General features: G+C 42.7%; 1 protein-coding gene across 1 annotated transcript; it reads left to right on the top strand.

The window, feature by feature from the left end:
• The first annotated feature begins 20,284 nt into the window (after nucleotides 1–20,284).
• Nucleotides 20,285–54,662, top strand: LOC144679809 (uncharacterized). The gene is made up of 10 exons (XM_078540618.1): nucleotides 20,285–20,502; nucleotides 24,551–27,137; nucleotides 33,118–33,226; nucleotides 34,016–34,085; nucleotides 36,126–36,249; nucleotides 37,127–37,258; nucleotides 43,445–43,534; nucleotides 44,456–44,599; nucleotides 44,910–45,094; nucleotides 53,539–54,662. The coding sequence occupies exons 1-10, from the start codon at nucleotides 20,390–20,392 to the stop codon at nucleotides 53,669–53,671; spliced, it is 3,687 nt and encodes a 1,228-aa protein (XP_078396744.1). The 5' UTR covers nucleotides 20,285–20,389; the 3' UTR covers nucleotides 53,672–54,662.
• The last annotated feature ends 17,427 nt before the right edge of the window (nucleotides 54,663–72,089 follow it).

The raw sequence follows: 72,089 nt of genomic DNA, 5'->3' as shown, positions 1-72,089 counted from the left end.
CCACCTCTGCACCCAGCAGCCTCCATACTCATTCCAGGGTCACCCCCTCCCCCTTCCCCAGCACCTCTGACTCCTATTTCAGTGAAATTCTTGATTATGCACAGTTCTTATTGCCAAGTTTCAAGTAACACTAATTGACACTGGTCAGTGAGATAATTCTGCAGTATGAAATGCTGCAAATGTCACAGAATCTGTCATGAGGCTGTGTCCCTTTATTTTTGAAAATATAATCTTTTCAACTTTCAACTGACTGGAAATTTTGCAACTTGAACTGAGGCAGAGCAAACTGCTTAAAAACTCAAGGCCACATTCCAAAGTGAAGGTGAGAAACAAACACATCACCCGCAGGGGAGTGTGAAGAGAGAGACATTTCCTATAATCCAGACACCCATCAAAACTCATAACTGCCTAAGGAAGAGGCATGAAAAATGCAAAGTACTGGAAATTGAAAAAATGGCTGCCACAGACACACACACCCAAAACCACTTGGAAATACACAATGCATGAAGTATTTCAAGGCAAGGCTGTCCATCCACTTGAGAGGGATTGCAAGTGACACAGGCAGTGTCATATCAATGGTTTGAATGTGGGGGCCAAATGTAATATTTCCAAGTTTGCAGATGACACAAAGCTAGGTGGGAATGTGTGCTGTGAGGAAGATGCAAAGCGGCTTCAAAGGGAATTGGACAGACTTAGTGAGTGGGCAAGAAAATGGCAGATGGAATTTAATGTGGAAAAATGTGAGGTTATCCACTTCGGAAGGAGGAATGGATATGCTGAGTATTTCTTAAATGGTAAGAGATTAGAATGTGTAGATGTACAAAGGGACCTAGGTGTCCTCATCACTAAGTTACTGATAGCTAACGTGCAGGTGCAGCAAGCAATTAGGAAGGCTAATAGTATGTTAGTCTTTATCGCAAAAGGATTTGAGTACAGGAGTAGCAAAGTCTTGCCTCAATTGTATAGAACCTTGGTTAGACTGCACCTGGAGTTTTGGTCCCCTTAGGAAGGATATTATTGCCATAGAAGGAGGGTAACGAAGGTTCACCAAACTTGTTCCCAGGATGGGACCTACCTATGAAGATATTGGGGAAACTAGGTCGGTATTCTCTAGAGTTTTGAAGAATGAGAGGTGATCTCATTGAAACCTACAAAATTCTTAAATGGATAGACAGTGTAGATACAGGTAGGATGCTTCCTCTGGCTTGGGAGTCTAGAACCAGAAATCACAATTTCAAGATAAGGGAGAAGCCTCTTAGGACTGAGATGAGGAGAATTTCTTTACTCAGAGGGTTGTGAATCTTTGGAATTCTCTACCCCAGAGGGCTGTGGAAGCTCAGTCATTGAGTATGTTTAAAACAGAGATTGACAGATTTCCAAATACAAATGACATAAAGGGATATGGGGATAGTGTGGGAAAGAGGTATTGAAGTGGATGATCAGCCATGGTCGTATTGAATGGTGAAGCAGGGACAATGGGCTGAATGGCCTACTCCTGCTCCTGTGTTCCTATGGTCCTAAAGTCTTCAGCAGAGGAAACAGGCTGAAAGCTGCTCTCGCCCCCTCTCTCTCTTTTGGAATAAGCATGTCGCTCAGTTTGAGAAGCCAACTCTAACAGAAATGTACCAGCGAACTGAGATCTCATAATAATTGCAACACTTGTACATCTGACCGCATTCAAGAAACCAGATAACCCAAATTGGCCACAGTGTTTAAAATCTACACTGCAAGGACAATCAAAGGACACTTAACCATATTTTATTTTATCTTTTTTTTATTGGACTCTAGCTCCCCTTATTTCTGATACCTGATTGCTTTTTCTGTGACTCAAGAAAACCTTAGTTACACGTAGTTGTTTAGTTGTACAGAACTTGAGAGCACTGCTGAGAAAAGGCGTTTTGTTGAAGCTTTTCGTCCTGCACTCATCAGGACAATCACAAGAATACCAATATCAGGGGAAGCAACAACTTTATACTGTACGGGAAGAGAGTATTTATTGGTTGGCAAGTGGACTCTGATTGGTAGAGGCGTTGCCATGGAGAATGCACCATTTAATGACGACTGACAGTTAACTGCCATCACTTTCAGCCCAGAAAAGTGCCCAGTCTACCTTAGGTTATCCTGGAAGGGCAAAGTATCTCAAAAATTTGAGCAACAGATGAAGCTAGCTGTTTCACACTGCTACTATGCAGTAGCAACACAAGTCGTATTCTCCAATAACAGGATGCTACTGTCAAGCCAAATAGACGCCCTGCCTATCACACAAAAGAGTAATGTGGTATAAGAATTTCAGTGCTGGTGTGATGCTAGGTATGTAGGCCGTACGTCCCAAAGACTGGCGGATCGTATCAAACAGCATGTCCCTTCCGCTGTTCATAATGGGCAAGGTACGGATCGTACTCAACCAGCCCGTGCTTGTAAAACTGAAAACAAGGTGTTCAACATTACATATGATTCCGTGATTGGACAGCAATTGCTAAATAATCCTCAGTGTGCTAAAAATTACGCTGACAACCAATTTAAGATTCTCAGTCAGGCTCACAGTGTGGTGCATTTGCATGTACTGGAAGCTACACATTCTAAAACACAGTGCCCTGGTCTTTGCAGACAGAAAGAACATGTACACACATTGCATTTGTTTCAGCTAAACAAAATAAGTGATATCCATTCACTGGTCATTCCTCAGGGCAATGCCTTGACCAATCAGAATCAAGCTGCCTAGTTTAAATTTCAAACAATTCTTGGCAATTAACTGTCAGTCACCATTAACTGGTGCATTCTCCATGGCCATGCCTCTACCAATCAGAGCCCACTTGCCTACCAATCAGCACTCTCTTCCCATACAGTATAAAGTTGTTGCTTCCCCTGACATTGGTATTCTTGTGATTCTCCTGATGAGTGCAAGATGAAAAGCTTTGACAAAATGTCTTTTTTCAGCAATATTCGAAACCTTGTTTGATTAGCTCCTTACTGTTCACAGCTTAAATAGTTAAATATATTATGATTTGGAAAAGGCAAATCTTTGTGAAAAAGAAACTTAAACCTTTGTGTGACCAACCGCGGAGGTTGAATAGAGGGTGTCCAGTTCCACTCTGCAGCAAATCATAGGATGGTTTCAGCACAAGAGGCCAGCTGGCCTGTCATATCCGTGCAGGGTCCCTGCTAGAGCAGCTCAGCTAGTCCCATTCACCCATCTTTTTCCTCCAGCCCTGCAAACCTTTTTCTTTTCATGTCCTCATTCAATTCCTTTTTGAAAGCCACGATTGAATCTGGCTCCATTCACTGCCAGGCAGTGCCTTCCAGATCCTAGCCATTCATATTGATAAAGAAGGTTCTCCTGAACTCACTTCAGAAAGTCGTCTCCCTCTCTGCTCTACATACATTTATTACTCCAGTCTATATTAAGATAGTTAAACACCATCTCGGCCTCCTCCGGAGGTCCCCAGCATCACAAATGCTAGTCTTCAGCCAATACGATTCACTCTATGTGATATCAAGAAATGACTGAAGGCACTGGAAAGCGCAAAGGCTATGGGCCCTGACAATATTCCGGCAATAGTAATGAAGGCTTATGCTCCAGAACTTGCTGTGCCTCTAACCAAGCTGTTCCAGTACAGCTACAACAGTGGCATCTACCCGGCTATGTGGAATGTTGCCCTGGTATGTCCTGTACACAAAAAGGAGGACTAATCCAACCTGGCCAATTACCGCCCCATCAGTCTACTCTTGCTCATCAGTAACGTAATGGAAGGATTCATCAACAGTGCTATCGAGCGACACTTGCTTAACAATAACCTGCTCACTGATGCCGAGTTTGGGTTCCATCAGGGCCACTCAGCTCATGACCTCATTACAGCCTTGGTTCAAACATGGACAAAAGAGCTGAACTCCCAAGGTGAGGTGAGAGTGACTGCCCTTGACATCAAGGCTGCAATTGACCAAATGTGCCATCAAGGAGCCCTAGCAAAACTGAAGTCAAAGTGAATCAGGGGGAAAATTCTCCACTGGTTGGAGTCATACCTAGCTGTGGTTGTTGGAGGTCAGTCATCTCAGCTCCAGGTAATCACTGCAGGAGTTCCTCAGGATAGTGTCCTTGGCCCAAGCATCTTCAGCCGATGATCTTCCTTTCAACTTAAGGTCAGAAGTGGGAATGTTCGCTGATGATTGCAGAATGTTCAGCATCATTCGCGGCTGTTCAGATACTGAAGCATTCCATGTCCAAATGCAGCAAGACCTGGACAATATCCAGGCTTGGGCTGACATGTGGCAAGTAACATTTGTACCACACAATTGTCAGACAATGACCATCCCCGACAAGAGAGAATCCAACCATCGCACCTTGATGTTCAATGGCATTGCCATCACTGAATCCCCCACTATCAACATCCTGGGGGTTACCATTAACCAGGATCTGCACTGGACTAGCCATATAAATACTGTGGCTTCAAGAGCAGGTCAGAGGCAAGGAATCGTGCGACAAGTAACTCATCTCCTGACTCCACAAAGCCTTCCAACCATCTACAAGGCACAGGTCAGGAGTGTGATGGAATACTCCCCACTTGTCTGAATGAGTGCAGCTCCAACACTCTAGAAGCTGGACACCATCCAGGACAAAGCAGCCCACTTGATTGGCACCACATCCACAAACATTCACTCCCTCCACCACCGATGCACAGTAGTAGCAGTGCGTACTATCTACAAGATGCACTGAAGGAATTCAGCAAGGCTCCTCAGGCAGCACCTTCCAAACCCATAGCCACTACCATCTAGAAGAACAAGGGCAGCAGACAGATGGGAACACCACCACCTGAAAGTTCCGCTCCAAGTCACTCACCATCCTGACTTGGAAATATATCACCGTTCCTTCACTGTCGCTGGGTCAAAATCCAGCAACTCCCTTCCTAACAGCACTGTGAGTGTACCTACACCACGGACTGCAGCGGTTCAAGAAGGCAGCTCACCACCACCTTCTCAAGGGCAACTAGGGATGGGCAATAAATGCTGGCCCAGCCAGCGAAGCCACATCCCGTGAATGAATTTTTTAAAAACCCCATCATCACCACTTTATATTTTTGCACTTGTCTGGAAATTCCCTGCAAATTTGCTACTCTATATTTTTCCCACTTGTTGATGGCCTACATTAGCTGAAATTTTCTCTTTATTCATTCATTTGTTTTGTTGCCCTTCCCAAAATGAGCTGTCTTCTTGAATAACTGAGTGACTTGCTGGGCCATTTCAGAAGGCAGTTATGAGTTAGCTACATTAACATGAGTCTGCAGTAGCATATAGGCCAGACCAAGTAAGGGCAGCAGATTTCCTTCCCTAAAATTCATTAGTGAACCAGATGGGTTTTTATGACAATCCAATAGATTTATAGGGCTGAATTATTTGGTCATACCAACCAACTTTAAAAACAGCCACACTGCAATGATAATACACTGGGGACAGCCTTAACAAGCTGAAGGTCGGGCTTCTGCCCCTCAGTGGAAAGAAGTTCCACCTTCGAGAGCTGCCAGCCAATCTGACCATCAGCTCTTGCAGTCCCAGCACTGCCAGAAGAGAGCAGTGGGCGCTGCTGGGACTGCAAAGAGGCCCGCGAAGAATTTTCATGGATACCGGACAAGGTGAACCCAGGGTTTCTCCGGCAGGGAGGGATTGGGCACCCTAGAGAGGGAGTGAGAGGCTGGGGTGGGTCTTGGAGGCCAGACAAGGAGGCACAAAGTGGGGGGGGTTGATCTTAGGGGAGGTGTCACCATTACATACAGGACATCCCTGAACGAGGTAACCCCGCCCCTTATTTCCTGGTGAAAAATGGCTTTCCAACTGTCACCTGCCTTCTACTGCCCAGCAGTGGTGGCAGATTGAAGCCCTTAATTGCCACTTAAATGGGCAGATAAGGGCGTCTCTAGGCTAAGGGCGGGCGGCCTAGTGGATGCCTTACCCATCCACCATGGTACAGGCAACAGGTCGAGTGGGCAGGAAGGCAGTGGGCTAGCCAGTTGTCATATTTTACATGCCCTCCCCCGCCTCACTGAAAACACGGCAAGTGGGGGGACGTAAAATCCAGCTCACTGTCACCATTACTGGCAGTAGATTTTTTTTCCAGATTTCATTTAATTAATTGGATTTAAATTCCCTAGCTGATGTAGTGAACTTTGAACTAATGTGACCAAATCATTATTCCAGGTCTCTGGGTTACTATTCCAGAAACATAGCTAATTTGCTACAGTTTTTTATTACATAAGATTAATCCCTCATGCTGAACTTGCTGCGTGGCTGGTGCAGAGAAAAGGGATGCAGGACAGTGACCTAGCAAGCACAATTTTAATATTTGGAGAGGGAAGGAAATTGGTAGGAAGCAGCATAAAGTCAGGAAGCCACAGGCTGCCTGATGGACCTATGGTAAGTATGGGGATTGGAGTTCCAGGGAAGTCAGAAGTTTGCAATTGGAGTTTCCAAAGCTGAGAAAGCTTACACTTTGCTATATTCCTGCTCCTCCTAAAAAGTTTGAAAGTTATCTAGAAAGTTCTCTTCAGTCATCAGCTGTCAGTGGCAGCACTGAGGGAATCCCCGCTTTCTCCTGGTTTAAGATTACATTGGTTTCTGTTGCCATGATAGGACCATGAATTTACATAAATGTAAGGATATTCCACTTAACTCCAGTGGATGCCACATACACCCGAAAAATCAGGTATTTTAAAATTGGAACAAAGCAGGAAGGGAGTGGATGAAAAATCTAATCCATTTTAGTTGCCTTTTGCCTGGTTTCTGCCAGGAAAGGGAATTTAAATACCCATCTAAGAGTGCAAGAAAATATAAAAGTAATTAAAACTTCAGAAGCTATTCTTAAAAATAGAATTAAAGACCAGAATCAGTTTTTACCAATTTGGTATTTATGCTCTGAAGATATGATGAAAACTATCTGATTTGCTTTTTGACGAAACAGAATGCTCTGCTGTCACTATATATTCCTAGCTCACTGTGGTCCCCTGCTGACAGAAACCAGGAAATGTAACTTATCCCAACTTTTAAACATGAAATTGAAAAGCCTGCATTGATACAGAACAGCAAAGAAACATCTACCAGCAGCATAACTGATCTCTAACCTTACTGTATCTGTTGTAACTTTGCTACAATGAATAGGGAATAAAATTGTTTATATTAGCAGTTGGATTATGCTTCCAATGTCTGCTTTATCAAGGCGAGTCACTGCCTCTCATGAGACAATGGGTCATTATCTCCTCCACTTGGATCATCTGCATTTGGATCATTTACTGTGGCATTTTTGTGAAGATGTAAATTTCTATCAAAATGTATCACTTCACACTCCTTTGCATTAATTTTCATCTGCCATACTGGATTTTCAGGAGCACCTTAAAAGAGGAGAGAGAGGTAGAGAGGCAGAGAGCTTTAGGGAAGGAATTTCAGAGTTTAAAGCCAAGGTATCTGAAGGCACAGCCAACAATGACGGACCGTTTAAAATCGAGGATGTTCAAGAGGCCAGAATTGGAGGAGCATTGAGATTTCAGAGGGTTAAAGGACTAGAAGAGATTATAGAGATAGGGAGGGGTGTGACATAGAGAGATTTGAAAACAAGGATGAGAATTTTGCCTAAATTAGTAAGATGTATTCCCATTCAGTCGTGTTTAGTATGTAGGTCAGCCAGCACAGGGTTGATGAGAGAGCAGGGCTTGGTGCAGGTTGGGGTATGGGCAGTAAAGCTTTGGATGAGCTCAAGTTATGTAGATTGAAAGATAGAAGTTGATTAGGAGAGCATTGGAATACTCGATTCAGAAGCAGATGAACTGTGGCAGGGCTGCAGTCGGGCAACGTTACAGAGGTGGAAATAGGTAGTGTTCATGATGAAAAACACCATTCACCACCACTCTCTTCTTTCTGTTCGTCAGACCAACAACAATAACTACTTATATTTGTATAACACCTGTTATATTATTCGCAAAGAAAAAATTGTAATGAGAATGTACTTCCAGGGTGCCACGTTTACTGCTGGACTGCAGTCAGGTGCTGAGCAAAAATGTATCAGTCCACCAGCCACATGAGAACTAAGAAATGTACTCAATGAAGCTCCAGCATTTTGAGTCTGAAGTGTGATTATTTCAAACTTTTGAGAACTAGAAGGCATAATATGGTGACAGTAGGTGTCTGTGAGTAAGACTAAAAGATTGTAAATGGGTTTGCTGTTGAATTAGAACAAGAAAAATCAACCCAAATTAGTGCCAGAAAGAGAGAGAAAAACAGAGTGAATCGTGCAAAAATGAAATCGCCACTGCGCAATGAATGCACAGCTACAGGCCATGTGAATTGGGAAGCTGATGATGTCATAGGGGGTTTTGAGAAGGATTCAGCAATGATTATTATGTGTGAAAAACAGGGTGTTAACAGATTCTGGAGAGAGTCATTGGGTCAGGTATTAACTTGGTCTGTGGTATATTGTTATATTATTCATAAAGACCTAGAAGGTTCTGAGAATGTACATCCAGGCTGTACCACATTTACTTCTGCACTGCAGTCCGATGCTGACCAACAATGTATGAATTCACCAGCCACATGGAAAACTGCACTATAAGAAATACACTCGATGAAGCTCCAGCATTTTGAATCTAAAAGTGTGTTTATCTCAAACTTCTGAGAACTAGAAGACATAACAATGCCTTTGCCATAATAAAAATTCCTAAGGCGCTATACCACATACATTATAAAATAAAATATAACATTGAACCATATAAGATGATGTTCAGTCAGATGATGCAAAAACTTGGTCAAAGATGTAGATTTAAGGACTGTCTTAGAGGAGGAAAGCAAAGTAGTGGGGCACAGAGGTATAGAGAAGGAATTCCAGAGCTTAGGCCCTAGGCAATGGTTGAACAATTAAAATTGGGGATGCTCAAAAAGCCAGAAGTAGGCGAGTGCTGGTATCGTGGAGGAATGAGGTCATGAAAACAAGGACGAATGAGAATTTTAAATTCCAGACATTGCTTGACCGAGAGCCAATGTAGGTCAGTGAGCACTTGGATGATAGGTGAACAGGACTTGGTATGAGTTAAGACATGGGCTGGGTTTTGGATGGCCTCAAGTTTACAGAAGGTAGAATGTGGGAGACCAACCAGGAGTGTGTTGGAAAAGTCAAGTCTAGAGGTATGTTATGACCGCAGCCAGTGTTAGTTGCTGCACAAAACAAATCCCAGAGGGAAACTTGGCTTACCCTTTTTTTGTATTCTGAAAACGAGAAGAAGTCATACCTATCACAGCAACAAGAGGTCCAGGAGCACATTTCATATTTTAAAAATTAAAATAAAAGTTTTATTAACAAGAATAAAAGAAAACATAAGCACACAAGGTTACAGTTACACAGTTAAACTTAGTCTTACAACACATTCCACCAAAAAGACTCTCTACTTGGTCAGATCCACAAGTAAACACCTTCTAGGCAACACTCTCTTATAGATGTTTAACTATAAAAAAATCCAAAAAATGTTAATAATATTACCCAAGGCAAACTGCTGTAGCTTCAATAAAGGCATACCATATGACCTGTAATTCTCTTCCACTCTGATGTGAAAATCCACACTTCAGAATAAAACTGCTGTTTGTAGCCCAAGGCTTTTCTGGCTTGACTGGATGGTTGATTTGAAACACATCCTCTCTCAGCCCCAGCTCCAGCTATAGTTTCAGCTGCTACATCTCACAGCTCCAGCTCAATAGCTACAGCTCTAAACAGTAACTCTAAAATACCTTGTTTCCCTTTCATCTCAGGTTCCATTGTTTTCACACCTCTTTGAAACTCAAACGCTTCTAAATGTAAGATCTTTAATGTTTCCATATTGTCTTTGCTTTTGGGTCAATAACATATACTACCCCCCTTCAATTTACCTATGGAACTCCTGCAAGATGCAAATATGTTTCTTGTCGCCTCTGACTCTCCTTTGATATTCAAACTCTCCACTTATCTAAAAATGCAAATGTTAGGTCTAACCTTTTCACTTGTACCTCAAACCTAACACCTCTATCCTTTTCATGTTTTAAACCCCCCAAACAACCTGTTTCCTATTAATCTCTGCCCAGTTGAATTAAATCACACACACACACACACACACACACACAGCCTTTTCCACAGAATAACACAATATTCCCCAAAGATATGTTTTTAAAAATCCATTTCTCACAGATAAGAAAGGTATGAATGAAGTTTTCAGAAGCAGTTGAGCTGAGACAGGAGCAAAGTTGAGCAATGTCATGGAGGTGGAAACAGGTGGGCTTAGTGATGCCGCAAATATTTGGTCAGAAGCACATCTCGAGGTCAAAAATGACACCCAGATTGCAAACAGATTGGCTTAGTCTTACACTGTTGCCAGGGAGAGGGATGGACTCAATAGTTAAGTAATGGAGTTTGGACTGAAAACAATGCCCTCAGTGGTTCCAATGTTTAATTGGAGGAAATTTATGCTCATCCAGTTCTGGTTGTCAGATAAGGAATCTGATAATTAGCAACAGTGGAGGAGTTGAGAGAGGTGGTGATGAGGTAAGTCTTGGTGTCGTAGTTGTACATGTGGAAATTGACACTGTGCTTTCAGATGATGTCGCCAAGGGGCAGCAAGTAGATGCGAAATAGGAGTGAGCCAAGGATAGATCCTTGGAGGACACCAGAGGAACAGTTTGGGAGTGGGAAAATAAACCATTGGAAGTGATTCTCTGGCTACAATTAGATAAATAAGAATGGAACCACGTGAGAGCAGTTCCACCCAGCTGGACGACAGTGGAGAGGCATTGGAGGAGGGTGGTGTGATCAGCCATGTTGAAGGCTGCAGACAGGTCAAGAAGAATGAGGAAGGATAATTTGCCTTTGTCACAATCACATAGGGGTCTGTTCTGACTTTGATAAGAACTGTTTTGGTTCTGTGGCGGGGAGGAAACCTGACTGGAGGGGTCAAACACGATGGGCATGTATTTGGGAGAGAACATGTTCAAGAACTTGGGAGAGGAAAGGGAGGATGGAGGCGGGTGGTAGTTTGCAAGAGCACTGGGGCCAAGGGTTGTTTTTGAGGAGAGGTGTGGTGACAGTAGATATAAAAGAAAGGGACAATGCCTGAAGGGAGAGAATCATCAACAATATCAGCTAGCATGGGGCCCAGGAGGAGAAGTTGGGTTGGAATTGGGTTGTGGGAGGATAAGGTGGACAAGATGAGGTTGGAGAGGGCATGAGGGGAGCCAAGAGAGAACTTTGACATTCAATGGCATTACCATCACTGAATCCCCCACTATTAACATCCTGGGGGTTACCATTGACCAGAAACTGAACTGGACTAGCCATATAAATACTGTGGCTACAAGAGCAGATCAGAGGCTAGGAATCCTAAGGGGAGTAACTCACCTTATGGCTCCCCAAAGCCTGCCCACCATCAACAAGGCTTAAGTCAGGAGTGTGATGGAATACTCTCCAGTTGCCTGGACGAGTGCATCTCCAACAATACTCAAGAAGTTTGATACCATCCAGGACAAAGCAGCCCGCTTGATTAGCACCATATCCACAAACATTTATTCCCTCCTCCACCGATGAACAGTGGCAGAAGTATGTACTATCTACAAGATGCATTGCAGAAACTCACCAAGGCTCCTTAGACAGCACCTTCCAAACCCATGCCTGCTACCATCTAGAAGAAGGGCAGCAGGCACATGGGAATACCACCATCCTGACTTGGAAATATATCGCCGTTCCTTCACTGTCAGTGGGTCAAAAACCTGGAACCCCGCCCCTAACAGCACTGTGGATGTACCTACACTGCATGGACTGCAGCGGTTCAAGGAGGCAGCACACTACCACCTTCTCAAGTGCGAGGCCACACCAGAAGCAACTGATTGGATAATCTCAATCTCATAGACAAAGATGTCTATGAGCTCCTTGCATTTATTGTGGAGACAGGGAGAAAAGTTTAAGAAGACAGTTTGCAGTAGAGGAAAGAAGTTGGGGGTTATCTTTGTATTCCAGCATGATCCTGGGATAGTGAGCAGTTTTAGCAGACAAAAGATGAATTTGATGGTGTGTCAGATAGTCCAGCCAGATCTGGCAGTAGATGTCTAACCCAGCAGTCTACCATATCCTTTCAAGTCTGTGTCCCTTGGACTTAAGGAGTGGAGATGAAGGCTGTACCAGGGAGAACGGCCAGGGTGAGAGAGAGTAATGTTTTACTGGTGACTATGGCATCAAAGGTGGAGGCGAATGTGTGACTGAGTAAATCAGTAGCTGCAGAAATATTGAGGCAAACAGAGAGCCAAAGGCTAGAGAACTGAGATTTTGAAAGTGCAGTTGTAAGTGAATTGGGGATAGTTTTTTCCAGGAACGGATATGGAAGAAAGTAGGGTTAAGCTATGGAAGGGGGAATGTGGGTGGAGAGTGATACAAGGATGTGATCAGAGATGGCCTTATCTCGTATTGATTCAATGCATTTAGCAAGACCATGTGAGGTGACAAGGTTGAGGGTGTAGCCCTGAATAGAGATTGGGGTGTTTACATAGAGTGAGAAATTTTGGGAGGATAATGGGACAGTGAACTCAGAAGAGAGCATGCTGAGATGGGGTTTGAAATGTCTGGGGTATGAAGTCACTCATGCAGATGCAAAGGGAGGAAAGCAGTGAGAAAATTCAGTGACTCAGCAATAACATTTGCTAAATTATCCTCAGTGTGCTAAAAGTTATGCTGACAACCAATTTAAGATTGTCAGATGGGCTCGCAGTTTGGTGCATTTGCATAAACTGGAAGCTACATATAGGACCATGTTCTTTGCAGACAGAAAGAACATGTACATACATTGTGCCTGTTTCAGATAAACAAAATAAGTGATCGCCATTCACTGGTTCATTCCTCAGGGCAATGCCTTGACCAACCAGAGTCAAGCTGCCTGGTTTAAATTTCAAACAATGCTTGGCAGTTCACTACCAGTCACCATTAACTGGTGCAGTCTCCATGGCAACACCTCTACCAATCAAAGTTCACTTGCCAACAATCAACACTCTCTTCGCACACAGTTTAAAGTTATTACTTCCCCTAACAGTGGTATTCTTGCAATCGTCCTGATGAGTGCAAGACGAAAAGCTTTGACAAAATGTCTTTTTTCAGCATTAAATACGTTTTAATACGTTTAAAATATATTTTATATATATTTTACTGTATGAACTCTTCCATTACCTTTTTAGTTTCTTTATCTGATTTCTCCCTTTTTATATTTTTCATTTTTTTTCATAGCCCAAGTAGATGTAGAATTCAAAATATTTTATCTTGCTTTCTGCTACTTTATAAACAAAGAAAATAATAAAACGTTGGATTATCTACTACTCCTAGAGGCATTGACTGCAATGGCTTCTAAGTGGTGCATTGTGGGGTGGGTGGGGAGTTAAAATTAATGGGTTTTTTTTATTGCAACCGCCATCGCCCAGGTTTAAAGGAGACATAATAAAAACAGAATTACCTGGAAAAACTCAGCAAGTCTGGCAGCATCGGCGGAGAAGAAATCAGTCAACGTTTCGAGCCCTCATGGCCCTTCGGCAGAACTGCAGCATGGTTTCAACAAGGGAGAAATATAAATTGGTTTAAGGTGGGTGGTGGGGGGGGGGAAGAGACACATTGAGGGTGTGGTGTGAGCAGATAATCAAAAGATGTCAGAGACAAAAGGGTCAAAGAGGTGTTGAAGGTGGTGGTCTTTGTCTGAGAAAAGTGCTAATTAAGAATGGAAAACAGGATATTTAAAGTACAGCTCTAGTGGGGGTGGGGTGGAAAGACTAAAGGTTTTAGTTTTAGATTTAAAAATAATGGAAATAGGTGGGGAAAGAAGAATCTATATAAATTATTGAAAAAAAAAAGCGGGTGGGGGGGGGGAAAAGAAACGGGGTGGGGATGGGGGGAGGGGGAGTTTAAGATCTAAAGTTGTTGAATTCAATATTCAGCCCAGAGGGCTGTAAAGTGCCTAGTCGGAAGATGAGGTGCTGTTCCTCCAGTTTGCGTTGGGCTTCACTGGAACAATCAAAATCCAAAATCCACAAACAGAACTGTCCTGGCAGACCGATCGTGTCAACCTGTTCCTGCCCCACGGAACTCATTTCTCGTTATCTTGACTCCCTTCTCTCTCCCCTTGTCCAGTCCCTTCCCACCTACATCCGTGATTCCTCTGACACCTTACGTCACATCAACAATTTCCAGTTCCCTGGCCCCAACCGCTTCCTCTTCACCATGGATGTCCAATCCCTCTACACCTCCATCCCCCACCAGGATGGTCTGAGGGCCCTTAGCTTCTTCCTTGAACAGAGGCCCCAACAATCCCCATCCACCACTATTCTCCTCCGTCTGGCTGAACTTGTTCTCACACTGAACAATTTCTCCTTTAACTCCTCTCACTTCCTCCAAATAAAAGGTGTGGCTATGGGTACCCGCATGGGCCCCAGCTATGCCTGTCTCTTTATGGGGTATGTGGAACATTCCTTGTTCCAGTCCTACTCCGGCCCCCTCCCACAACTCTTTCTCCGGTACATCGATGATTACTTCGGTGCTGCTTCATGCTCTCGTCGGGACCTGGAAAAATTTATTAATTTTGCTTCCAATCTCCACCCCTCCATCATCTTCACATGGTCCATCTCTGACACTTCTCTTCCCTTCCTTGACCTCTCTGTCTCAATTTCTGATGATAGACTGTCCACCAATATCCATTACAAGCCTACCGACTCCCACAGCTACCTCGACTACAGCTCCTCACACCCCGCTTCCTGTAAAGACTCCATCTCATTCTCTCAGTTCCTTCGCCTCCGTCGCATCTGTTCTGATGACGCTACCTTCAAAAACAGCTCCTCTGACATGTCCACCTTCTTCCTTAACCGAGGTTTTCCATCCACGGTCGTTGACAGGGCCCTCAACCGTGTCCGGCCCATATCCCGCGCATCCTCCCTCACGCCTTCTCCTCCTTCCCAGAAACATGATAGGGTCCCCCTTGTCCTCACTTATCACCCCACCAGCCTCCGCATTCAAAGGATCATCCTCCGCCATTTCCGCCAACTCCAGCATGATGCCACCACCAAACACATCTTCCCTTCACCCCCCTTGACGGCATTCCGTAGGGATCGTTCCCTCCGGGACACCCTGGTCCACTCCTCCATCACCCCCTACTCCTCAACCCCCACTTATGGCACCTCCCCATGCCCACGCAGAAGATGCAACACCTGCCCCTTCACTTCCTCTCTCCTCACCGTCCAAGGGCCCAAACACTCCTTTCAAGTGAAGCAGCATTTCACTTGCATTTCCCCTAACTTAGTCTACTGCATTCGTTGCTCCCAATGCGGTCTCCTCTACATTGGAGAGACCAAACGCAAACTGGGCGACCGTTTTGCGGAACACCTGCGGTCTGTCCGCAAGAAAGACCCAAACCTCCCTGTCGCTTGCCATTTTAACACTCCACCCTGTTCTCTTGCCAACATGTCTGTCCTTGGCTTGCTGCATTGTTCCAGTGAAGCCCAACGCAAACTGGAGGAACAGCACCTCATCTTCCGACTAGGCACTTTACAGCCCTCTGGGCTGAATATTGAATTCAACAACTTTAGATCTTAAACTCCCCCTCCCCCCATCCCCACCCCGTTTCTTTTCCCCCCCACCCGCTTTTTTTTTCAATAATTTATATAGATTCTTCTTTCCCCACCTATTTCCATTATTTTTAAATCTAAAACTAAAACCTTTAGTCTTTCCACCCCACCCCCACTAGAGCTGTACTTTAAATATCCTGTTTTCCATTCTTAATTAGCACTTTTCTCAGACAAAGACCACCACCTTCAACACCTCTTTGACCCTTTTGTCTCTGACATCTTTTGATTATCTGCTCACACCACACCCTCAATGTGTCTCTTCCCCCCACCCACCTTAAACCAATTTATATTTCTCCCTTGTTGAAACTATGCTGCAGTTCTGCCGAAGGGCAATGAGGGCTCGAAACGTTGACTGATTTCTTCTCCGCCGATGCTGCCAGACTTGCTGAGTTTTTCCAGGTAATTCTGTTTTTATTTTGTTTTGGATTTCCAGCATCCGCAGTAGCTTTTAGCTTTTTGTTTTTATCTTTAAAGGAGACATGTTTGGATGCCTGTGAGTAACCCACTATTATTGTAATTAATATCCTTAGGAGACGTTAAGAAGCTGCTTTGAAATTGAATTTAACTTAGCTTTAAATTTAACATCTTCAACATGGGTTTCTCACTCGCGAAACTGACCCGAGAAACGGAAGCAAGATTGAGCTGTGGTTCAGATGAGTATTTAATCCTGTCATTGTCCCATCTGAATAAAACCTCACAGATTACAGCTGGAGTCTCAGTTCTATCTGACAAACATTTGTCAGAGAGTACTTGTGTGATTACAATTTTACCTCAACTTTAGAGGGTTTCAAGTTGTTATGATCGGCATGGGAAGCATATTGGATATGTTTGACAGCACTTCAGAAGAGGCAGACCATTACCATTCTCAACAACAAAGACATACTGTGATGGGATCAGCATGTGCACAGGAGAGAGGTGCTCAGGAAAGAGGTGCACAGGAGAGAGGTGCTCAGGAAAGAGGTGCACAGGAGGGACATGCACATGAAAGGGGCTGAGGTTGCAGGAGGCACTACTCATGTTACAGAGTTTACAGAAATTCAGTGCTCTTGCCTGCTCAAAATAAAAGTGATTCCACGGGCTGAGTTTTCATGTCAGGTGGCAGCAAACATCTGTAGGTTCCTCGAAGAAGGTTGGTGGAGATGAATTACCAATGACTGTAAATGACATCCCTCAATTTCTTTGACTCTGTTTCCTTCCAGGAAACTACCAATGCCATCTTGAGGGCCTCATAGTCCATTGCACATTAATGCAAAAGGCAAGTGGTGGGTGAATTGTTTGCCAAAGCTGGGAGTTATGTAAACTTCCTCTGTGATGACAGTTGCTAGAATGAGTGGGCACTTGGGTTCACAGGTCTGGCTGGATTCCCACGGGTATAGGGTGCCAGCAACTGTGCACACGAGGCAATCCAACCACCAGCAGAACAACCAGGATTTTTTATAAACCGCAAGGGATATTCATCCATCAATGCACAGATGGTGTACAACCACAAGAAGTGCAGGTCTGTGTCAGATTCCCTGGGTGCTGTCAAGTTGGATTCATACTTCAACAATCCAACTTTCCAGCCCTTCTCATTCTGGACAGCGTACTAAAGTTCTGGCTCATTGGAGATGAAAGACATCTCTGGAACCCAAACCAATGAGCCACAGGCGAGCTATTGCCAAAGTCACATGATCACCAGGTGTGTCATAAAGCAAGCATCAGAATGTTGAAGGTGATCTACAGGCATCTGGATATGTCTGCAGTAGCCCTTCATTAGTGAGGGTATCCAGAGTAATAGCATAGCAGGGATGATTACAGATTGAGGAGAATGAAGGGGATCATTACTCATCTTAAGATGAGGTGCACATAGGGAAAGACAAGGATGAAGATGGGGCATCCATAACCAAACCAGGTGCTTACCTTGCCACCTGAGATACCAGGATTTCCCTAATATTGCAACAATTCACCAAGTGTAAAACAGAAGAAATTAAATTAAATGCCATCCTCTCCCACTATCAGAACCACCCTCCGCCCCTCCCTTTTCACTAAACGAACGCTCAACCAATCATCCACATTGCAGATCCACCCAATGTTTCCCATTAAGTATTGCTATTTATCATAAACGAGTGAAAGGGCAAATTAGTCCTTGGGCCACAATAATGGGCAAGATGTGGAAACGGGACTAAGCAATAAAATTTATGTGGCATTATTTTAAAAAGGAAACTTAACAACATAGTATTTTGTCAAACCCATGTATGCATACCTTTGATGAACTACAATTTCTTGATTTTACCCTTCTGACTGCTTCTATGTTATGCTTCCTGAGTGACATCAGCAGTTTTAGAGGCAAGCTGCTCAAATCCCTGCCCTGATTGCTGAGATGCTTTGGACCAACACCCTTTGGACTTTGGAGCCTGGGGACCCTGTCAAAGGTTGCTGCACCTGCATCTGTACAGGGACAAAATTGGGCATCAAGTGAGAAATGGAAACACATTGAGTGGAGTTCCCACTTCCATGTCCCCTTTTCCCATCATTCCTCTCCTAGCCCAGGACTACATTACTCCTATAATCTGCCACAAACTGCTTGATGGAGATCAGTGGCACATTTTAAGACCACAGAAATGGTATGAGTTATCCTGTTTAAGGCAGCAGACATCTCTCACACGAACATGGTCATGACCTGCATGAACTCATTTTGACAGCCATGCTTGAAGCAGCATGGAGACAGGCTTTCTCTTCCATGATTGCAATTCCCTCCACCACCAATCCGCTAATAATCGAGTCGGACTCCTCCATCCTGTCTGTTATTGTGTGAGGTCTGTCACACCTGGCTAAGTTGCTGATCCACTTCTAGCATTCTCCTTCTTAATGATAAGCCCCTGTGTTCGGCATCTGTATCCAGCTGAGCAGAGCTTGGACAGGATTGCACCCCCAACATGCATTCTCTACAGCTGTCCCTGACACCAGTGCCAGCTGATGTTCACTTGTGAGGTGTGAAACACCAGGTAAATCTGGGTGCTGCCCATACTTTATTTGCAACATCCGTCATGAACCCCTCCAATTTCCATCTGTGCATTGTCCCTTTAAATAAAGCTAAGATTGTGTCATGTAGGTATGCATCACGCCCAGGCAAAGCTTGGAGGCATGAAACCCGGAAGTCAAAATTAATTACTTCAATTCGGTTGCAACCACAAATTCCAAATTTTGCTCTCACAATCTCAACACGCATCAGCATTGGCTCGGAAGCCACTTGCAAATCAATATTTCTGCTGTAACCCTTTTGTGATTTTATAATATCAGGGTCTGTATGTTTGGAGGTAAATCTCTCAAACTCACTGCTCTGGGCATGGCAATGAAGTAGGAAGCGTAATTGAAAAAGTTGTTCACAGTTGTCTGGAATTTCCTAAGTATAGCATTCAGCACTCTAGCACAGAAGGAAATTTGAGGAAATTATGGTATTAGTGAGTTATTCTAGTTATTATGGCACATCAAAATTTCCGTAGTCATTTGATGAGACCCTATTTGTTAAAATAGACATAATTTAATTATAATTCAGTCTCTGTTCCAACCTAAAACAATGATAAATTTAATTGATCCATGATAGTTTTCTGATAGCTGAAGGAAACACTGATTTTTTTTAAAAGGCACATAAACATCTCAATGCTGGAACTGATGATCTTGGAACTGACTAATATTATTAGGCATCAGAAGTAGCTTTCTCCTGTTGTCACTTATTTTAACAGAGGATTAGGCTAAGAAATTAATTTCCTTTTTGGTCAGAAGGGTGCTGTAAGACTTTTTGTGAAATATCCTTCTTTGTCAGGTATGGCAACATTCCCATGGCTCCAAAGCTCGTTTCCTATGGCTGTGTACCATAGAAACACAGAAGGCAGCCATCTGACCCATTGTGTCTATACCAGCTGAAAAAGAGCTCAACAGTCTAATCCCTTCGTCCAGCTTGTGTACGTTAAAATTGAACTGGTACATGAGACAGAATGGTAGATTGGCTCTGTCTTGTTGTGGCCCATATACACCAATCTGTGCTAGTGTGAGATGAAGTAGTAACATCACATTATAACAGTAACCACACTTCAAAGAAGTACTCCATTGGCTGTAAAGCAGCTTGGGACCTCCTATGGCCCTATATGAATACAAGTTGGTCATAACACCTCAGAAACAAAGTTAAGAACTATCAAAAATGAACGTTATTTTTTATTTTCTTAATTGACCAATTGATCTTGAGTATTGTGGATTACACAAAGTACTCTGTAGGTACCATTGATTATTGGCTGCACCTTTTCAGATTTGTCAGTATCCTCGATATGGTGTATTCACTGTTTTCCTCTCTATTTTGGCATCAATTTGCCACTGGAGATATGCAGTTCATTGCCAAGAATCATTGGTTACAGGAAATTCCTGGCAAATATATGGCACTTTGATGAAAGGGCCTGTCGGTTAACTCCGTTTCTCAATCCGCAGGTGTGGCCATTGACTTGTTGAGTGTTTAAAGCATTTTCAGTTTTTATTCCAATGTTTTGTTGGGCTCATTTTCCTTGGGACATTTTGCTGCTCAGCACGGAGCACCCTTCACGCTCCTTTCCCTGCCGCACCCAGTTCGCACCTACTGCAGCTCTCGTCACGTGGCCGAGAGCCACCTGCCCATGCGCAGGCGCGCCGGGGCGTTATCGTCAGGCGTCATGTCTCCTGTCTCCGGCCCGGAGCTGGAGGCCGCGGCTCTAGTGTCAGGCCCTGCGGGCAGGGATGTGACAGGCTGATGCTGAGGGAGAAACCCAGAAATTATTCCAGCGCCGCGTGTACAGTTTTGCTCTTCATCTTCCGCAAAATGGCAGCGCGGAAACGGAAAGCAGCCCCCAGTGCGGAGCGAGGGTGAGTGATCGGCGAGAGCATCGCTTCGAACGGCTCGGGGACAAAGCCAGAGCCGAGGCTCAGGCCCAAGCTCGGGAGTGGGTGTGGGGGGTGCGTTGCTCGGTGTTCGCATCTTCCCAGTTTAGTGTGTAACAGGGCCTCTGGTTTGCAGCATCTGGTGTCGCTGCGGATCGGCGGCGGGTCTGTATTCCCAGCCGATGAGAGGCTGCGAACCGGCACCGCCATGTTGCGGTGAGTTTCCGCTTCCGTCCTGACTCTTTATTTAACCCACAGCAGCACCTTTCTGTTAACTTGGCATCCCCATTTACAATTAATTGCATCGTATGATGTGAGCAAGACTTATTTGTAACCCAGAAAATATTTAGTCTGCCCATTGCACGACGTACTTTTGGGGTGTTGGCAGATGAAAGAAGTGGGTGCTATAAATATTGTTAAAATCCCTCGTCCACTGGTCTTGTTGAAATGTTCTACGCACATTTCTGGGCATAGCGAGACTTTGTGAAACCCTGGTATTTAGACTGCGCGAGGGGGGAGGTGACTGATACTAACCTTTTAACTGATTTAAACTCGTATCCCAATCATGAATCATGGTTTAAAGGACAGGAATGGCAGCTCAACATTCGTGGTTACAGATGGAATAAAGAACCATGGGTGGGTGCAAAATTGGTTTAAGAAAACAATAACATCTATGAGGAGGGACGATAGAGAATCATAGCACGCTTACAGTACAGAACAAGGCCCTATGCCAGCCCTCTGTAAAATGCAGAAGCAGCTCAGCTGGGTCCACTCCAACCAGATCCTCCATGATTTTGAACGCCTGTATCAAATCTCCTCTCAACTTTCTTTTTGGAGAGCAGCCTCAGCTTCTCCCACACATCTATGTGTTATAAGAACAAAAAGTGCTGGAAATACTCAGCAGGCCTGGGAGCATCTGTGCAGAGAGAAACAGAGTTAACGTTTTGAGTGGAATATGACTTCTTCAGAACACATACATTATATTGTTATATTATTTGTAAAGAACTAGGAACTAATGTTTATATATATATCCCGAGGTGCCACATTCACTGCTGCACTGCAGTCATGTGCTGAGTAACAATGTATCAGTCAATTTAGTCCACCAGTCACATAGCTGCAAGAAATACACTTGTTGAAGCCCCAGCATTTTGAGTCTAAAGCGTGGTTATTTCTAACTTATGGGAACCAGAAGACATAACACTACATAACTGAAGTTTCTCATCCCTGGAGCCGTTCTCCTGAATAATTTTTGGCAACACTCTCATGCCATCACGTCCTTCCTAAAGTGTGGTGGATATAACACTCCACTTGAGGCAAACTGTGTTTTAATAGAAGTTCACCATAAATTCCTTGCTTTTGTACTCTATCCGTCTACTATAAAGACCAGGATCCTGTATGCCTAATTAATCGGCTTCTCAATCTGCCCTGCCACCTTCACTGATTTGTACACATATGTCCCCAGGATCCTTTGCTCCTGCATCCTCTTAGAATTGTATAATTTATTTCGTATTGCCTTTCCTTGTTCTTCCGACCAAAATGTATCACTTCACACTTTTCGGCATTAAATTTCATCTGCTATGTGTCCGCTCATTCTATGTCCCCTTGAAGTCTATCTTCCTCACATACTTCCAAGTTCTATATTATCCACAAATTTTGAAATTGTACTCTGAATGCCAAAGTCTAAATCATTAATGTAGATCAAGAAAAGCAGCAGTCCTAGTACCTGACCCTTGAGGCACACCACTATATACTTGCCCCAGTCTGAAAAACAACCGTCCAACTATTCCTGCTGTCACTGCCTCTTTTGTTCCATGGACTTTAGGTTTGCTGACAAGCCTATTATGTGGCACTTCTTCGAATGCCTTTGGGAGGTTCATGTACACCTTATCAACCCTCTCTGTTGCTTTATCAAATAACTTATTGTTTCTAAAAGCTTTCCCACCACTGAGGTTAAACTGACTGGCCTGTAGTTAGTCTGGGTGTATCCTTATACCATCTTTTTGAACAAGGATGTAACATTTGCACTTCTCCAGTCCTCTGGCACTGCTCTTGAATCTATGAAGAATTGGAAGATTATGGCCAGTGCCTCTGCAATTTTTAACCTCGCTTGTCTCAGTTTCCTCAGATGCAACTGATCTGGTCCTGATGACATATCAACTTTTAAGTAGAGCCAGTCTTTATAATACCTCCCATGTCAATTTTTAGCCCATCCGATGTCTCCATCACATCATGTTTCACTGTGACTTTGGTGGCATCTGCTTTCATGATAAAGATGGATGCAAAGTACTCATTTAGTACTTCAACTATGCCCACTGCCTCCATGCGTAAATCCATTTTTAGTTGGCCACACTCATCCTTTTACCATCCTTTTGTTTCTAGGCCTACAGAAGAATTTTGGATTCCCTTTTATTTAGCTGCCAGTTTCTTTTCATATTCTCTCGTTGCATTTCGTTACATTTGTGATTGACATTTAGTTGTGGAAAATATGAATGTGTGAATACCAAGCAACAGTAAGATAGGTATTCAAGAGGTGCAGGGCTTATTAAAATAGTTGGCTGATGCTTGTAACTTGTCCACAAAGAGTGGTTATTTAGCTGAAATGGTTGGCTGCAGGTTTGAGTGCAGTCAAGCATCTTGAGGCACGCAGCCTTCGAGAAAGGAGGGGAGCAATTTGAGGTGGAAAATTTGATATAGTTCTTTTCAATTATAACAATTTGATAATATAGTATGCTAACTTGAAAGGGGTGATTAACTTCAAAAGATTTCAAAATCATTTACTGTGCATTGCTAGTGTAAGATCATGTCTTGGCTTTCAGTGCCAAACTTCTGAATTTTCTCATGTTAGACTAAACGTTTGCCATTGGCATAGTATAAAATTTGTAACAATAATGCCAAATTTTAGTTTAATTTGTACATTATAACCTGGGTCCTTTGTCATCGTGAATGTGGCACATATCTCATGTTTTCTTTTAATATATTGCTATTTTTATTGTTATCTAATTGAAGATTTCTAACTTTAAATAAATTATTTAATTATTGTTATGAGCCAGTGTGCACCATGCTTCTGGCAGATGTGTGGCATTACAAGAACAAAGCCAGTGTTACTCCTAGCTCTTGAGCAGATTCACTTCTCCCTGCTGAGCTAGGTGACAACTTCTAGTATCCTTCAAAAATCATTCCACTCAACCCTAGTCTTCCAGATCCCCCTTCTACCAGAAAGGCCCACTTTGGCACCACTTGTTCGTTAAATGTCCAAGTCCAGTTTGTTCTGTCCCCTTCCTTTCAAATGGAAAACCAACTTCTCCACAGCAGGGGCTGCATTGTTTTTCCACACAGCAGCAGTTGCTTCTCTCTCTTTCCCCTCTCTATCTCTCAAGCAGCTGTCCCTTTACTGTGAGTTAGTGTGTAGAGGTGTGAAAACTGTCACTTGATTTCAATAGGTTTCTGTTTAATTTTCACCCCCATGGCAACAAGAGCACATAGGCATGTCTCTGAACTGGGATTCTTCAGGAATTTTACCTCAAGTTAAAGCAGACTTTTTAAGATACTGTTTTGTAAAGTCCAATGTTCATAACATATTGCCTTGCCTTGTAGAACAATTCAAAAATCTTTAGCTCAGTTCTCTAAGTTGGTCCACTTCTAGATGTCTCATGTTTGAGTGAATCCTCCGTGTGCCGTTTAGGTTCTTAATTACACCGTTGTAAGCAAGTGCATTCCCATGAAAAATTATAAAGAAGTAGAAGTTTTGATAGCAAATAACCAGCTCATACTCTCTGCAAGCAAATTCAAAGGGAGAAGTTAAAAATAAGTTTCTGCCTTCCTTTCCTCTTTCTTCCCCAACATCATCTCACAGGCCCCCAAAAATGTACCATAACAGTCTGATTATGGAAGATGATTACTTCTGTAGTCCTAAGTAATTTTTGTCTACTATTTTGCTTCTCATAAATATATTACTCCAATTTTATTTTTCACTAGCATGAATTAAATCATTGAAAATACCACTGCCAAATAATAATCGTAATTTATCTAATAGGTCATCCCAGCAACAACGTGGCTCAACAAGAGGTGGACCTTCAACCAAAAAGCAACGTTTGGAAAAAATGACATCACCACGTCAACTTAGAGGGTTTACAAAGCAGTCAGCAGCTCAATCACATCGGGTATCCACTAAAAAAGAAGCACTGAAATTGCATAGAGGAACTGTTAAAGCGAACAGATCATCAGCAAAAAAAACTGCAAAACTCAAGGAGAAAGGCACAAAGATGATCATTAAAAAAAATGAAAGAGTGGCTCCTTTGAAGAAGAAGAAATCTATGAAACCTTTACTTAAAAAAGGTGCATTACTGAAGTCTTCCCATCAGAAGAAAGCTGTAGTTGCTCCAATATCAAAGAGGAGATCTTGCAAAGTACTGCCTGAAAGGAAAACCACAAAAAAGCAAAAGAGCGGCAAAACTGTACGTAAACCAATGCCAGTGAAGGTTTCACAGAAGTTGCTCCAGAGTAATAGAACTTCGCAATCACGACTTACACAAAAAAATATTTGTATTCCCAAAGAGGTCACCTTTAAAAAACTTCCTTTAAGAACGTCCTCAAAAGCTTCTTCTCAGAAAAATGTTCCACAAAAGACGAGTAAATTGTCTAAAACAAAATCTCTTCAAACTGTTGGAAGTTCTGTAAGAACTACAACAAACACATCGCATACAAGTAAGAAAAACCTGAAAGTCCAACCGAAGTCTGCTATGAACGTATCCAAAATGAAACCTACAAAGAAAGATGTAAAGTCTTTGCCAGTAACTGCTAGGAGCTCTAAGAAGCAGCCTGTCAAAAAAGCTGTTAAATCTTTGTCATGCAAGAGTAATCGTACTAACCAATTAACCTCGCATAAAGCTATTAAAACTCTTGTAAATAAAGTTTCTTCTAAGAAAATTTCTGTGAAGACACAAATTGGTACAAAATCTGTAAAGAAGCTTCAACAAAAAAAGACAGTGAGGTTAAAATCATCACTACATCACCTTACAGGTAAGGATAAAGTTGAGACTGATGCTGTAAGACCTCAAACTAGATCTGATCAAAAGCATACAAAAGAAAATGTTCAACAGGTAGTAAAATCCAAGTTAAGATCCACGAATAAGCAAATGCTGAATGAAAGACTGACTAGGTCATCCCAGAGACTCAACCTGAACCCTTTATCAACGAAATCCTCCTTTTCCACAGACAGCAAGCCGAGTACATTTCCCACTCAAAGGAAACCGAGAAAAAGAGCATTAAGTGATTTATGTCCTAAAACTCCTGAAAATAGTTTGCCTATGCAAAAACTAATTAAAGTAGAAAGTAAGCTTGGAAGAATTAAGCAGGAAAAAGTTATACAAGCTCCAAAAGAGAAGGATTCAAAAGCTGCAGGAACGAAAGTGGCTGGTAAGCTTGGGAGGAAAGCTTCAGCAGCAAAAGTTACAACTCCCAAAGAAAAAAACTCAAATATTGCAGAGACAAAAGCATGTATTGCACATGAAAGAAAAACTGATCTGGAAAAAGCCAAAAAAACTCCTGTTGATAAAACTTCAACAGCTTCAGAAGCTCCTCAAGGAAAATCTAAACCCGGTAAGCCAGTTCCTCAGGACCATTCTGAAACACAAATCGAAAGAGGTGCTTCACATACAACATTACAAGGAGATGGGGAAAAAATTGAAGGTCAGGATCAGGAATTGGCCACAACAACAAATTACAATAGCAAAGCTATTAAAGGAAAAAGTGGAGTGAAATCACCTACTGAAAAGAAACAAAACAAAGCTCTGAATAATGCTCCACAGAATAAGAAAAAGTTAAATAATTCTGTGAAAGGACACCAACAAGGTTCAAAACGATCTCGAGAAACTATTCATAAAGCTAATAATGCCATTTCTAGCCCAAAAGCAGGTATGGAGATTCCATGTCTGCAAACTGACGATAATGCCAAGTGTAAGCGTCAAAGTATTCTTGAGCTGTGTGAAGAAATTGCAGAAGAGATAGCTTCTGACACTCTTGATCTTTCAGTGAAAAAGGAGCCTGCAAAAATAGAAGATGCAAATATCCAAAAAGAACCAGAAACCATAAAGACTGAAGATATTGAGAAAACAAAGCGGGCAAAGCCAATTTATTCCAGCCTAAACAGATTCCAGTTTTCAGGACAAAAATGTGTAAAACGTAAACTGATTGAACATAATAAATACATAACTACAAGATATAGTTTACAAAAAGGAGGAAACAGTTGGACTAGAATTAGGCAAATTAAAACTGATCCAAAAAAACTAACTGCCATCAATTCCACCTATAACAAGTTTAGAAATTTGCAGGTTAGGCAAGCAGTTTCACAAGTGGTTGTTCGAACGATTAGGAAGGTAGAGAAAGCGAAACTGCCAAATGGGGTGCCTGTACAGACCAAAGAAGAAAATGTTATCACACATGAGCAACATAAATCGAAAGCTATTGCTTCTCAAATGGAAGTTGAAAAATCCGCCAATATTGGTCGAAAATCATCTGAAAGCAGAACACCTGAAGAAATAAAAAATTTAGTAAAACTATTTGAGAAAAAAGAGGATGAGGCAGAGATGCCAAAAATGGAAACCGAATCTGAAGTCGACGAGGTATTTTTAAAAATATATACGTTTTTTGATAATGTGGCATGGCATAACTTGCTAATATGAACATATCTTACAAATTAATAGTTTAAAAATTATAACACACAAACCTATTAACCCCAATGTCTCTGATATTTATCTTCCAGGTGAGCAATAGTCCTATTTTCTCCTTCAGCCACCAATTGATCTTATTCTTAAATGTTGGCATGACCTCTGTTTCAATTATTTACACCAGTGACCCATTTCACTGAATACTGAGAATTTTTTTTTTATATAAACAAGTGTTGAGTTTTGTTCCTTCAGATTTTAATTATTGTTGGAGATTTTTTTAAATTGAAATAAAAGTATATTTGTTTTTCTTTTACCTCTCTTTCTTAACCTCAGAATTGTTATGGCACAGAAGGAGGCCATTTGGCCCATCATGTCCGCACCGGCTCTCGAAATGTGCAACTCGCCTAATTCCATTCTCCTGCCTTCTCCCCGTAACCCTGTACACTGTCTTTTCAAATGACAGTCTAATTCCCTTTTGAATGCTTCAGTTGAACCTGTCTCCACCACACACTCGGGCAGAGCATTCCAAACCCTAACCACACTGCATGAAAAAGTTTTTCCTCGTACCATTATTGCTTCTTTTATCAATTACTTTAAACCTGTGCCCTTTCATTCTTGATCTTTTCATGAATGGGAATAGTTTCTCCCCATCTATTCTGTCATGATTTTGAGTACCTCTACCAAATCTCCTCTCAGCCTTTTCTCTAAGGAAAACAGTCCTAACTTCTCTGATCTATCTTCATAACTGCAGTTCCTCATCCCAGGAACCGTTCTTGTGAATGGTTTCTGCACTCTTTCCAATGCCTTCACATCCTTCCTAAAGTGCGCTGCCCAGAACTAGACGCAATACTCTAGCTGAATCCAAACAAGTGACTTATACAAGTTCAACATGACCTCCTTGCTCTTGTACTCCACGCCCCTATTAATAAGGCCTAGGATACTGTATGCTTCATTAACTGCTCTCAACCTGTCCTGCCACCTTCAATGACTTATGCACATGTACACCCAGGTCCCTCTGCTACTGCACCCTTTTTAAAGGTGTACCCCTTATTTTCTATATTCTTCCCTACCAAAATGAATCACTTCCCATTTCTCTGCATTGAATGTCATCTGTCCATCCATTCCACCAACTTGTCTATATCCCTTTGAAGTTCTGCACTATCCTCCTCACAGTTCACATGCTTCCAAGTTTTGTATCATCCGCAAACTTTGAAATTATGCCTTGTACACCGAGGCCTAGGCCATTAATATCAGGAAGAGCAAGGTTCCCAAAACTGACCCCTGGGGAACTCCATTACAAACCTTCCTCCAGCCTGACAGACTACCATTAACCACTGCTCTGTTTCCTGCCACTCAGCCAATTCTGTACCTGTGTTGCTCCTGTCTTTTTTATCCCATGAGCTATAACTTTACTCTCAAGTCTGTGTGGCATTGTATCAAATGCCTTTTGTGGAAGTCTTATGTACATCACATCAATGGCATTGCCCTCATCAACCCTCCCTGTTACCCCTTCAAAAAACTCCAAGTTAGTTAAACATGATTTTTCCTTAACTAACTCGCATTTGTCCATGTGACTGTTAACTTTGTCCCAAATTATTGCTTCTAAAAGTTTCCCCACCATCGAAGTTAAACTAACTGGCCTGTAGTTGCTGGGCTTACCCTTGCACCTTTTTTGAACAAGGGTGTAACATTTGCAATTCTCCTGTCCTATGGCACGACACCGGAGTCTAAGGAAGACTGAAAAAGTATGGCCAGTGCTTCTGCAATTTCCACTGTCACTTCTTGCGGTATCATTGGGTGCATCTCATCCAGTGCTGGTGCCATATCAACTCAGTACAGATTACCTATCCAATACTGCCTCCTTTGCAATTTTAAACTTATCTAGTGTCTGAGTTACCACCTTTTTTACCATGGCCTGAGTAGCAGCATCTTTCTTGGGAAAGACAGGTGCAAAATATTAATTTAATATCTAAGCTGTGCCTTCTTTCTTGATGTGTAAATTCCCTTTTTGGTACCTTATCATCCCTACTTCTTTTACCACCCTTTTACTATTAAAATGCCTATAGAAGACTTTGGGATTCCCTTTTGTTAGCAACCAGCCTCTTTTCATACTCTCACTTTGCATCTCTTATTTGCTTCTTCACCTTCCCTCTGAACTTTCTGTATTGAGTCTGGTTCTCAATTGCTTTTACCTGAAACCTGTCGTAAGCACACTTTTTCTCCTTTTCCTTGATTTCTACTTCCCTTGTCATCCAGGAAGCTCTGGATTTGTTCGCCTTACCTTTCCCTTTTGAGGGAATCTATCTTGACTGTGCCCGAATTATCTCCTCTTTAAAGGTAGCCCATTGATCAGCTACGATTTTTCCTTCCAACCTTTCCCACTTATTTGGCCCAGATCTGTTCTAATCTCATTGAAGTTGGCTTTCCTGCAATTAATTTTTCTTACTCTGGACTGTTCTTTATCCTTTTCCATAGCCAGCCCGTTCCTTATGATATGCTGATGGCTGTCCGTAAATGTTCTCCTATCGATATTCAATCTACTCGACGCATCTCATTTCCAAGAACCAGTTCTAGCAGTGCTTCCTTTCTCATTGGACTGGAAACATACTGCTGAAGAAAATTTTCCTGAACACGTGCTAAGGACTCTTGACACTCTCTGCTCTTTACACTATGATCCCAGTCTATATTTGGATAATTAAAGTTCCCATTATAAGTACTCTATAATTTTTGCACCTTTTTGTGATATCCTTGCAAATTTGTTCTCTGCAGCCCTCCCACAAGCTGGCCTATAGACTACACTAAGCAGTGTAATTGCACCTTTTTTGTTCCTTAGCTCTAGCCAAATGCATTCCGATCACACCTTGTATCCAGGAATATTTAACATCCAGTCGTGCTCTTCCTTGAGCCAAATCTCTGTTATAGCCACAACATCATATTTCCACATGGCAATCTACGCCTTTAACTCGCCAATCTTATTTACCACATTTCATGCATTCACATACATGGACAATAACCCTGATTTTAGACTCCTACTTTCTCCTTTACTCTGACCCCACCTATTAACTTACTATTCCCATCTCTAGTGCTGTCTATCTTTCCCAATATTCTGTGCACCTTGGTATTCCTCTCTTATTATCTTCTGCTTCCCACACTCCTGCTGAGTTAGTTTATTTCTTTTCCTCTTTAGTTGCTTTCTGTGCATGTTTTGGCACAGAGTTAAGTATTCCAACTGACACCAGTTCAGACGCTGTATGCCTTAAGAATTTTTCAACCTGACTGGTTTAGGCGATAGGTAGCTGTTCACACAACTGTCAAAAGGCCTGAATCAAAATAGCTTTTTAATCACAGCAAATTCGAGTACAAACCCCTATAGAAAGTCCAATGAACAGCTTGGGCTATTCATTCATTGCTGACTACAAAATCTGACCCATTATTGCATTAACCTTTGAGTGATCTTGAGATATTGTGAACCTGATTCCCAAATTCCTCTGCTGTTCCATAGCATGCAACCATTCCCCCACTAAAGTAATTATTACTTTTCTTTACCACAGTATGCCATCTCCCATACTGAATTCCATTTGCCAGTTTTCTGCCTATTCCACCAACTTGCCAATAGCCTTTTGCAATTTCCTATGGAGCTCAGTTGTGTACAGTGCCTTCTATTTTAGCATCATCTGCAAATTTGGGCAACATTCTTTTTGATCCTGTATCTAAATTATGGATATACACAGTGAACAGAAGCTGTCCCAGAACAGAACACTGTACAACACCATAGCCGACTTCCAGCTACTCTGAGAAACTGTGCTTAACTCCTACTTTGTTCCCTCCCTCTTAACTTTTAAATTCAACTTTCTTCTACTTGCTAATTCTATACACTTTAATCACCTTCTCCAGTAGTGTTTCCTGTAATACTGTAAAAGCCTTTCTAACAGTCCATGTGCACACACACACCGCCTTTCACCCATCCACCATATATCAGCTCGAAAGAATTCCCAAGTTTGTCTGAAATCAGTGTTGCTTTTGATTTGTTTTCGCTTCATGTAGGTGATTAGCAGTGTCTTTTTTTTTTGCTCATATTTAAAGCTATTCCTTTTCCCTTTTTGCCCAAGCTTTACCTGTTTTTACTTAAACTGGCCAGTTTAACTTAACTGTTTTATTCCATTTATTACTGCTCTTCCTTTTTTGATCCTGTTTTTTCAGTATAGTACATTAGCAGACTGCCTATTCAAATGTAGTCCATCTTTGCATTGAGAACTGGTGTCAATTATATTGAAACTCTCCTTCTGACAACACCCCTTCAGCTATGAGTTGAACTCTCTAATCTTCCCTATTCTAACAATCAGCAGTGGAAGCAATCTGGAGAGTACTATTCTTTGTAACAGGTGCTTCTCAAAGAAGAATTCTGCTTCTAAACCTACCTACTAAACTCCTTTTGCAAGATTTCAGACATTTATTTCTTACCTTAGCAACCAGGAGGCAATAAAGCATCAAAGAGCTCTGATTTAGACTGCAAAAGATAGTACCCACCCCTCTATCAAGTCTCATATTACTGCATTCCTAATTTAATTTCTAATTTTTTCCCTTGAGCTATTTTGTTATTTGTGGTGCTGATATGTGTTTGATGATCCTGGCTAGAGTTCTAATCTTCCCCCAAAGGAAGCCAATGCTTCAAACATGTTGAAGAGGATCTGCTGAAATCTGTTCCTCCTTGCTTTCCCTGAGTTGTGGATAATCTCCTCTACTTCTCCAACCAATGCGAATTCCCAGTCTTTCTACTACCCTCTGAAACCTTGCTCTAGAAGCCTTTCTTTTCCCACCCAGCCCCCTGCCGTGATGGATTATTTTCAACTCTCCTTGAGTTCTGAGTTTTTGATGACACTCGAGATCAAAAATGTCGGACGGCAACACGTCTAGCTGATATGTTTGTCCAAGTTGATATCTGCCACTTGAGACTCTTGCATCTCGCTGGAACCATATGTCACTATCTCTTCCTGAGCTGTAATTCTTGATGTAAATGCTAACTAAGTTATGGTTAAGTTTTAAATTTATACTCTTCAGTTTGCCCAACTTGGGTGTCACAAACTATTCCACTATCACGTTCCTTGCTGCATACTCTGTTCATCATTTTGATTAGATTTTTCCAATTCATTCTCCTTGTTTTTTGCATTAAATATCTATCATATATATGTTCTTTATGCTTGAATAATTAAGGGAGCAGTGTTACTGATATTCTAAATTGACCGAAAAGTGAAATACGTTCCACTGAATTTCCCTATAACATCTAATTGATTTAAAGTGGAAGTAGCTGCACACTTGTGTCATGAAGTACTGTGGGCTATCAGCAGTTATGGGTCAGTTTGAGGATCAGCCTTTTTGCAACGAATGCAGCTAGGACATGGCCCACTTGTAAGTTGAAGGATTCTGCATGGGTCACTTGCATAGCACCTGTCATCACTCTTCTGCCTTACACATGCCCTTGAAATTTGCCAATGTTGTGCCTGGCTGAATGTTTGAAATTATAGCACAGAAGGAGACCATTTGTCCACTGTGCATTGCCTGGCAAATTTCATGTAGTTTTATACACAAGGATACAAAACAAGAACAAATCAATCCTTGTATCTGTAGCAGGTGAGTATGTCTCACCACAAGACCTGCAGTGATTCAAGAAGACAGCTCACCATCTTCTCAAGGGCAATTAGCACTGGAGACCACCAGTATATTTCCTTGATTGACATCAGATTATTTTGTTTACCCAATTATAACTAATTAATGTCTATTTATAAATACTTGATTTTGTGTTGTGCATCTTGCATTTCTTTAAAAAAATGCACTGCAGTAAAACATCGCCAAAAGGACAAAGTTAGATTTACATAATTATTTTTATTTTTCTTCATTTGCTGTCAGTCCACCTGAAAGAGATTTGTGTTTTCTTCAGAGTTTTTCGTTACATTTGGAGTCGAGCCCTGAATGCAGTCCGGAAAAGGGCAGCATCACAGCGTTACCGTTGAAACCAGTTAAGAAGCAATTGGAAAATGAGTCAGAAGGTATAGTGAAACAAGTTATGCTCGATGAAAAATGCCAGGAAATGTATAGTTTATGAAGCTATTTTGGTTTAAAAAATGAATATAAAAGTGACATGAAAACCCAGTTCCTTTTTTTGCTGTATGAAAGTAATGCATTTTTGGCACGAAATCAAAAAATAGCTGTGTCATTTAGATGTCCATTATCCACCAGATCCTAAATTGGATAAAGTGCCATTAGGTGCCCAATAAGGTCCACCTTAGAAAGGGTGCCTACTCCACCAGTGTCATCTTTTCATTTCCACGTCAGTAATATCTGAGTGAGCTTGGCAGTTAATGTTGGTCTGTTTGTACTATGAATTTAACTCTATAGAAATTGGATTGGAATTTATTAAACTCATTTCACGCAAGACCATTTCAGGATTAAAGAATTTTTCTATTCCTAACCAATTGTGCCATCCATATTCCACCAGTGATATTATTTGTTTTAGTGCCAAAACATCTCTCTCCTCTTCTGATTTTGTGTTCCCATCAACCCACCTGCAAAAGAAATCCTGCATGAGCTACATAAACCTTTCACATCTGGTAGTTTAATTCAAGCCACTGCCACTTCTGTTTTCTTGACAATTATTAATTTGAGCAGACCATTTGAAAACTAAGTTAGGACTAATTATGACAGAATGAACCATTTGAGATTTTATGCCCATACTGTGTATAATTATATTTTACCTTCAAGACTAATTTTCGTTTCATTAGAAGATCTGTTTAGATCAGTTCAAATATGTTTTTTGTCTTTATTGAATAACATTGTAGGATCATTACTGAAGGAAACTGTACGGACTCTCTTCAGTAATCCAGATTCATCGAAGATGAATAATGAAAGGTATTTGTCAGGGTTTTTGAATAGCCATGAGAGAACTATTTACCTGAACAATTTTAATGAATAATATGGATAACTGCATATTGAACAGTTGTCCTGTATTAACAATTTAACATTGTAGCTTGTCAGCAAGATGAAGTAATTATGCACACAGGACATGCTGCTAACTATTAAATTGTTAAGTATTAGCCTTGGCTCAGTAGTAGCACTCACGTCTGAAGGTCCTGGGTTCAGTAACACTCTAGATACTGTTATTTTTACTTGATTTGCTATCAGTCTACCTGAAAGATATTGTTTTCTTCAGAGTTCAAATTCCAAGATATACTTGAGGTGTCCATCAAATTCTCTTGTCACCTTTTTGAAGATGAAAAGTAGCATATTGCTAGACCAAATAAGTTAAAACTACACAAATACAGTTAAAGCTATACACTTATTTAAATAAACCATGGAGACAAAAAGACAACATAACACTCCTCATGTTTTGGGCTTTTTGTTTTTCTTTTAGTGGATTGAGCTACTTTTCATCTGATGTGCTTAAAATCAAGTAACTTCTCAGAGTTTTAAAAAAAAGGCTCCAAGCAGTTGTCAACAGTAATAAAGCCAACTGTTGGTACTATTACACTGCACATCATTAGATGATGGCAAGTTGTATCAATTGAGCTAAGTAAATCTGATCATAACTGTGCACTCATTTAAATAAAGAAGTTAATAGATTTGTATCTGGCCTTACCTTACTGGGTGTTTTCTCGAAGAAGCATGGGTTACAATATTGTATTAGTAGCTCAGTATCCCAGGCACAACCCTACATTTAAGATGATCCGGTTTCTTATGGGAGTGACTAACATAGCTATACCCAGAGAATATTTTGAGGCAAGAACCTAAACCTCCAACATTAAGAACCAGTAAAATACTGAAAAGATGCAGGATTGTATGGAGCAGAAACGTTGGCACGGATCAACTGAGCCAAATGACTTTTTTTATGCTGTAAGTACTTAGTAAAACTAGAAAGTGTCCCCAGTCTTTTGGAGGGAATGGTCCTGTTTATCTATGCTGTAAACCTACAAGATGAAATGCAGTATATGGATAACTGATCCACTTCACCTATCAAATCTGAATGCTTTTGCTAAAATCAAAGAGTACGGGTTCCCTGTAGTTATTATTCAGTGCAAGTTTTGAAGTCAGTGCTATTGATCAGCTCTGATCAATGAGATAATCCATGGAAATTATTACAGCCATGGCAATGAACAGTTGGTCACTACATTTGGGTTCATTGTAACTGCTAATGTTCCAACAGTTTTCATTCTGAACAAGCCCTTTAAATTTCCACATAATCAACCATGCCAAGTTCTTGCAGACTGCCAGACTCCTGTCATCTGTTTTGAACTTAAGCGGCTTCCATTTCCCAGGTTGTTGCGTGGTTACACTACTTCATTTCATGTGATTGATTTTAGAATTGTAAATTGATAAAAATCTATGTCAAAAGTTGTCACTTGTCTCCGTCATCAGTGCGTACAATTTACCATGCACAGTACGAATTGATTTTTCTGGCCAAACACTGTTTGGAATCAGATGTGATAACCAAGAGATTTTATAAAGTAAAACAGGACCTGTGTTCTATTTTCACCCCTCACCCCTCAGCGTGTCTGATTTATTACTCAAGCTTGCCTCTGTCACACCTCAATTTTTCTGGGTCCCTTAATTACATGCATCAATTTCCAAAGGATTCATAGCTCTTCCTTGTCATCTCACACTGTTGAGAAAAGGCAGAGCTATCTGAATGTCCATAGCTTGATCTGAAAACATTATTAAATGTAGAATTGTGACCATAATTAGGCTTTTCTACTGCTTTTATTTATAATTAGATTCCTTGCCAACAGCTGGGGAATAGAGTGCAAATGCATGCAAATACTGTATTTCTAGTAGTTCTAGTCACCTTCCCTGTGTAAATGTAAATTGTAAAGCTGATAAAAGTACAGAGTTGAGAAAAGTTGAGAAATTGTTCTTATTTTTTAACAAACAATGTCAACTTTTATTCTTTCAAAGTGTATCTTTGTCTAATCAGTCAACCGTAGCGAAGAACACTGTAGATATTCTTGAACTTTCTGTACCGAAAGAAACCAAACCAATTACCAGTGCAGAAGGAGGTGGGCTTCAACAACCAAACATTGTAAGTGTATACCCAAATCAAATACAAGAAACTGTTGCTTCTTATAAGCTCTGTTTTTGAGCGGGTCTGTTCTTAAACATGCTTTTTACTTCTGAAACTCTAGCAGCAGCATTCATTCGCCAAAATGTGAAATGTATCATCAAACACTGTCTTATTTCAGATCTCCACTTACATCTGCAACCATTTCATACTTTATAGAGTGGTACATTTAGAGTGGCTTCAATTACTTGTCGTAACTTGGCACTTCATTTTGGACTGCATTGGAACTGGACATTACTTACATTAACTGAATATGTTGGTGCTTAAATTGTGTTTTAAGTTGGGTCCAAATCAGTAAACAGTCTGGCTTAAAACAACTGCAACAAAATTAAAACAACCATTCCAGGACATATCAATAACATATGTCATTGGACTGGCTCCAGATGTAGAGAGATGACCTTCACAGGAGGAAAGTAACTAAGTAAGAGTAAATTGCCTCATTCAGAAGAGCTGATATGTTCCATAACGTTAAGAAAACAGACAACTTTGCACTGAATTACTGAAATCTAGCCTTTTCTCTAGTGATTGGGGAAAAAATGAGATTTTGGAATAAGATAATTTGTGAAATAAATTTTGTAAGAATGAATGAGACTTACAGGAAAATAAAAACTGGAATAGCACGTCATAACATGTTCCTTTTGGAGGAAAGACAGACCTGCATTTACATAGTGCCTTTCACAACCTCAGGATGTCCCAAAGCACTTTATAGCCAACTAAACACTTTTGAAATGTAGTTCACTGTTGTAATGTAGAATTAATATATAGTAAAATTAAATGCAATTGTAGATGCAAAATTGAACTGAAGTATATGTAAATAAGTGTATATATATCTTCACAGGATGCTGGACAGAAAAGGATTGGAGCCATTTCTTGCACTACATGTGGAATGTTGTATGCAGCTTCTATTCCAGAAGATGAAGCCCAGCACTTTCAGTTTCACAAACGTTTTATTAGTGCTGTAAAATACGTGGTAAGCCAGTAGTGCATTATGGTGCAAAGATCTTTGCCTATCCAGTGGTGTTTGGTTGTCTTAATGGTATAGGTGTAATCTTTAATGATGCCAAGGATTGCAGTTATGTTACCTTTCAGTTTGCCTATTCAGAAACTTGCTGAGATGTGAAGAGATGATCATTCTGCTGTAACAGGATACATTGAGTGAAAAGGCTTTTGCTGATCAGTGTTATTTTTATTTTATTTTATAGTAGTGTGAAATATTTTGTAAAATGAGCATGTTATTTTTTTTAATTTCCTCCAATTAGCACGTATTTCTCTTTTCCCTCCCCACCACCAAGTTACTTTCTTTAAATCATTGCTCAGGGTGTTGGGGTTGTGTATCCACTTTAGTGGAGAAAGTGACTTATGCAATCTCAAAGCCCCATTTGCGCAGCTGCTTAGCTAGATGCTAGTTTGCATTTTCTGAGCTGTCATGTTTTTATAATATAAAAGCACCAATCGTTCTTAGGGAAGTGGGTAAACACTTCGTGGGTTCATGCATTTAGACTAGGCACATGAGAACAGATATGCATGGATAGACATTACAACAGGGCCTTGTGTGCTGTGTCCCGCTCACAAGCCAAAGTGAAACAGACTGGATCACATGACATACTTCCCTTCAAGTGATGGCATGCTGCTATCCCTTAAAGGCATATTACAACAGCCTCCTTTTTAAAGATACTTTGCCCCCCTCCCCCAATCCCCTCCAAAGAAGTAGAACTATTTATAATACGTGTTCATGTTTAGTTACCATTACATAAGTATATAGAACTGATGAATCTGAGTCTGTAAAGCGTGGAGGTAATCTGCTGGTAGGCCCAGATCTTCTAATTGTAACCTTATCTAGAGGTTTCTTTAATTGATCTGTGGAATTGTCAATCTTGGATGTTGTTCCTGAATGCATTTAGGATCTTGTCCTAGCTGCAATAGGACTGTATGTTGGTTGAGAAGCTGGAATGGATCTGATTTGCCCTCGGTTACCCCTCACCATTGCACCTTTGTGTGTAATGACTTCATCCCTTGGTTCTGAGCACATCTTTGTCACCTCGGCTGTTTGCCATGTACCTCCTGTGGAATCCTGGATGTGAGCTTGTTGCCCCAACTGCAAACTTGGCAATTCTGTACCTGCATTTTTATCATGGATGTTGGTCATTTTCCCTTGCAGTTTTAAAAATTGCTGTCTAGTGTCTGAGAGTAGAATAGGTAAAAGTAGATAAATTGGTACACACCAGTCTGCCAAGCATGAGTTCTACTGTTGCTGGAATAGCTGCACTTACATGTGTTGTTCTCAGATGTAACATTGCAATGTGTAGATCTTGCTTCGCCTGTCTACATTTAGGAATTGGGGATTTCACCGTGTAAATCATTCGTTCAGCCATAAAGGTTGAGAATTTTTTCTCTGAAGGTCATAAGTCTTTGGGGCTCTCTTCCTCAAAAGGTGGTGGAAGCAGAGTCTCTGAATATTTTTAAGGCAGAGCTAGATAGATCCTTGATTAAGAGAGCAAAAGGTTATTGGGAGTAGGCAGGAATGTGGGATTGAGGTTACAATCAGATCAGCCATAATTTTGAATGGCGAAGCAGGCTCGAGGGGCTGAATAGCCCACTCCTAATTCGCATATCCCTATGTTATATCTAGGGTAATGAGGGGAAGTAGTAGTGTGATCAGTATTCCACTTCTCTCTCATTGTGAAATGGCTTGCCAATAAATTGTGTACTGTTATCCATAAGGATCTCTCGGTGCACCAAATAAACTGAAAATAGCACTTGAGTATGTGCGACAGTTGTGCTTGATGTATTGTAAAATTGTCGAATAATGGGATACTTGGTAAAGTAGTTGACGATGAAGTCAGTGCTGTGGACGTGAAAAAGGTCAGATGCGATTTTGGACCAAGGACCTTCATGTGGAATCAGTGCTGACTAAGCATATACTCTTGACATGCCTCGCACTTCTTGACGACAACTCCAGTGTCATTGTTCGTACCCGGCCAATAGACTGTCTTTCTCTTGCGAGTCGTCTTGTCTGATCTACGCCCATGTGTGAGTGATGAAGTTGCTGAAGAATATCAGATTGCAAAGATTCCGATATGGTGACCTGCCCGCCTTTAAATATGATTCCCCTAGTTCATCCCGGTAAGGTCAAAATGATCTCAGGTATTCTTAGACATGCTGAATTGAATCAGGCCATCTTCAATGATGGTTTTTCACAGTTTCTGTAATGTGGAATCTTTTGTCGTTTCTTGTAGCTGCTGACCTTTGCGTTTAACAAAATGTACCAGATCAATTTGGAGAGCGTCTTCAAGTTTGATGAGGTCAACATGTAGATCTAGGATATATGTTCTGTTTTCATTGAGTTTGGCAGTCTGCTAAGTGTATCTGATGTGACCATCAAGTTACCTGGTTTTTACCTAATCTCACAGCCGCAATCTTGAATCTTTATCAAGGGGCGCTACAATCTTGGCGATGCACTGGTCAATGATTTTCGCCAAATCATCTCCAGTGGCTTGTCAGTCTCTACCACAAATCTTTTACCAAATCGATAAATATGAAAATGCATGATTCCAAACACTAAAGCTAACGTTTCCCACTCTATGTTAAAGTGCGTTACAGAGATTTGGAAGCAAATGCAATCGGTTTGCCTTTTTGTGGTATGCCTGCTCCCAGACCTGTCTGAGAGGCATCTACATCCAGGGTAGTTGTCTTCCAAGGATCGTAAAGTTGCAATCTCAATGCTTCTGGTAATGACTGTTTCAGTGCTTCAAAGAGGTATTGGTGGTCTTCGTGCCATAGGAAAGATGCACCCTTTCTCAACAATTCCCTTAGCGATGAAGCTTTTTGAGTGAAATTGGGAATGCACGGAGACAGGAAATTAAAGAGATCTAGAAATCTTCAAAGATTGTTTTTATCTCTGCGTTGGCATGACTTTAATATCCTCTATTTTACTTGGATCAGGACGTATGCTAGCACTGGAATAAATAGAATGGAAGCATTGATCTGCTGCATGTTGATGGCACATTACAGACTGTTGAACACCGATCCTTCAATTACAAGCCACTTGCATCAATAAGTGCAGATTATGGTCATGTTCTTCCTACAACGGCAATGTCATCGGCAATACAGATGCATTCAGGCCCAGCGCCTGTAATGTGGTTCATGTGAGCTTAAAAGAGATCCTGGCTAACAGCCCGAAAAGAAGTAATTGAACATAATATTGTCCTTGACTGAATGGGGTACAAAATGTAGTAAGCTCTTGGGACATCTCTGTGAGATTTGCTGACCAGTAATCGTGCTTGACATCAAGTTTTGAAAATAATTTTGCACCTGCACATCTCTGATTTAAGTCTTCTAACGTGGATATTTTGTAAGGACAGTGGTTCAAAGCTGCGTTTAAATGTTGTGGATTGAGGCATAGTCTCAGTGATCCGTCCTTCTTTGTGACACAAGTGAGCTGCATCAGTATATGCTCTTGTGCTTGTCTAGTGATTCCGTCTTTCTCTATTTTGTCTAGTTCGACCTTCAATTTGCCTTGCCTGTGGATGTTGCACTTGCGTGGGGGGGTCAATTGATGGATTTGCATACTCCTGCAAGTGTAATGTTGCAGCTTCCTTGAAACTGCTAATTGTATCAAAGCATTCCAGATATTTTTGTTCTGTCGTGAGTTGAGGTGATTAGTAATTTGAGGTTGATCTGTTGTATGATGTTTGACTAATTCCATGAATTGTCACTAGTGCGAGGTCATGGCATGCTGGTAGACCTACAATTGCTAGGCCTTTAGTCTCCAAGAGGTAGAACATCTGTGACACCCAAGAGGATAGATTGTACTTGCATTCCAGGACTATGGATCCTGCACATGGAATTAGTAAACCATTGTACGCTGAAAGTTTGACAGTTGTAGGTTTCGCCATGGCTTTCCATGTCTGTGGATGCATTTCTGTTAGAATCGGCAGAGGTTAGCATGTTGTCATTTGCCTCTGTGTCATTCTTGGCCATTAGTTACCAACCTTCATACGGAAGATAATTCCAGACTTGACGAACATTTTGGACAGTGTGATGGAATCTGTTTTCCACGAGATTGATGGTGTGAAACGTGTCTGCTCCTCATCTCATTGTGAACACTGTCGTCATCTTCTGGTTTGTCAATCACCTTGTATATCCTTCTGGCAACGTACCAGACGGTGATTCTTATTGCTTGATGGTATCCATTGTGTACAGTCTGTTTGGATCAGTGTACAGCTCTTTATAGCTGCATCAGCCTTTGCTGTAGTGCACTGCCACTGCCAGTGGCTCTCTTTGCCATGTGCTTTGTAGAATTGATGGAAAGCTGGGCATTTCCTTGGTGCATGCAGAAGGCCTCACTTTCCACATGGTCTTGCTAGGTTTAGGTGTTCTAGTGTGCGTGTCAACAATTGGGGTTGTGCTTAGGATCTGTAAACTTTGTCGACCTGCAAGGATTGCTTTGTACTTGCAACTATCCTTGTAGTTCGTCGATGCTATGTGTTTTGGGCTTGTTGAGCACATCTTTCTGGAACGCTTCCATGGGAGTGGAGGTGATCACCAACTCGAGAATTCTGTCTGCTAGCTCTGTGTTTGATTAAATCTCTGCCCTTTTTCTCGGTATCTGCTAGCGAATGGTCTATGGTTTCTATAGGCAGTTATCGAAACTACATGAACTCTAGTCGATGATTTTTGAAAGTTTAACCTGACTCTGAAGTGGTCTTCCAATGTAGTCCATATCTTTTGGTTTTCTTTAGCTCTTGTTCTGTAAATCCTGACTTATTCAGCCTGTGTAGAACTTCCTTCCCAATTGCTAGATGAATTTTGCTTGTCTGGTTCAGACACGTCTGAATCAAGAAACCATAGCTCCGTACGCTTTTTAAACATTTTGAATTTGGGTAGTAGGCCAGCTGCATCCTAATTCAAACTGGGAAATTTTGTGAACGTTTTGGCTATCCTTTTGACCTTCCTCCTTGTTTCATTCAATCTGTTGTTCAACAACTCCGAAGCCACCCGTTATAATCACAACCTTCTCTGGCCCGATTTTTATGACTGCTTTGTTTTTTTTTTGTTTCGACTCTTCCCTCATTCACTATTGATCCAGCCCACACCCTGGTCATTCGCCTTTCCCGACTGAGCTAACCTGGTGCTGGACCTCGATGCACTGTCCCACTCACTGAACTGACAGGCAATGGGCTGCAAGCTCACCACGAGGGATATGTCTGCCTACCAGCTCTTCATTTGAGCCTATCATTGCGTGGCGTCTCCTAAGCTTTTCTACCCAGTCAGCACGCTGCGTTTGCAACACCCTCCGACGCTGTGACTTTGTCATGGCCTGACCAAAATGTCAGATATTATAATGACATAAAAGCACCAGTCACTCATAAGTAAACACGTGGATTTGTTTATTTAGACTTAGGCACATGAGAACAGATATACATGGATAGGAAATTTGAATACATCAGCAGCAGAGCTGTGTCCTGATCACGGGCCAGAGTGAAACTGAGACAGGATCACCTGACATACTTCCCTTCAAGTGATGGCATGCTGCTATCTCTTAAAGGCATATCACAACATGCTGAATACTTGTCTGATTCCTCTTTCCTCCTCTTCCTCGTAAAAAAAGCAGCATCCTATCAGCATGGCAAGCATATGAACTGAGGGATGAAGAGATTTCAGTCACGTTCATTGCCACTTTACAGTGTCTCACGGTGCATTGTGCTGTTGTTTCCTCTTGATTTGTATTTAAAAGACACCAATACTGGAGATGGAGAGCACTTGGAATCAAAAGATTTGCTCTTTTTAAATTGTAATATCTACTATGAGAAGACTAATTCCTGTTTTGTTTCAGTCACAAAAATGCAAATATATTGGATGCAATCATTGGCCTTCTTGTACTGGATGACTTTCCTCAATTGAAGCATGTTGTAGGATTGTCCTTGTGGTTTGGTGTTTTTTTATCCCCAGCCCCTATATTGACACTAATGCTTCAACTTGAATAAATAAATCATGCCAGTTAGGACCTCCACCTTTATGCCTTCTGTGTTTAATACTGGAATATCAGCTGGCTGTATGACCAGGTATTTCACAACTTGTACATACTCTTATTTATTTGTGTGCCAAGAGCTCATTTTTAAATTTACCTTTTTTATATTCTGATTTTTTTAACCAGGGCTGGAAGAAGGAGAGAATTTTAGGTGAATACCCTGATGGTAAAATAATAATGGTTCTTCCTGATGATCCAAAATATGCCCTGAAAAAGGTAGCTTTTTTTCTTTATTGCATTTAACTCAGTTCTGCTTTGTTTATATACTTGGGTGCACTTTATAAAGAAAATATTCTACACCACCGCTTCTTAAATTCAGCAAGACTTTAGGAATCGCATAAAATGCCATTGCCCATTAAATGATTTTAATTTAATTTAATTTCAGATAACTTATAAAGCATGATTTATTCAATCTTAAAACATTGTAGTTAAAATTCTGTTAAGATATTGTGCATCCCTTAGCACAAGCCCTGTAAACTGTACAAAATTGGATTCAGTAATTTTGAAGCTTAATCATTGTTGTAATGTAGAAAGCATGGCACCCATTTGTGTACAGCAAGCTCCTGTAAACAGCAATGTAATAATGACGAAATATTGTTGTTGTGATGTTGATGCTTTTCTTCAAAATAGTGGCAAACAATTTTTTACATACACCTGAGAAGGCAGACGGGAGTCCACAGTAGGCTTATTTAAATGCTATCTGGGTCATGTTTTCGTTACTTTGTTCTCACCGATGGCAGTCAGAACTTTGAAAGAATAGGGCTTGATACTGATTCTCTGGTTTAAAAACAAAATATCTGAGGTATGCAGGATTCAAATCCAAATTTGACCCAATACTTTCATGAAACAACTTATTTGAGACCAGCCTGCTTTTTAGTCAACTGCTGATTAACCTGTGTTATCCCAGCACTTTTCTATTTTCTGGTTTCTAGCTTTTGTAATTTTTTTTCCCTTTTTTTTATTGTTATGGATCTTGAAAATTTTGTGACTTTAAGGTTTATGTAAACACTTGAGTAGCAGTAGAAGTTCGATGTGAGTGAACTTGCTTAGGATTGCTTATGTTATAAGTACATGAACAGCATTAAAGACCAAATTCAGTAACAGAATTATATATTAAGGCTAGTATCTTTACCACAGGTTGAAGAGATTCGAGAAGTGGTTGATAATGACCTTGGGTTTCACCAGGCAGAACTGAAGTGTCCTTCCAGGACAAAGACGCTCCTTTTCATCTCTAATGATAGAAAAGTAGTTGGCTGTTTAATTGCAGAACATATACAGCAGGTTTGTATTTTTTTAAAACTTGCTTTGTTTGAAAATCTTAAACTTGTATTCAATTTTGTACCTTGAATATAGTAACTGTGTATAAAAATAAATATGTATTACAAACAGATGTTCCAAGTTGTACATAGTGACATAGGAAGCAGAATAAGTCATGTTAATATAGTTTTGTTTATCTCGTGCATTTTTCCCTTTTCCAAGCCTTCTAATTAGCACCTTATATCATAACTTAAATTGGCATCCTCTGAAGACAGAAAATAGTTCTGCTTAAATCAACGGAAGTGAAATCTTTTTGCTGTTTAACTCTTTATAGGGCTTCAGAGTTATAGCAGATAAAGCCACTCAGCAATCGTCGAATGATGCAATTATGCTCGAACGCCAGCGAGCATGGTGTTGTTCAATCAATCCAGAGCCTGCAATCTGTGGAATAAGTAGGGTATGGGTCTTCAGCATGATGCGGCGGAAAGCAATTGCTACACGAATGACTGACTGCCTTAGGTAATGAACAAATTTTGCATGTGTATATATATTTTGTATGTTTTTATGTTTTCTAATTATACTGGATTTATATATACAATCTCCAGTGTTCTTCCAGCTTAACTAAAACAGATGAATAATTTGCGGTGTGTTTAGTATTCATTCTTTCAAATGAACATTCGCATCCAAATCACTAGCACAATCTCCCTTCCAGTTTGCTGCTCTGTAAACTAATTCGACATATGTATTTCTGACTTCAAAGTATTATTGCACATTTATAGATACTAGTGCCACAATTTTCTAAAAACCTAGATGTAAATTTCTTGCAGTCTTTAATGATTGTAGGAGGCGCATTGTCCCTTTTATATAATGATCTCAATTTTTAAGTATGGAAGTATATGGCCAACAACAACGATTAAACTGACATTTGCTCATGTGTGTCAGATTTGGTTCCAGAGTTTTTAGCTAACTAAATTTATATAATTGTCACCAGTGCATTTTAAATACATTTCCAAAGTTTAGTTCAACTTGGTGGTGATCAATATTTCAAATAGAGGCAAGTGTGCTGTGCAATCGCAACTGTAATCGATGCTCACATCTCTTGCCCTAGAAAGAGGCAGCCCAACTGTGCACTTCTGCAACGTAATTGTATTTTAGTAGTTGAATTAGCCCTAGTTATAAGGATTTTTTTTAAACAAATTAGTAAAGGTCTAGGTGATACCATAGCTCTGTGGTACGTAAATAAAGAAGAATGAGGATGGTTCTGCCACAGCATCATAGAAATCTGGAGGTAGTGTCAATGCTTCAATGTTCCATCATATCTATGAACCTCCAAGCCAAACTAGTGCAAAATATACACAGGTCAAGATTTTGTTTGCCCAATATGGAGTGCACGCTTTGGGCTGGATTTTCATCCTGAAGGCAGGTAGCAGGAGTTAGGAAATTTCCTGGCCTGACGCACCTGCCTTGGGAGAAAGTACCTTGAAAGGCGCAATTTTCATTTCTGGGAACGGGTGCATGCTTGATATGGGCCCGCTAAGCCCAGAAACAGTTTTGAGGTGGCCACAGGGGCTCTGGTTCTCTGGGCCTTGGTTTTGTACACTCTAGCCCTCGCCCTTCACCCACCCCTCCCCTGCGCCTCTTTGGCCCTATGCCTCGCTACACATCCCCATACCCTCCAAGCCGATCTGTCCCCTTTCACCCAATTCTAATCGCCCATCATACCTTCCATGCCAACCCATAGTCCTCCACCTGGCCAATTACTGCCCATCAGTCTACTCTCGATCATCAGTAAATTGATGGAAGGGGCCATGGACAGTGCTGTCAAGTAGCAATTAGTCACCAACAACCTGCTTTATGGTTCAGTTTGGGTTCCACCAGGACCACTGGGGTCTTGACATCATTACAGCCTTGGTCGAAACATGAACAAGAGAACTGAACATGAGGTGATGTGAGATGACAGTTCTTGACATCAAGCCAGCATTTGACCGAGTGTATCAAGGAGCCCTAGCAAACTGCTCAATGGAAATGAGCGGGAAAATTCTCCACTGGTTGCAATCATACCTAACACAAAGGAAGATGATTGTGGTTGTTGGAGGTCAATCATCTCAGTCCCAGGACATCACTGCATGAGTTCCTTGGTAGTGTATTAGGCCAACCATCTTCATCTGCTTCATCAATGATCTCCCCTCCATCATAGGGTCAGAACTGGGGATGTTTGCTAGTGATTATGCAATGTTCAGTTATGTACATACTTCAGTTATGAAGATAGATTGGAGAAGTTAGTACTGCTTTCCTTAGAGAAAAGAAGGTTGGGAGGAGATTTGATAGAGTTACTCAAAATCGTGAGTGGTCTATGAAGGTTAGATAGGGAGAAGCTTTCCACGTATGAAAGGATGGAGAACGAGGGGGCACAAATTTAAAGTAATTAGTAAAAGAAGCAAAAGTAATGTGAGGAGAAACTTTTTTACTCAGTGAATGGTTAGGGTTTGGAATGCACTGCCTGAGTGTGGTAGAGGCAGGTTCAATTGAAGCATTTCAGAGGGACTTAGACTGTTATCTGAAAGGGAAAAATGTGCAAGGGTATTGGGAGAATGCAGGGAAATGGTATGAGGTGAGTTGCTCATTTGGAGAGCGTGTGCAGACACAGTGGACCAAATGGCCACCTCCTGCGCCGTACCAATTGTGGTTCTGTTAGTACCACCCTCAACTCCTCGGATGCTGAAGCAGTGAATGTTGGTATGCAGCACAACCTGGACAACATTTGGGCTTGGGCTGATAAGTGGCAGGCCACACAAGTGGCAGGCAATGACCATCTTCAACAAGAGAGATTCTAACCATCTCCCCTTGAGATCCAATGGCGTTACCGTTGCTGAATCTCCCACTATCAACATCGTGTGGGTTACTATTGACCAGAAACTGAACTGGACCAGCCATCAAAGACAGTGGCTACAAGAGCAAGTCAAAGGCTGGGAATTCTGCAGGGAGTAACACGTCTCCTGACTCCCCAAAGTCTGACCCCCCCATCTACTAGGCACAAGTCACGATTGTGATAGGATACTCCCCACTTGCCTGGATGAGTGCAGTTTCAACAACACTCTCAAGCTTGACACCATCCAGGACAAAGCAGTCCATTGGATTGGTGCCCCATCCACCATCTTGACATTCACTCCCTCCGCCACCGACAGTGTGTACCATCTACAAGATGCTCTGCAGCAACTCACCAAGGTTCCTCCAATAGCACCTTTCAAACCTCTACCACTTAGAAGGACGAGAGCAGTGGATGCAGGGAACACCACCACCTGCATGTTCCCTGCCAAGCCCCACACCATCCTGACTTGGAACTATCGCCATTCATTCACTGTTGTTGGGCCGAAATCCTAGAACACCCTTCTTAACAGCAGCACCAGATGGACTGCAGTGGTCCAAGAAGGTGGCTCATCACTACCTCCTCAAGGGCAATAAGGGACGGGCAATAAATGCTGGCCTCGCTCACGACGTCCACAACCCATGAATGAATAAATTTTTTTTAAAACCCATCCCAGTGGCCCCTCACCTTCCATGCTAACTCATTGCTTATTCACCCAGTATAGACTTTGTACAGAACCAATGAGCCCTATCATAACAATGCCAAATGTGTGGAAAAACTGAAAAAATTCATTCATAACTTTCTTAAAAAGCTGCCGCCCTACAACCATATAAAAGTGTCAACCAGACCATTAAAGTATCAATAGCAGAAACTATATGTCAGTGACATAATAGATCCAAGAAAAAGAAACTCAATCAAGCAATATTAAATGGCTGAGAGCCCAGATTTCCTTTGGTTTGTTGAAGCAGGCGCACATAAGGGAAAACTTTGCTTGATTGACAACTTTTTTCTTTCATCTATTTTGTTACTGGCTCAATGTTTATTTGCACTAGATAAAGATATATTAAGTGCTGCCCACACCCTTCTCTCACGAGTGAAAATCTGGGGTGCTGGGAATGAGGGCAGGAATCTTGGATCCTGGGCCCATCTGCCATTTTTAAAGGTCTGCGGGTCTCCCCAACTCCAGCATACGTATTTATGAACATATGAATTAGGAGCAGGTGTAGTTCACTCAACCACTTGAGCCTGCCCCACCATTCAATAAGATCATAGCTGACCTAGTTTTAACTTCAGCATCACATTCCTGCCTACTTTCCACGTCCACCCTGTCAAGTCCCTTCAGGATCTTATATATTTCAATCAAGTTGCCTCTTATTATTTTAAACTCCAGCATATACAAGTTTAGCAAGGCAACCTGTCCATTCCAGGTATTAATCTAGTAAACCTTCTCTAAACTGCTTCCAATGCATTTACATCTTTCCTTAAATAAGGAGACCAATACTGTACACAGTACTCCAGGTGTGGTCTCACCAATGCCCTGTATAACTGAAGCATTACCTCACTCCTGTTTATATTGTGAGGGGAATTGAATACAATAACCTTCTATTAGCTTTGCTAATTACTTGTTGCACCTGCATACTAACCTTTTGTGATTCATAGACCAGGACACTCAGATCCCTTTGCATCTCAGAGCTCTGCAATCTCTCACCATTTAGATAATATGCTTTTTTATTTGTCCTGCCAAACATGACAACCTCACATTTTCCAACATTATACTCCATTTGCCAGGTCTTTGCCCACTCACCTAACCTATCTATATCCTTTTGTAGCCTCCTTGTGTCCTCTTCACAACTTATTTCCCTACCTATCTTTGTGTCATCAACAAATTTTGTAACCATACCATCGGTCCCTTCATCCAAATCATTTGTATAAATTGTAAAGAGTTGAGGCCCCAGCACTGACCCCTGTGGCACACTAGTTGTCACATACTGCCAACCAGAAAATGACCCATTTATACCTACTGTTCCCTGTTAGCCAACCTTCTATCCATGCCACAAAAACAAAAATAGCTGGAAAAACTCAGCAGGTCTGACAGCATCTGTGGAGAGGAATACAGTTAACGTTTCGAGTCAGTATGACTCTTCTTCAGTTATACGGACTTGAAACGTTAACTGTATTCCTCTCCGCAGATGCTGTAGACCTGCTGAGTTTTTCCAGCTGTTTTTGTTTCAGATTTCCAGCATCCGCAGTATTTTGCTTCTATCCATGTCAAATGCCTTAATCTATCCACTCCCCAAAAACCCAACCCTTTGTCTCTATTGGGAAACACCTTGGTTACCAAGGCTAGAGAAAGTACAGGTTGGCAAGAGCCAAGGCTTAGCGATTATCAGGCATGCGCAATAGTTTTGCTGGAATTTAACCAGTGCTGTTTTATAGCTTGCCAGCACAGCCATAGTAAGGTTTCTGCTGCTTCACCCAGCCTGGACTGCCCTGCTGTTATAATACACTGGGTTATTTGTTACAGTGTTTAAAAAAAACCCTGTCCTCAGCGACCTAGTTTGACAATGCTTTACTGCCCTGGAATATGCCATGGTGTTGTGATACCTATAAGTTGAAGCCGCCTTTTCCTATAGCAGTTTCCCTTATCAGAAATCTACTTCATTGACCCAGGATCTTGCACTTAGACCAAAAGGTTCTCCTGTATTCCATGACGGAATTCTGAACCATGAAAGAGAACTGGTTGGGTATATATCTTCATCACAGGATTGTCCTCCATATGTCAGCTATGGCACTTGCTGTTTATAAATTGGCTGTCGCCTTTACAATAATGATTGCACTGCAAAAATACTTCATCTATACTTTAAAGCACTTTGAGACAATGGTGGTTGTGAAAGCTGCTATATAAATGCAAGCCTATCTATCTGTCTTTCTTACTGGAACTTTCTAATCATTTTAAGAAAGATTAGAAAAGCCAACATGTTCATCACCCCTCCTCTATAATCCTAAAGAGTTATATCCAAGCTAATGTTGGCATCCATCTGACAAATCCCACGCTAATTGATTGCGTTAGGGGATATCTACCAGCATATCCCAGTGGTTATTGCCATTGTTTAAGATGACAAATAGGAAACTTTAAATCCCTAAGTAAACCTGCCTATGACAATATCTGTGGAAAGAACCAATGTCATTTTTTTTTCTGAATGCTTGGAACAGACTTCAAAATAAGTCATTGGAAGTGCACATTGAAAAAGATGCACGATGGTGGGAAAAGTTGGCTTCGGTCTCTTGACAAAATTGGATTTACTGAGCTTCCCATCATTCATACTAAAATCTCAGATTTTAAAAGTCCCAAATAAAAGCAAGTTTTTGCACATAGCTTCTAGTTTCCTAGTGGGAAATGCATAAATCGCGAATTTGTAACTGATCCCACCGGAGACATTGAGGGATGGTTACAAGCAGAGAACTCATCTTGCAGTACAATCCCCATTTAAAGAGGTGCTTTATCCCGGGAACTTATTTTCATCTACTTAGATATCTGTGTGACATGAAAATACTTCCATGTCGTATCTATGTGATTTGCCTACTCAGAGGTTGCAGTGGCATGTAAACTTTTGGCTAAAGAATGTGTATCTTGCTGGGTTAGGCTGCTTCAATTAGGCAACAATTGAACTAAGCAGGACAGTCTGCAGAAAAGCCTGTTTGTATTCTCCAATCGCTATTGAAGGATAGAGCTGGAGATATGCAGTCGTTTGGTCAGAAGGCCACTGTGAGCACTATGATGCCAGCCAGGCATACCTATAGCCTTTGCTACACATGACTGAGGCTATGGCAAGAAAATGCAGGTGGGGTGAGAAATTTTTGAAGGACTTGATCATGTGACTAAAAATTAAGTATTTTTTAATCAAACCATTGGATTCTTTCTTGGTTACAGGGCATAGTGTTAATGGCTATTACTAGCTTTAGAGAATATATGGTAATATTTAGTGTAGCAAAGGCAATGGTATGCAGCTGTTACTTTTGATCAGTGTAGACTAATTGGTATCAATTGGATTATTCCTAAAACTATAAAGTGACCATTTTCATTGAAGTCATCAAAGTGTTTGGCTTAACCATTGATCTATTCCATTCAGTTCAAGTACAACCATTTGCCAGCTGTATTTGGGAAATTGCTGTTTTGAATCTGCAGGTTGCTACCCATGAATCTATTGCATCCACTTGAGAGGCCAAGATAGGACCTTGGAATGTCTCATCTGAAAAATGGAACCTCTGACAATGCAGCACTCACTCAGTAATGCATTGGAATCTCAATGTGCTCCAGTCTCTGGAGTGGGACTTCTATCCGCCACTTTCAAACTCTGAGGCACGCATGCTACTGGTGAAACACTGATTTAAAATTGCTGAAAAATGAAAACCATTAATGTAGGAGAAAGCCCCAAGGTGCTTTACAGAAGTTTAATCGGACAACAACTGGCACCGAACTGCAGAATGAGATTTGAGATGTGGCTAAAAACTTGGTCAAATTAGTAGGTTTTAAGGAGATCTTAAAGAAGGTGGGAGTGATGGAAAGTTTAATGGAAGAAATTCTAGAGCTTAGGCCCTAAATGATTAAAGGCTCAGTCACCAATGGTGAGGCAAAATAAGTGGGGGGTGTGTAAGGGGCCAGAGGAATACAATTCTTAGGAGATTATAAACAGCTGAAGAGGGAAAAGAGAGGTGAGTTCATGGAAAGATTTGAACATGAAGATGAGAATTTTGCTTTTTTGGCATTGGCAGACTGAGCCATTTGCAAGCCGCAGGTGATGAATGAGCAGGATTTTGGGGTAGTTTAGGATATGAGCAGCAAAATTTTGAATGGGCTCAAATTTAAGAGGGCGGATGAGCAGACACCAACTAGGAAAGCACTGGAATAGTTAAGTCTGGAGATAACAAAAGCATGGAGGAGGGTTTCAGCAGCATTCAGGCTGAGATGGGTGGTACCTGGCAATATTACACAGGTAGAAGTAGACGGTCTTTGTAATTGAGTGGGAAGCTGGGGAGACAGTGATATAATGGTAATGTCACTCAACTAGAAATCCAGAGACCCAGGCTAACGCCCTGGGGACATGGGTTCAAATCCCACCATGGCAGCTGGTGGAATTTAAAATTCAGTTAATAAATCTGAAATTAAAATCTAGTAATTGTGACTATGAAATCACCAATTGTCGTAAAAACCCATCTAGTTCACTAATATCCTTTAGGGAAGGAAATCTGTCATCCTTACCACGTGTGACTCCAGACCCAGAGCAATGAGTCTTAAATGCTCTCTGAAATGGCCTAGCAAGCCACTCGATTATATGAAACTGCTGTAAAGTTTTAAAGGAATGAAACTGGAAGGACCACCCTGCATCAACCAAGACGCCAGAAATGACAGTGGCACACCCAGCCCTGTTGACCCTGCAAAGGCTTTATTAACATGTGGAGGCTTGTGCCAAAATAAGGAGAGCTGATCCACAGGCTAATCCAGCAACAGTCTGGTTGTAATTTTTCTCTCCCCTCAAATTCCGCAGTTGTAATTTTCTACAAGAATAAGGGATCTTAACCAGACTTGTAAAATACATTCTTGTAATTTTCAATGTCACACACTAGAATATTCATTCCAAAATCACTTGTCATTTTTTACCCTACTTATTTAGAACTTTTACCATAACCTTTTTGTTTCTTTCCCTTTTCCCACTTTCTAAATTCTTTAATTCTAGTAGCCACTTACTTGATAAAAGCAATGTGAAGCATTCATCTATATGGAACATGCTATATAAATGAAAATTATATTCCCATAAATAAACTTGATTAGAAATATTTTTTAGTATCCAGCTGCTGCCTTTCATTTGTTGGCTAGAGTGACTCTGAAATGTATCTTTGAAGGTGCACCTGTAAGGTTATGGAAAGCCGTTCACTTAATACCTGAGGGAACAGCGAGGTGGGGGGAAAGGAGATTTGCAGAATTGAATGTTTGTGAAACTGGCCCCAGCAATGTTCAAGATTTTAAGCATCTTTTGTCCTTTAAAATTAATCAATTACGCTGTATTTAATTGTAAAAGAAAATGTAATATTTTTGCAGGAGCAATTTCGTATATGGATCGTATTTGAGTAAAGATGAGATTGCATTCTCGGATCCTACTCCAGATGGTAAACTCTTTGCAACACAGTATTGTGGAACACCAAGGTTTCTTGTGTACAACTTTGTCAGCTAACCTCACACAAATTGATATGAGACTTCGCAATTAGCAGTGAAGATGTCTTAATACACCTTGGACAATTGCTATACTTGTGTATGAGCTGTTCACAAATGTAGCTCATAGTTTTGGGAACGGAGCTGTAGAAACTGTACTGGTTTTTATTACGGTGAACTCAGGACCGATGGCAACCAAATGGTTGTTTCATATTTTAGAAAACTGGAAAGGATGCAGTAACATTTGACATTGTTTGTATTTTAAAACTGAAATAGTTTTAACTCTTTTCAGAAAAGCATGCCTTTTAGTTCAGTCATGCTTACAGATTTTAGAATGTTTTATGTAAGGCAGGAAAATGGTTAACTAAAAATGTTGAAAACTTGTTACACAATGTATATAAAATATGCTATAAAATTAAGAGACAATTAGTGTTGGTGTTTCTAAAACTGCTCTAGGCCTTCTTGGTCTGTATATACTGTACAGTGAACAAACAGCTTTGAATGTTCTTGTTTTTGAGAATTAAGTGAGTGGTCTGATAGCTGGGTTATTGTGAAAGATGTTACTGGAACTTTCCTAGTTTCTTCCAGGGGTATCAGACTGCTGCGCTAAAAGCAACACTGCTTTTGGGGTTATCTGATCAGTTAACATATTTTGTCAAACTATTAAAATCTTGCTATTGGTTTTGCTCTGGGAATATACAGTTGTCAGTGTTCAAAATGTAATACCTCATTTAATATTGATGTTAAACCACTGCAATATTTGGTGTCCAAGATAAAAATTGGCACCTTGTATTAATGTCTTGACTCTTGGTTTTGAAGATTTGTTAAATCTACCTAGAGTAGCTTATATGAATCTGATTGTGCCTTTTTCAATGTAGGTCAGACTTTGGGATTGAATGCAATGGTTTTAACTGGTTTAACTCAATGGGATAACTAAAATAGCTTCCATAGGTTTATTTCAAAACTTTTAAGGGAGAACCAATCAATTCAGTATATCTGTAAGCAAACTCCATTTCTGCAAAAATAAACATGGATTCAAAGGCTATTACCAACCTCAGTGGTAAATACCAAAATAAAATTCAGACTCTTATTTCTTGCCACTGCTTTCAAAAGCTCCAAATTTGGTTTCATTTGACCTGTTTCGTTGAGAGTCTACATTTTTATTTGAGGTGGAGAGAACAATTAGATCTGAAAGTGAGAAGCTGATCTTTTTGAATTTCTGTAATGCTAGTGATTAACGGTTTCACCAGAACTAAACAGTCCTAAACAAAATTATGTCTTAGAAAGTGAGTAACAAATCTAGCATGGATATGTCACAAATCAGTCTGGTTATCTTGACCATTGTGCTTGTAGTAGGATCACTTGATGGTTTTAAAAATTGTAAAATTCAGAGTATGTTTCCCAGTAAGAGTAAAATTGAAATACTCTACAAGCAAGGTCTAATTTGTAAATTCAGTTTCGTATTCCTAAACCTAATGCGCTTTCTACTTCTTGAAATGTTTTTAAAATATATTAATCAAAGACAGTAACCTGCTGATAGGAATAATTGGGATGTTTCTCTGCATTAAGATTGTACAAGAATTTAATTGAGCCATTATAATTCTTTGGAGGCCTCTGGTTTAAGCCATATTGTGCAGAATCCCAAGGTATTGAATGAATGACTCCTGGACTGTTCACATTTATGTACCTTTCTTAACCTGGGTCACTTGGAGATAAGAAGTAAAACGTTCATGTGTTGCTTGAAGTTGAGATGATTTTTGTTTCCAATTATGATTAAGTATTTTAAATTAAAAATATTATTTTAAGTATCATTTTATTGTTAAGTTTAATTTTTAGCACAATGTGTTTGAAGTGGAAATTAGCTATATATGACTTTGGATTTAAAGAACATTTTAGTGCTAAAGGTTTTTAATATTGGCTGCTTTTTATTAAAAACACTTACCCTATTTACATCATTCCAAAACCTGAAAATACAATTAATTTTAATCAGCAATCTACAACAGTAGAACAAACTCTAGAACCGATCATATACCCAGTCATTTTTTCAGTCGCCCGAGTTCAGAATGGTTAAAGTTTACCTCGTGTAATATAATTATTTGTAAATAGGTATAGAATTGTCAAGTAGGAAACAGTGGGATGCAGAAAGTTCACGAAGTGCAAAAGATGTAATTGTAAAGCTGAAGGATGGTTAGACTACATCTTGTTATCTCTTGTGTATTGCCTTTCAGTATCCCACTGCTCCCAAGGTGGTAATTCTGTTTATACCATAATGGTACAATAAGAAAATGTTTTTTTATGAACAGTGAAATGCTGGTGAATGTCATGTGGCCTGAGGTCACGTGCTGTTATCAACATTGCTTACAGGTTATAAAATAACCCTCTGCAACTCAGACATATGTGGTATGAATTTATACATGATACTGTATATACCAGTTTAGATTTATTTTGATTGGGAGGAGGCTAAAATTGTTAATGTCATGATCACTCCCTCTAGTACAAGATATGCACTAGATATTAAATGGACCAAATGCAGATGGGTTGAAACTAACTTTCTGGTCTGACTTTATCTTTAACTCAAACTATTTAAAAGTAAATCATATGAGCTATATTTGCATTTAAAGGATTGCAAACGGGTAACTTGAAAATCCTACGATTTTAAGACACTGTGTACAACTGAGTACTAACAATGTTTGAAAAAATAAACTTACCTTTTTTAGTGAATACATTAATTTTATATCTGTCTTTTATGAACTAATTTTGCAAGTTACTGCAGATTGTTTAACAATTTGTTTTAGTGGAAAAATACAGCTCCCTCAAGTTTTAACGGATACCACTCTTGTTTGTTTGTTACCTTGGTCAACTTTATCTTGTGATTTGTCCACATGCCTGTTGTGTGTTTTTTCTGAAAGGAAATGACAATTGCTAATGCATCCCATTGGAAGATATGCGATGCCATGTGTATTTTGTTCTTGTTTAAAATACCTTGTAACTAGGAAAATGTTGAGTTTAAATTATAAATGACTTTGTTAATACAATAAATTTGATTTGTTGGAGGGCTAAGTGCTCTTTAGGTGAATTATTTCTGCTAAATTGTGCAAACCTACTACTGTAGGTTAATAAACTGTTGGGAGTTACTTTTGGGTATCCGAATTTTAATTCTAAAGAGAAAACAGGTGTGCTTGGGTCAAGTGGTGGGTGGGTGGTGGTTAAAGTCTCAAATCTCTAACCCACCCATTTCTGGATTTAAATGAGGCTGCTAGGTGGACGGGTGACCAACCTGATCCAAGGAGATAAATTGTAAGTTTAAATATGATAATGAGACCAGGAGCCTCAGTCATGCAGCTTTTGAAATTGAACTGCAGTTGGCCAGGTTTCGGGTAATGCAACAACTTCCTCAAAGAGAAGACGTTGGATTCGGGAGGTAAGTAACTTTCACACACCCTGGATCTAGATTCCTGCCTCCGTCATCACCCTACACCCCAACACCCCCGCCCACAACCTTCCCCATGTATGCTGTGACCTTTACCTCCCCCTGCAAGATCCCAATTTTCTAATCCTCACTCCCAGCAGCCCCCCTGCCCCCCCCACCCACCCACCCACATACTGCCAGCAGGCCCTATCTAACACATGGTGGAGTATCAAATTGTGGTTCTCGCTGACATCCTGATGGACCTGCTTCCTGTGGGTCAGGTCAGCAAAACTTCTGCCCATTGTCTCTGGATCTGTGACCATTGCTTCTGTGAAACCCAGCTAGAGCCTCAGTGACTCATTTGATTTATCTAACCCTGCCCCCACGTACCCCAAATCAAGAAAATAACGAAACACTTGGGCGCTTGGTACCACAGAACTTCAATATTGTTGAAAAAAGAGATGTGCTGTTGAAGCTATTCGTCTTGCACACATCAGGACAGACAAACTGCCAAATTTCAAAGGCAACAGCAATTTATACCGCATGAGAAATGGGGTGTTGATCGGTTGGCAAGTTGGCTCTGAATGGTCGAGATATTGCCATGGTGGATGCATCAGGGAGCAATTGCAGCCACCCGCCCCCCCACCAAATGCTTTTTTTCTATTCAAAAAAAGTGCAATGTCATAATTAAGGTCTAAGCCATTTGCTTATCATGCAAGCTTGACCATGAAATGGGTGCATCCAGGATAGGGAGAATACTGACCCTACTCAACCAACCCTGCTTGCAAAACTCAGAACATAACCTCTAATGAGAACATAATCTGTAATGTTAGATGTGATTCCATGATTGGGCAACATTTGCTGAATAATCCTGTGCGCGCTAAGTGTTACACTAACAACTAATTTAAGATCATCAGTCGGGCTTGCAATGTAGCTGATGCCTGCTGGAAGCTACATATGTTCATATGCAGGGACCTATCCTCTGCAAGCAAAAGGACTAGGTCCAGACATTGCATCCTTTTTAATAAGCAAAAGCATAGGTAAACAATAACTTCCTGGTCCATTAACTGTAGCAACATCTCAACCAATCAGAGTCAACATGCCAAACAATCATAACCCCTTATGCAGCATTAATTGCTGTTCCCTTTGAAATTTAGCACTCTTGCGTCTGTCCTGATGAGTGCAAGACAAAGAGCTTCAACAGCATGTCATTTTTTTTCAGCAAAACACCTAGTCTTTGCTGAGTATATCTCTATGTTGACTGAACTGATCATTAACTCATTCTGTGGTGAATGCACCAGCAATGTTGATTTTGATTACATGGTGCTGCTCTCAAATGCTAATAACTTATGTAATTCAAATTCATATCCTGTATCCAATTTAAATCTGTTCCATTTATACCCTCAAATAATATTATAATATTTGATGTGTTTCAAAGTGACCAGTGACTTGTGTGCCCTCATGTCAGGGCATCTGACTTGGGCAACTCTTAATTCATTTGCACTTCCATCCTTCAATGTAAAATTTGTTTACAAGAGCCTTGTGAAAGACCATTAAATTGCTGAACGATTAACATGAATAATTGTGGAAATAATGATGACCAAGTTACCCAATTAGAGCTACTGTGCATAGTTCTGATTTTGTTTACAAAAAAAGGATATGGAGGCACTGGAGAAGGTGCAAAAAAAAAGGGATGTACTGAGAGATTAGACCGATTGTGAAAGGTTGAACAGGCTGGGGCTCTTTGGAAAAGAGAAGGCTAAGAGCTGACCTGATCGAGATCTCTAAGGTTATGAAAAAGTTTGATGGTTTAGATGTAGAAAAGATGTTTTCATAATTGAGGAAGACCAAATGTGGGGCCATAAATATAATAAATTCACCAGGGAATTCAGGAGAAACTTGTTTTACTCAAAGGTTGGTTAGAATGTACAAGGAGTAGTTGAGATGAATAGCGTAGATGCATTTAAGGGGAAGCTAGATAAATCCATGAGGTGAAAAAGAATAGAAGGATATGTTGATGAAGTTAGATTAACTAGGGTGGTTCATGTGGAGCATAAACCACTTGGGCTGAGTGGCCTGCATTCTGTGTATTTGATAGCTGTTGGGAAAAGAATAGAAGTGAACATTTGGATTGAGACCTTGTATTCGGTAAGAACCTCGGCAAGGTCAGGTAACTAGGAAATAAATTTAAAGGGGAAATGTCCCATGAATCCCTTAGGCTGGCTGACCGCATATCTGAAGTGCAGACATTTTAAATTGGCCTTCAGTACCAACATTACGCTGTGTGTGGCCATACGACATACAGGGGCAAACAGGCTATGCATAAGCAACAGCCCCTTTAAATTGCATGGCAATCTTAACGGGACTGCACAGTGCAACAAACAGGCCATATACAGCTAAGGGAAGTAAGAGGGAATGTTATTCAGTACTGAGTAAATTGAATAAATAAGCTAAATATTTGAAAGCAATTCTGGACCTGATGCACTGATGTTCATCCTTAAATTTCCCATTGCTCCTGCCTCTTCTACAATTCTATTAAAATGGTATGTATGATGGGTTTCCTTTAGCTGTGCATCACTAACAAACTCGAGTTCTGATTCCCACAGAGAAAGATTCTTCACAGATGAATGGACAAGCACATGAAAGGAGGTCTGCCTGCAAGGCCTCAGAGATGAAAAAGGGTGGCTTGCTAAATCTATTGGGTCAAGTTCATCCATTAATAAGTAGTTATAGGATGTGTTTGGAGATGATCTGTATAGATAATTAGGCAGGAAACAGCAACTAATTGGAATGATGGTATGGCCTGTACTGCCAAGGACTCTAGCTCAGTCTTATTGACAGGTAACCAAAGCTTTTAGTTTCCCACGCTGTTACCCAAAGAGTTTTATCCTTCATCTCCTGAAAGTGATGTCTAATGATAGTGCCACGAGCTTGCCCAGATGTTCTTGGCAGAGAATGATGGTTATAGGTTAATCGCAGTTAACACTGACCAATTGACGGGCAGTTCCATCAGGGCTCACTGCTGATTCCTCATGAACTAACTGTTGAGATTAACTTTCACAGGATCAGCAGGAAGCCCTTTAATCAAAAAGACTTTGTTAAAAGTAAAGCAACTGGTTCCTGCAACAAAGCTGGGGACTTGTTCATCATAACTTCCATTTATTTAGTGCTGTTAACATTTTAAAATAACCCAAGGTGTTTCACAGGGAAATAATCGGATTAATCTTGGCATTGAGTCGAAGGGGGAGATAGTAGAACAGATGACTTGGTCGAACAGCTAAGTTTTAAGGAGGATCTTGGGAGGAAGGAGAGGTAGAGGGATTTTTTTTTCTGAGGCCTAGCCTACCGAAGGTATGACTCAGCAGTGGAGCTAAGGGAGTAAGGGAAGCACAGGATCCTGGAATGAGTGAACGCAGAGTTTTTTGAGGATGGTAGGGGTGGAGAAGGTTACAGAGATAGGGAGGGGAGAGGCCATGAAGTGATTTGAAAATAGTTTTAAACCTGAGGCATTGGTGCCAATCCATGTGGGTTGATTTGCTAGTGCTGTTGGGGAGGCTTTAATCTAACTTCACAGCAGAGGTGGGAACCACAATGTGACTAGGATAAGAACTAATAAGATGTTAGGTGGGTTCAGACAAAGAGGGAACACAAGGTCTAAATTAGGTTTAAAGAACATTTATGTAAATACATGAAGCATAGTAAATAAGGTTGGTGAGCTGCAAGCACAAATAGCCATATGAGATATGATGTTCTAGGGATAATGGAGACCTGACTTTAAAAAGGCAGGACTACGTACTAAATATTCCTGGATACAAGCTATTCAAGAAAGGAATGAGGAGTGGCAGTATTAAAGCCGAGGGACTAAAGGGGCACTTCTCATCTGTTTTTTACCAAGAAAGAAGTCATACTGAAAGAGGAGATAGATACTGAGTGGGCTAAAAATTGATGAAGGGTGCACTTAAAGTTGATAATTCATCCGGATCATATGGGATGCATCCAGAGATCCCGAAGTAAGGGTGGAAATTCCGCAGGTACTGATAACCTTCCAGTCCTTAGATACAGGGGTGGTGACAGAGGACTGGAGAAGTACAAATATTAAACCTTTATTCAAAAAAGGGCTAAGAATAGATCCAGCAATATAGGCCAGTTAGTTTAACCTTGGTGGTGGGAAGGCTTTTAGAAATTATAATCTGGTAAAAAAGATTAACAGTCACTTGGACAAACGTGGGTTGATTAAGGAAAGCCAATATTGGATTTAAAGAATAATAGTGTTTGACGAACTTGATTGCAGTTTTATTGAGCTAACAAGGTTGATGAGGGTAATGCAGTGAAGGGGTGTATATGGACTTCCAAAAGGTGTTTGATAAAGTGGCACATAAAAGACTTGTCAGCAAAGTTGAAGCCCATGGAATAGTGACAGCATGGATATAAAGTCAGCTGAGTTGCAGGAAACAGTAGGTTTTTTTTTAGACTGGAGGAAGGTATACAGTGGTCTCAGGTCAGGTACCAGGGCCACTGCTTTTCTTGATATAGTAATGACCTAGACTTCCGTGTACAGGACACAATTTATAGATGATACAAAATTTGGTAGTGAACTGTCGAGCATAGTGATGAACTTAAAGATGACACACAGTTCTTCCCAAACTTTCTCCTACTGTGACCCTGTGAAGCTTAAAACTTGCAATGATCCCAGAGTGTGGGGTGGGGATGAGGGTGTTTGGAGAACAGGCAGTGACATTTTTTTCACCTTCCATTTTGCAGGCTCTGTTGGAGGCAACAATCAGGTCTCAGAGCTGGTTAGGCTATACCCACCTGTCCAAGGCAAGAAAAAAATCTTGCACGTGTGTCAAGGGACCTTGGAGCCAATTACAGTGTTGTCTCACCTGAGTCTCTGCCCCACAGTTGCAATTGCTGCCACAGAGTAGAGGGAGGTCACGACCCCAACTGTTCATTCTACAACTCCACTGCGGGGGTGGGGGTGGGTTGGGGGGTGTCACAATCCACAGTTTGGAAACCACTGGGCTAGCGGAATGGGTGGACACATGGCAGACAACCATGCTGTGAGTGATGTGTCCTCTTTCACAGGCCACTGCCATGCACGAATTATCTCCCCTTGCTTTCGCAGGCACATTTGAGAAATAGCTGAGGGAGTCCATCACTCAGGCCCTCGACTCAGGCCCCAAAGACAACTCAGAAGAGGAATCTACTGAAATCCTCATTGAAGTCCTGTCACAGCGCTCACTCACACCCTCCACCAGCGCAGAGACACACAGCTTTAAAGTAGCCTTGGGGTCACAACTTGGTCAGCACATTGCACTGTTTCATTCACAGCAGGCGGCAGCAGGGACTTCCCAGGTGTCCGGGGCTCGGAGGACAGCTGGAAGCCAGAAATCTGCTGGGTCTGAGTCAGATGATGAGCCTCAGGACTCGGTCATACCTCAGTTACTGGAACTGCAAAGGCAAGCTCGGGGACATCAGGAAGGGATGTCCACCACACTCCTCAGATTGTAAGGCACAATGGAGGATTCTGTCTTCAGTCTGAGGTGATAGCACTGGCATACCAATTCACTGAGGTCAACACTGGTAGGACGGCGGCCACCATGGAGACCTTGGACCAGGACATCGCTCCTGCTCTGCTGCACAGGCTGAACTCCATCGCTGACACCATAGTTGGCCCCCAACAGTGCCAACGTGAGAGGGGTATGGGGCAGCTCAATCTCACTCCAGCTTCCCCTTTTCCTCAAGGAGTCAGCCAGGGGCCCTCGGGCACCCATAGGGAGAAAGATCGGCAGATACACACTCCAGGGCCATTCACCAGGTGACTCTGGGAGTGACTGGCCCATTCAAATCCCTTCTTCATGTGACCTCAGCATCTACAGCTCCACAGGCCAAGGTGGGTGCCACTGCCACACATTACCCCGAAAGCTGGAGCCCTCCAAGTCTCAGCCCTCCAGAGGACGCCCATCAAGGTCATCACAGACAGAGTTTAGCAGTCAGCAGCTGCCTTCATCGCCGCTGTGGATGTGGGGGGAGCACCAAGATGTAGCAGCAGGGTTAGGAAGGTTAAGAAGATGTATCTCTTGTAGAGTTAAAACAATTAACTAAATTAACAATAACAGGGGAGAAATCAAGCACAGCCCCTAAGTCAAGTCAGCTGTAAAATCAAGGAAACAACTTTAAAGGAACCTTGCAAACATCAAACCAAGATGTGATTAAAAGGGTCAACAAAACACCCCAGTCCCCGCGGTGCCCACCGGGCACGGAAGGCCTCGATGGTGCCGGCAGACACCGCGTGCTCCCTTTCCAGGGACATCCGGCCGCGAACATAGCCGCGGAAGAGGGACAAACAATCGGGGTTAAGAAGATGTAACTCTTTTGAGTCAAAACAATAAACTAAATTAACAAAAAACAAGGGAGAAATCAAGCACAGCCCCTAAGTCAAGTCAGCTGTAAAATCAAGGAAAAACTTTAAAGGAACCTTACAAACATCAAACTAAGATGTGATTAAAGGGGTCAACAAAACACCCCAGTCCCCGCGGTGCCCACCGGGCACGGAAGGCCTCGATGGTGCCGGCAGACACCGCATGCTCCCTTTCCAGGGACATCCGGCCACGAACGTAGCCGCGGAAGAGGGACAAACAATCGTGGTTAAGATGATGTAGTTGCACAGCCTGGGCACGGGTGTTGATCACTTGTACATAATGTTCACCACCATTGTAAATAAACTCCCAAGAATGTCTCCTTGTCTATGGCTCCTTGTTCTGATGAGCAGTGTTCGTGTCACTCTGATGTGAAACCTTGGTCCCTGCACAAGATAAAGGCAGGTGTCTCAGTCCAGGGTCTCCTCCCTGTGCTTTGTGCAACCTTCCCAGCACACTGATGCTGTTGCCTTCACAGTCACCGGACACATCAATCATACCTGCACCTTGATGGGACTTATCAACGCTGCCAGAATATCCTGGGCCGGCGACACAGTGTTCCATCATTTTCTCCGTTTGCTCCCAGCACCTTTGAGGTGTGGCTGCCCTGCCCCCCACCCCCAATCTCATCTGCATCTGTGTCCGGTGTCAGTGTGGTTCTGAAGAGTTCAGCTCATGCAGGATGCCATATGGTCAAGAGAAGTTAAAGTTTCCCCACAGCATCTCCATGATATGACCCTGTTCACAGAGCACAATTCAGCTGGCAGGAGTCAGACATTCACAGAAGCCGTGTGAGGATCTATGGATTGTCCCCGCTGCATAACGTCATCGTCCTCCTGGAATGTAGGGGGATCTGCAGCATCTCCATGACAGGAGCATTATTACAGAGGGTACGTGCACTGCCATCAGCCAGACAGGCGTCAAACGTTCACAGATGCAATGTGAGGATCTATGGTGTTTCCTCACTGCATGTCGTCATCATCGTCCACGAACCTAGCAACTATGAGGGCCTCCCAAGGGCGCCTGACTCGTCTGGTCAGTGTGATGGCCTCATCACCATCATCCTCACCTTCAAAGATCTCTTCACCCTCATCCCCATCGATGTCCTCCTCATCGAAGGAGGCATGTAGCTCCTCCATCTCCTCCTCAGCCGGCTCCTCTCCCCGTTGCAGCGCCAGGTCGTGTAGGGTGCAGCAGGTGCCGATGATGTGTGACACCTCCGGTGGACTACATTGCAGGGCTCCACCAGACCGGTCTAGGGCTGGAACCTCATTTTCAGCATCCCGATGGTTTGCTCCACCAAGGTGCGAGTTGCAGTAGTAGCCTTGTTGTATCTTCTGTCTGCTGCAGTCTGAGGCTGCAGCACAGGTGTCATCAACCACATGTAGCCTTTGTCCCCAAGGAGCCATCAATGCAGCCTCTGTGGACCCTGGAATATGTCAGGGCCCTGAGACCTACTGAGAATGTAGGAGTCATGGACACTCCCTGGAAACTGTGCACAGACCTGTAGGTTGCATTTGTGGCGGTCGCACACCAGCTGCACATTAAGCGAGCGGAAGCCCTTGCAGTTGATGTAATTGACTGCTTGTTGCCACGGAGACCTGAGCACCACATGAGTGCAGTCAATTGCACCCTGCACCTGTGGGAAACCTAATATCTGGGCAAATCCCAGCGTTCTTGCTTCCTGGCTTCCCAATCCTAGGCAAAATGCACAAAGTTGTGTGCCCTCGCAAAAATGGCATCCATGACCTCATGGATGCATTTCTACGTGGAGGCTTGTGAGATCCCACAGAGGTCACTTGTGGAGCCCTGAAAGGCTCCAAAAATTGAGTGCCACGGTCACTTTCACAGCCACTGGCAGTAGTTGCCCTCCATGTCCCTGTGGTGCCAAATCCTGCTACAGGTGGCAGATGTGACCATCCAGTTCCCTGGACATGCGCAGTCTTCGGCGACACTGGTTCTCAGTCATCTTGCAGGAACGGCTAGCACCATCGAGCTAGGCACCAACCAGGTAGTTTGGCTCTTCAGTGGCATAAGCAGGAGCCCCAGCCGCCCCTTCTTCCTGAGGCTGCTGCTCCTCCCTCTGTTTAACCAGGTGCCTCAGTCACCCTCTTCTCCGTTGTCTCCACTCTCTGTACACCACGAGGCACACAGCTAGGTCATAAGGCTCCATGGTCCTGATGGCCTCCTCCTGCAGAATGAAAGAGAGTGATGTGTGGGTTATCTCGGGTGTTCTAAGAACCTCTCAGTTAAGTCTGAAGGCCCCTTAACGTATCCCAGAGAGTGCTGGCCACCAATTGAATAGCCAGCGATTAGTGCGTTGCATGGCTGCCCGAAACTCCACCCACCTCCGCCCCACTCCACCCGACTGATTGGTGGCAGCTTCCCCCCATTGGACTCCATGCTGTGCTGTCAGACACAGGCATTCTCCTAAGCCGCGCTGCAAGGCTGCACTGTTAGCTTGAACCACGGTGGAGACTGGTCCAAACCAGGAAAATGACATTGCAAGGGGCTGTGAGCGCCTCCACCAGTGACTGCTGCATGACCAGCTTTAGCAAGGAGATTGTACAACGTGTCCAGTCGCCCAACTGTTCTGCAGTCCACTAAAATGCTCATTAATTTGCAGTCTGTGCCCGAGGGGTGAAAAGCTTTGGGCCACTTGATGACATTTTCATGCCTCTGTGTTGCTGATTGGGCAGATAAGCTAGAGGCCCGACTCCACGCATGTCAATGTGGCTGCGCCTGAACTGTCTCAGCTGCAGAGGAATGATCACTTTATACAAGGTTTCCCTAATGCGTGGCCCCTCTGTCCCCCCACCCCACATGTGCTTGTGCACTACCATCAACTGCTGTGCAGCCCTTACCACCCCCAACTCGCCTCAATCGCAGTGCAGCCCTTGCCCCAGCATTGTACTGTCAGCCAGCCGGGAAAATGTGGCTTCCTTGTGCCCTCGCCTGAATGCACAGTGCCTCAACCTTGAGGTCCAATAGGCAACCCTCACGAGCGCTGCACAACGGTACTGTGCACTCACCTCCGAGTTCCCCTCAAAGTGCAGCTCACTAGGCGCACGCCGAAACACATCAGTTTGCAATCCCACCGATGTGCTCGGAGGATCCAGCGTAGGGGGCTGATTCCGGTGCGCTGAGCTTATAATGATATACAGATGTATTACAATGAAGTTCCTGACGTGCGGCAGTGGGAAACGCAGCCCACCATTGACTGGCAGAGCGGACGATTGCAAACTGGTTTCACGATGTCATGGAACCGATTTTTGGCCTTCCCACCATATTGTCCGCTCACGCCTGCCATGACGCCCGATGCCAATGGGCACAGAAAATTCCACCCTTGGATGTGTGTGAGTGAATGAGTGAAGGTGTGCGTGTGAGTGGATATGTGTGAGTGAATGTATGTGTGTAAATGTGAGTGCGTATGTGAGTCAATGCGTATGTGTGCACGTGAGTGAATGTGTGTGTGAGTCTGTGTGTGTGTGAATGTGTGTGAGAGCGAATGTATGTATGTGTGTGTGATCACTCCCATACATGCACACACACTCACTCAGATACACACATTCACTGAGACACACATTCCCTCACACACATGTTCACTCACCCCCACACATACACATATTCTCACACACACACACACGCACGCACATTCACTCACACACACATCGGGGAGAATTTTCCCTATGTCGGGCAGGCCGCGCAGGAGCAGGCGTGGGCGGGCACGGACCCGATTGAGTCCACGCCGCCATTTTGCACGGGTGGGCCAATTAGGGCCCGCCCAGCATAGTTCACGACTCCTGAGGATAGTGGGAATGGGCAGGCGGTGGCGGGCGTGCATAGACCGCCAGGTCCAATGGTGACCCGGCTGCCTGTTTAAATGAAGGCCTGGCAGCCTTTGTAAGGCTGCTCACAATGGCCGGGAGAAGAGCACATCAGAGGGGTAATGTGCGTCACACAAGTTCAGAGGGTGGGGCAGCGGGGCAGTGTGTCCCTCGTTTCTCCAGTGAGTGCCTAGCTGCCCTCCTGGAGGAGGTGACAGCGCGGTGGGAGGTCCTTCTTCTGGGGGATGGGAGGTGGAGGCCTCCCCACCTGACCAAACGTGCATGGGAGGAAGTGTCTAAGAGTGTCAGCTCCCATGGTGTGGTGCGGCGCACATGGTCCAGTGCTGCAAAAGGTTCAACAACCTCCTGCGCTTGGGAAGGGTGAGTACCATGTTGCCTCAGGTCACTTAATGCAGCCATCACCCTTTACCCCGAGCACCACCCCCCTCCCCCCCGGGATCTCTGAGTACATTAACGGCATTGAATCCTCCACAGCATGGATCCCTCACCGGGTGTGTCAGCAGAGATTGCCCATGCCCAGTTCACCCTGAGAAGGTTGAGCTAGAATAAAATCAAAAAATGCTGCAAAAACTCAGCAGGTCTGGCAGCATCTGTGGAAAGAAAGACAGACTTAATATTTCGAGTCCGTATGACTCTTCTTTAGCTCTGAAGAAGTGTCATATGGATTCGAAACATTAACTCTGTCTTTCTCTCCACAGATGCTGTCAGACCTGCTGAGTTTTTGCAGCATTTTTGTTTTTGTTTCAGATTTCCAGCATCCGCAGTATCTTAGGGTTGAGCTAGGATATGTTCTGCATCCACAGCATGTGTGACACTGACACCCAGAGTATAGAATGGGGTTGAAAGTCAAGGATCTGCACCTAGGCAGAGTGCTGGAACTGGGAAGCATGTCAAAGTCAGGGAGATAACAAGCTGGGAGGGGAGCTTCCAGTTGGCGGGGCACCAATCCATCTGCTGATCTTTGCGTTCCATGTGCTTGTGCCTCCTTGCTTAGCAAAGTAACATCTTGTGGTGCCACATGTGAAGGAGACAGCATTTGGGCAATGGGGGGGGGATCAGCCCTAGATTCTTTGGGTGAGTGTGCGGCAGCTGCGGGGTGTTGAACAACTAGATTCCTGCAACGTCCTACTCTGGCTGGGTTGGCAGGGATGCAATGGGAATCCAGGTACAGGGTGGACTAATCAATGCTCTTCTCTCCTTTTCAGGAGAAGACTGCACACAATGACACCGAGTGGATGCAGACTGGTGGAGACCAGGCCCAGTTGGCCATCATGACTCCATTCGAGCAGCAGGCCATGGATCTGGAGAGGCGCCATGCACCCAGGTCCACCGGCGGCAGTGAGGCTGGGGTGCCATGGGGAGGTATGTTTGCCCAGCACTGAGGTCACCATGCGTGTCCCAACAGCCATGGCACTGTTGAATACTCAGTGATTGAAGTTAGCAACATGGGTTGACCATTGATGATGGAAGGATGAGCGCATAATGATCCGGGGGACAGGGATGCACATTGACATTGTCTGCACTGTAACTAATCAAATGTCCTTGTTCATCCTTTCAGCATCACTGGAGCAGGGCCGGGAGGAGGAGGCAGAGGGGCCACCTCTCACCCGAGGCCCTAGAGGAAATCCACTCACCAGCGTCACACCATCTCAGTTAGGCAGGCACCAGTGCAGATACTAGCACCTCAGTAGGAATTAGATCTTTGGCTAGTGTCCCGGGGCACAGCAGTGACAGCACTTCACAGTTGCAGACAGAGACAGAGAGTGCCCAGGGCACCGGCAGTCAGAGGACTGCTGGGGACCAGGTACATGCTCGGTTAGTGGCTGATGATGTGCCTCTGGAGTCGTCCGTGAAGCAGCAAATGCTGGAAGTGCAGCAGGGTGTGCGGGAGGATCTGGTGGAGATACATGAGGCAATGCGTGGCATGGTGCCCGTGCTGAAGGAGTCCACACGGAGCATCACCGATGCAATGAGCCTCATAGCCAAGCACCATGCTTCCTCCATGGAGAGAGTGGCGACTCTCGTGGAGAGGCTCCTCCAGGAGAACAATCAGGGCCTCCTGGGGTTGCGCTCGGACCTGCAAGCCTTCACAACGGCATTCACCTCAGCTAGTCAGTGCCCGTGTGGGAGATGGTCTGGGCACCATGTATCCCAGCTCGGTGCCCATCCATTTACGGTGAGCAAGGAGGTCCGAAGCGACCTCACATTGGCGCAGCAGCTGTTTGTTGTCTCTGCGGGCTCCTCTCAGGGTGCTCTGTATGATGGCAGCAGCTCCGCCGCCCCTCTGCCAGTGACCATGGCATCCGATGAGGCTGCAGCGACTGGGGAGTTGCCAGCTGTGGAACTGGCCGCTCCCTCCAAGGCTGGGCCATCAAAGACTATGCGGGCCAGACGATGCCCACCAAGGTCATCAAGGTCAACAGGACAGCACAGTAAGCAGCTGTCTCAGATGCCAGTGCCAGCGAGGGGACAGCACCTTGACGTAGCACCCATAAGCATAAATTTAAGGCACATTAGGCACACCACAGGTTTCTCATTGGTGCTTTTATGTTGGCCCATCGTAGTTTATTGAAGACTTGGTGTGATGCCCAACACCTTTTTTTTTGGTTTATGAAGTTACATTTGTTCCCTCAATAAATTTTGACATGTTGCCATGCCTCAGGGTGATTCCTTACTTCTGCAGGTGGACGGGAACCCATGATATTATGAGTGAGTTGTTTGACGTTGAGCTTTATTGACAAGGGCCTTAGCTAATGTTCCTATCCAGGCAGATTTAACACTCAGGTATCGAGTGTGGAGCCTGCAGCCCTGGCTTGTTTTGAAGGTCCATCTGTGGTGTGCTAGCTGAAGGTTCTTTGGATTAAAGCCTCCTGGGTGTCCCTGCCTCCCTGGAGGATGCCCGGGTCAGCGTCTATCCCCTCAGCGTTCTCCTGTGCACGCTCATCCTCGCACTCACTACTGGACTCATCATGTACAGCTGGAGCAACTGCGTCTACATCTTCCTTGTCCACTGCGTCGCCCCTTTCCAGCGACAGATTGTGCAGAGCGCAGCATGCAACCACTATCAGTGACACACAATCTGGGGGGTATTGGAGTGCACCCCGAGAGGTCCAGGCACCAGAAGCGCATCTTGAGAAGACCGATGGCTCTCTCTACCACAGCCCTTGTGGTGCCGTGGCTCCTATTGTACCGCTGCTCAGCCTCTGTTCTTGGATGGTGGAGAGGCGCCATGAGCCACCTTCTGAGGGGATAGCCCTTATCACCCAGCAGCCATCCATCCAGCCGGGCTGGAGCAATGAAGAGCCTCGGCACCTGGGAGTGTCTGAGGATGTAAGCGTCGTGGGAGCTGCCTGGGTGCCTTGCACAGACTTGCAGAATCTGCATCTTGTGATCATACACAATAGTTCAAGGAGTGGAAGCCCTTCCTGTTGACCAAGGCACCCAGCTCACCCGCTGGTGCCTTGATGGCCACATGTGTGCAGTCTATTGCACCCTGGGCACGGGGAAACCCAGCAATCACCGCAAAGCTTCTGGCTCGCTGTGCCTGGCTGGCCTCGTCCCAGCCGTAATTGGTGAAAGTCAATGCACATCTGGATAGAGCGTCTGTCACCTGCTTGACACAAGTGTGGACAGCTGATTGGGGACTCTGCAGAGATCACCCACCGACCCCTGGAAGGAGCCAGAGGCATCGAAGTTGAGGGCAGCTGTGACCTTTAGAGCCACTGGCATGGTGTGTCCACCCGCACAGTTGGAGCTGATCTCAGGCCCAATCATCTGACAAATGGAGGTGACTGTCTCCCTTGAGAGGCGGAGCCTCCTTCAGCACTGCACCTCAGTCATATTGAGGTAGCTGCTTCGCCACCTGTAAACCCTGGCAGCAGGATAGTGGCGTTTTCTGCAGCCCCTTCCATCTTGGACTTTCTGTTGGTCCTGCACCCCTTGTGCCTGCGCCTGTCCTCCCAAAGGTGGCTTCCCTGGAGGCTAAATGTGCAATCCTGGCCTCCTCTCCCTTCTAGCCCTCCCTTCCTTCTCAGAGGAGGTGCCTCCAGTGGAGAGCACAACCCCCAATCCCAGGCTAAGGGAAGGCTTCCTGAAAGCTGCAGGCTCCAAAATTAATCTTTACTGTAGAGTCCTGACCTGAAACCTGTTACTCCTGTCCAAGCAGCTGGTAAGAGTTTTGAAGTATTCCTGCTCACACAGGCAAGTATAAGTAACTTTCACACTTAAATACCTGAAAGATCACATTCGCAACCCCACTCACCCCTCTTATCCCGTCCGTGGATGAGGTTTATACAAATGTCTCCTACCCTCCTGCCCGTTGTGCCTGTACAATGTCCTGAAAATCGCATGGGCTGCAAAAAATCGAATTCAGTTGCTGCCTCAAGGGCCTTAACTGACCCATTAATTAATGGCAGGCGCACATCTGTACTCGTAGCGTGCCCGCCTTCCGAAATGTCAAGCGTCATTTTACGGTGTCGGCATGCTGGGCTCACCCCCATACGCCATCGGGAAAATTCTGTCCATTGACTCATACACAGATAAAAGCAAAATACTGCGGATGCTGGAAATCTGAAACAAAAACAGAAAATGCTGAAAAAAATGTGTGTGTCAACGTGTGCGTGTGTCAACGTGTGCGTGTGTGTGTGTCTGCACGTGTGAATCTGTGTGTGCGTGTGAATGTGTGTGTGTGAATATGTGTGTCAACATGCGTGTCTGTGTGAATGTGAGAGTGTGAGTGAATGTGTGTGTATCTCTGCGTGTGTG

Source organism: Cetorhinus maximus, chromosome 4 (assembly GCF_964194155.1).
Source record: "Cetorhinus maximus chromosome 4, sCetMax3.hap1.1, whole genome shotgun sequence".
NCBI lineage: Eukaryota > Metazoa > Chordata > Chondrichthyes > Lamniformes > Cetorhinidae > Cetorhinus > Cetorhinus maximus.
Note: the sequence above shows the minus strand (reverse complement) of the source record. Positions and strands in the feature narration are given on the sequence as shown.

Excerpts from the sequence above, each read along its gene's own strand:
- LOC144679809 (XM_078540618.1), top strand. The coding sequence starts at position 20,390 with ATGCTGAGGGAGAAACCCAGAAATTATTCCAGCGCCGCGTGTACAGTT. Across the intron at positions 33,227-34,015 it reads ATTGGAAAATGAGTCAGAAG|GATCATTACTGAAGGAAACT; the intron begins GTATAGTGAAAC and ends ATAACATTGTAG. Across the intron at positions 44,600-44,909 it reads TTGCAGAACATATACAGCAG|GGCTTCAGAGTTATAGCAGA; the intron begins GTTTGTATTTTT and ends AACTCTTTATAG.